This window comes from Oncorhynchus gorbuscha, unplaced genomic scaffold, assembly GCF_021184085.1.
Source record: "Oncorhynchus gorbuscha isolate QuinsamMale2020 ecotype Even-year unplaced genomic scaffold, OgorEven_v1.0 Un_scaffold_1664, whole genome shotgun sequence".
Classification (NCBI taxonomy): Eukaryota; Metazoa; Chordata; class Actinopteri; order Salmoniformes; family Salmonidae; genus Oncorhynchus; species Oncorhynchus gorbuscha.
In genome coordinates this window covers 1-55,000 of record NW_025746380.1, presented here as the reverse complement: position 1 = coordinate 55,000, position 55,000 = coordinate 1, and the positions used below count along the sequence as shown (strand labels likewise).

Genomic DNA, 55,000 nt, shown 5'->3' with positions numbered 1-55,000 from the left:
TGTGCCTTGGCCAAGCAATATGTTGAATAATTTGCTACTGTGGTTTTGCAAGTCGTTTCTCTAGTGTTTTATTAAACCCCGGGCCAACGGGTGCACTCGTCCGTCTCATACATTCCTACCTTCGGTGCTGCAACCTGCAGCTTGGCCCAGAGCTCTGAGGGCACTCTGATCTGGAGGGCTGCGGCTGGCGGTGAGCGAGAGAGGAATGCATATCGTTCATGATTGGATTGGACATGCCAGACCACGGAAAGAGAGAGCCCAATATTCCATGTAACAACATCTTGAGAAAGGGAAAAGGTAATAGCCAAAAGCCTCAGTGCCACCCTGAAGCTGGACAGAGGCAGGGAGGACAGGAGACTTCTGCCAGGCGTTGAGAAGACTGCTTTACACTTGACTGTATGGACTGATCTATATGGTTTGACATATGTTGATGTAGAAAGTCCCAGGACCACAGTGAATGTGGGTTGGCTGGCGCTGGTGCAGCACAGAGAGAATGCTGCTTTTGCAGTAACATAACACGTCCCCTGTTTCAGAGTCAGGATTGAAGAGGAAGCCACTTGGCCACACACACACACACACACACACACACACACACACACACACACACACACACACACACACACACACACACACACACACACACACACACACACACACACACACACACACACACACACACACACACACACACACACACACACACACACACACACACACACACACACACACACACACACACACACGCACACACACACACACACACACACACACACACACACAGAGCCCAGACCAGAGTCCACTGACTAAGCCACACTGCTGACTTCCATAAGGTCAGTCACCCTCCCTTCCCCCACTCAGGATATGACTGCTGTGTGCCAACTACCTGTCTAGCTGTCACCAGTGGAACTCTATGGCTGCCACACAGGGCTCATTGACAAGAGGAAGGAAACTCCAGCACATTGGCAGTCTTTTTATGCTCCCCAATGCTCCGTGTTAGTAACATATTACAGGGCTACTCATGAATGGGTGAATGGGTTCAGAATTTGTTGCGGTAATAATTGTAATAATTTCATAAACTCTTTAGACTCACGTGTCAGCGAAAATGTGGATTTACCCTGTAGTCTAAGCATTCTGTTTGACCTATACTGTTCCTGTACCAAAACTACAGTTTTCTTGATGAAGACATCAGTGCATGCGATGAATAAACACTGTAATACCACATGTAAAGACCCCCCCACCCCTCACTTCCTCTTCCTCATCCACCTAGTTTCTCTAGAACGACATGTAAAGACCCCCCCCACCCCTCACTTCCTCTTCCTCATCCACCTAGTTTCTCTAGAACGACATGTAAAGACCCCCCACCCCTCACTTCCTCTTCCTCATCCACCTAGTTTCTCTAGAACGACATGTAAAGACCCCCCACCCCACCCCTCACTTCCTCTTCCTCATCCACCTAGTTTCTCTAGAACGACATGTAAAGACCCCCCACCCCTCACTTCCTCTTCCTCATCCACCTAGTTTCTCTAGAATGACGTGTAAAGACCCCCCCCACCCCACCCCTCACTTCCTCTTCCTCATCCACCTAGTTTCTCTAGACCGACGTGTAAAGACCCCCCACGAACCCCTCACTTCCTCTTTCTCATCCACCTAGTTTCTCTAGACCGACAGGTTCCCTCCCACAATGGAACCCAAGTCCCAGCTGTCCCAGTCTGGGTTGTTCTGAGACTACCATCTAACCATCTCCCCAGTCAGTCACCTTGGCTGTCACACGGCTGTCCTTCACCCTGCCTGTCCTATAATACCACCATCCTGTCCATGTCACAGACAGGACAAGGAACCGGCGCCTGAAGCAGCCAGGGGTCCAGCTGTGAAAATGGGTTATAGAGAACAATGGAGGCACAACAGCTTTTCCATTATGGGAATGAATCTAATCGCACCGCACCGCCGGAGAGGAATATGTTAATGAGGCTTGTACAGTCAATTATCTTAATTGCTCCATTTATAGAGAACCTGACGAATGTTTCAGATGCAGGCGCTTGGAATTTAAGGGATGAGTTAAATCAATCCCCATAATTATAATTGTTGATAGATTCGCTAACGAGCGAAGGGGCGGGCGGCTGCGATGGGCGGACGGAGGGGTAACTGCAGATCAGTGGTGGAGAAGTGATGAGGTCGTCGGGGATGTCGAGGTACGGATGAAGAAGGTTCAGGTACGGACATATCAGATAGAAACGGGCAGACACTCCACATTGGGAGGGAAAGGAGTTTGTTCACTGCATTCAGTGATGATAATATGTCATGTGACAAAACAAGGTGATTGCTTGCTATGTGTGTGCTTTCTACAGCCTAGTATTCACGTGGCTACATGGTCTGGTTCATCGTCAGCTCAGCTCCTCCTGTCAACTGACTTGCCGCTAACCATAAAAGCTACATTGTATATTGTTCCATGTGTCTGGGCCTCCTACACTATCTACTACCCTCACTCCTATGACGATTCCTCCACGGCCGTTGTCGCGCCAGAGGAATCGCCTCGATAAATCACAGTAGCAGGTGATGGATTATTCTCACCTGCTGTGCGATGGGACGGTCTGGTGCACTGTCACCGTGTGAGCATCGAAGCCCAATCTACAGCGACACCCGTGTCCCCTGATGTGGAAAAGCCTCATTGCTGGGCTCTCCATGCATGAGGGAGCCTTCAGCCAAGCCCCCGGCAGGGAGGCTGTGTCCCCTGCACCCACAAACACATCTGCCCCAACCAAGTGCACCGTGAACCACTCCCAGAGACAACTCTCTTCTCTCCTATCTCCATGTGGTCTCCTGGGCTCCACCAATCCACAGTCAACACGTTTGGGGAAGAGGCGAGGGGAGAGAGAGCCAGCCAGCGAAGGGGAGTTAAGAAAGGTAAGTAGATCGGTAGGTAGGGACGGTAGGTAAGTAGGTAGGGACGGTAGGTAAGTAGGTAGGGACGGTAGGTAAGTAGGGACGATAGGGACGGTAAGTAGGTAGGGACGGTCGGTAAGTAGGGACGGTCGGTAAGTAGGGACGGTAGGTAAGTAGGGACGGTAGGTAAGTAGGTAGGGACAGTCGGGGAACAGAACCCCCCTCCTTCTCTTGCTACTGCGGCTCTGTTTCAATTGTAAATTGCTGGAGAGTGACTAACATGCAGCCCCATGGAGAAGGTCAAGGACTGGCAGCCATTAAACTCACTTGTCTGAGATATCGAGTGCTCTGCTTTTTGACCGTGTAGTGTTTGATGAGCCGCACTACAATATAATCACTTGCTCTCGGCACCAGTGGGGCTCGGCGGATGGGGCCCAGAACATTAGAGGTGTTATAAAACTCCAGATTTAAAAAAGCCTGTCAAAGAGAGATGGATAGGGCTCCATTAGAGAGGGAGAGGGGGAGAGTGTGAGAATGAAAGGGAGTGATGGAGAGGATGAGAGAAAGGCAGACAGGGAGATTGAAATCTAATTTTAGGCTTGCTGTCACATAAAAGCACTCTGTGCATTGGCAATTTAGCCTCCTATGGATCCGAGCAGAATTGACTCAGACTGAAATTATGTGAAGTTAAAAAAAGTTTGTATTATGGTTGCTTGGTAGTAGAATGGCTGATTGTTTAGTTAAAATCCATACGAGGAGGCTGGTGGAAGGAGCTAAAGTAGGACGGGCTCATTGTAATGGCTGTATGGAAGAAATGGAACGGTATCAGACATATCAAACATATGGAAACCACGTTTGACTCCGTTCCATGTGTTCCATTCCAGCCATTTAAAAGCAGCCCATCCTCCTATAGCTCCGCCCACAAAATCCACAGACTGCACTTGTACAGTACACATGCTGTTAGGGCTTGGTGTCATGTACAAACTATGGATCTTCTCTGGGAAATGTTGAATGTCTTCCAAACCTATGACATCATTGACATTGCCTTGGATTTATTGATACTGTGGTGAAATAGTGTTGAGGTTGCGTGACCTGATAGTGAACATAACACTTTACAGTCAGGCATCAATCATATAGTTTATGTTTGTGTCCTTTAGCCATGGGTCGGAAGACACTTGGTCTCAATGACCCTTGAACTCAACAGCGTTTCCGTATCACTCAGCACGGTTCGTTCGGCTCCTAGTCAGTCCAGCCAATAATCACATTACCTTTCAGCTGAACAGAAGACATTTCTATAAATAAGCAATCAGCACGGGAGAGAGAATTTAATTCGCTGCTTCATAATTAACCTTGGGGGGTAAACTCATTTAAGTCTATTAAATCATTAAATGAGCTCAGGTAAAACCCAACTTGATTATGCTCAGAGAGAAAAAAGATCTGTTCCGAGTCTGCAAGGGGTGATGGAAATACACCGTCATTTATGGGAGCTGAAGCAGGTCTCTATTTGAGCTGCTAAATTGGGATGTGCACATCAATGCAATTAAACTTGTCTGAGGAATACTGACTTTCTGCTTGATTTCACAATGTTAATTAGCCTGTCGGGATTTTTTGAAATAAATTATTGCTCTGCTTTATCTGCGCTTTGGGTGAGCAACTCGTAGTCCTTCTATCTCTGGCGACGGGGTGGGATGGACTCGCAAAATCATTCCAAGTAAGAGTCTGGCTAATGAGTTCCACAGAGCAGCATTCCACAGAGCACATAATATCTTGCCGTTTAAAATGCAAATTGCTGCATGTTTATACACATTGAAATTCTAACTTGCACGAGCCACCATATTGTTCCTCAACCTATGCTCGGTTGCATAAAATCATTTTGAATAGTCTCACTTTGTCTAGTGTTAAGGGGTGAGAAAACAGGTTCATAACCTTTTGTTGTGTCTATCAAGGATGATGTTATGACTGATTCTTTATGGTGTATGTAGGTTTGCCAACCATCGCAGTTCGGCCTGTAGTATCCCGAAATCACCCTTTAAACTGAGATGTTATTTGAATGAAATTACAGTGCCTTGCGAAAGTATTCTGCTCCCTTGAACTTTGCGACCTTTTGCCACATTTCAGGCTTCAAACATAAAGATATAAAACTGTATTTTTTTTGTGAAGAATCAACAACAAGTGGGACACAATCATGAAGTGGAACGACATTTATTGGATATTTCAAACTTTTTTAACAAAAAAATCTCTATCAGTTTATCTATCAGTTTTGCACATCGAGCGACTGAAATTTTTTCCCATTCCTCCTTGCAAAACAGCCCAAGCTCCGTGAGGTTGGATGGAGAGCATTTGTGAACAGCAGTTTTCAGTTCTTTCCACAGATTCTCGATTGGATTCAGGTCTGGACTTTGACTTGGCCATTCTAACACCTGGATATGTTTATTTTTGAACCATTCCATTGTAGATTTTGCTTTATGTTTTGGATCATTGTCTTGTTGGAAGACAAATCTCCGTCCCAGTCTCAGGTCTTTTGCAGACTCCATCAGGTTTTCTTCCAGAATGGTCCTGTATTTGGCTCCATCCATCTTCCCATCAATTTGAACCATCTTCCCTGTCCCTGCAGAAGAAAAGCAGGCCCAAACCATGATGCTGCCACCACCATGTTTGACAGTGGGGATGGTGTGTTCAGGGTGATGAGCTGTGTTGCTTTTACGCCAAACACAACGTTTTGCATTGTTGCCAAAAAGTTCAATTTTGGTTTCATCTGACCAGAGCACCTTCTTAAACGACACTTTTTATGGATATCTTTAAGAAATGGCTTTCTTCTTGCCTCTCTTCCATAAAGGCCAGATTTGTGCAATATACGACTGATTGTTGTCCTATGGACAGAGTCTCTCACCTCAGCTGTAGATCTCTGCAGTTCATCCAGAGTGATCATGGGCCTCTTGGCTGCAACTCTGATCTGTCTTCTCCTTCTATGAGCTGAAAGTTTAGAGGGACGGCCAGGTCTTGGTAGATTTGCAGTGGTCTGATACTCCTTCCATTTCAATATTATCGCTTGCACAGTGCTCCTTGGGATGTTTAAAGCTTGGGAAATCTTTTTGTGTCCAAATCCGGCTTTAAACTTATTCACAACAGTATCTCGGACCTGCCTGGTGTGTTCGTTGTTCTTCATGATGCTCTCTGCGCTTTTAACGGACCTCTGAGACTATCACAGTGCAGGTGCATTTATACGGAGACTTGATTACACACAGGTGGATTGTATTTATCATCATTAGTCATTTAGGTGAACATTGGATCATTCAGAGATCCTCACTGAACTTCTGGAGAGAGTTTGCTGCACTGAAAGTAAAGGGGCTGAATAATTTTGCACGCCCAATTTTTCAGTTTTTGATTTGTTAAAAAAGTTTGAAATATCCAATAAATGTCGTTCCACTTCATGATTTGATTGTGTCCCACTTGTTGTTGATTCTTCACAAAAAAATACAGTTTTATATCTTTATGTTTGAAGCCTGAAATGTGGCAAAAGGTCGCAAAGTTCAAGGGGGCCGAATACTTTCGCAAGGCACTGTAAATACTGAAACACTATCAAGGTCATTTTTATTCTTCAGAAAGCATGTTTAAAATGTTCATCTAGTTAATCGTTTTCCCATGGCGAACAACTCCAACAATACTGTAGCTCTCAGTATCTCCTGCAGGGGGAGTGCTGTATGTGAAGGAGTACCATGTCCAGAGGTCTATTGGCATTGACAATATTCAGAAATACTGAGTTCTCTCCAATCCGGTGGACCTCTGGTCACCCATCCCACCGTGTATGATGTCACAGACTCTGAATAACACAGGGGATAGGGGTGGGGAAAAGCAGCCGTGCCTCCTTTAAGGGTAGCCGAGGTCACAGCAGTTCACTCAACGACGCTCTGAAAAACACAGGGGACAGGGGTGGGGAAAAGCAGCCGTGCCTCCTTTAAGAGTAGCCGAGGTCACAGCAGTTCACCTGCCGAAGCTGTGACCTTTGGAGCAGCCACAAGCAGCCGGTGATCATCTATCAGCATCTAGACTTTCCCCTGCTCGGTCAAACGTATGTGAGAGAGCAGTCGCTGACATTAAAACTCAATTAGCGGGGCCACTTTCTAAATAATACATTAGCAAAGTGCATTAGCCACAGCGCCTGGTGCCCAGAGAACAGCTCTTGCACTACATCTCAATATGTCAGGGCTGTGACCGCCTCGGAGCTAATGTGTCGGAACAGAAAGACATTGAAATGCAGATGAGCTTTGGCAATTAGACCATTGTCATTCACGGAGGGGATGTCTCCCCGTCAAGCGCAATACTCGGCTAGTGTGGTGATGAGCTGCCTCTCTCTGTGCCCTCTCTCACCTCTCACACTCTTATTCCTCCATGCGTATTAATGCGATGAGAAAACAGGAGCGTGACAGCAAATATGAATCCAACAATCTGCTGCCTCTACTGTCCTGTTTAGAGGGTTGATTCTGTGTGTGTGTGTAACAGTATAACTTTAGTCCGTCCCATACCCGGGCTCGAACCAGGGACTCTCTGCACACATCAACAACAGTCACTCACGAAGCATCGTTACCCATCGCTCCACAAAAGCCGCGGCCCTTGCAGAGCAAGGGGAACCACTACTTCAAGGTCTCAGAGCAAGTGACATCACCGATTGAAATGCTATTAGCGTGCACCACCGCTAACTAGCTAGCCATTTCACCTCCGTTACATGTGCGCCCTCTGCACCTCTGTCTGTCCTCTGTGTTGGAAGTCTGTTACCTCAAAGGAAGGCCCATTGTGACAACAAACAAGCTCATTAGCCATTTTCCACAAGCATGAATCAGAACCCCTTCAGCTCTAGCCATAATCATTCCATTACCCTATGTAGAGTAGACTACACACTACCGGCTTGGTTACAATGCCAAACGGAGCCTGCTCTGGAATGGTGTTGGCCCCTGTGTGGCACGGAGCCTAAGGTATCCATATCCACCATAGAACTCTACAGTGAACAATGCCACTCTACCCCACTATACCGCCGAGTGGGTTAACACGGTCTGTCACAGCACAAACATTGTAAATACTGTAACTAGATTACAGTAGAGGCCTCAGCCTGATCCTCACAAAGACTAGCTCTGTGTGCACACAGTGAGGAAACGTTGTTAATCTGGGCTTTTGTTTTTCGCCAGCGGTCCCCTTGTCATCGCAGCGCCGTGCCGAGCACGAGCGCTCCGCTGGGCCCGTGAAACGCCTCATTGTAATGGGGCAGGTTGCCTGGCTCGCCGCCTGCCTCCCCCATATTAGTGAGTAAACAGCGCAGGAAAGATGGGAGTCATTGTCCTAGTAGTTATCATGGCAGAGTCGCTCCTAATGGCTTCATGGTCCCCGGGTATGACAAAAGGCACCCAGGCGAAAAGCGCAGGGCGATCATGAGCTATAAAAGATAAATACATTTGCAAGCGATTGTCGTTAAGCCGGTTCCTCGTCAACACCAGCGGGGCTGTTTTCTGAAAAGCGCCCGTCCCTGCCAAGAACAATGAATGCTCTGAGTTTTGGTTCCACAGAAAATATTGGAAGGCATTGTGGAGGGATAACAGTTACAGCCAAAGTGGGTTGGATGTTTTCCTCGTGTTCCTGGCAAGCGCCCGGACTATCTGCAGCTGTCAGTGGTGTGGTTTTGCTAGGCCTCGTGAATCCCGCTTCTCATTTTTTAACTGGCCGTGGTGTCGTTGTGTTGACAGAGTACTGGGATTGATCTCAGCCCACAACAGGCTCATTAGGAGCCAGGCATGGTCCTCTAAAGTCTTAAAGCCCAGTCTCCCTCTTCTCCTCTAGTCTGGCTGTAACTAACCTTAAAGCCCAGTCTCCCTCTTCTCCTCTGGCTGTAACTTTGCAATGCAACAGGCTGTTTAAACCTCTCATATACCACAATAATAACTACTCCAGGGTATTATGGATGGATGAATATCCACTATGGATGGATGAATATCCACTATGGATGGATGAATATCCACTATGGATGGATGAATATCCACTATGGAACAATGCCACTCTACCCCACTATACCGCCGAGTGGGTTAGCACGGTCTGTCACAGCACAAACATTGTAAATACTTCAGTAGAGGCCTCAGATGGATGAATATCCACTATGGATACAGATACATCTTCAATGGTGTATCTCCTACCATTATCACTACATATATCACCCATACCCACTACTATTCCTACCACTACTGCTGCAGCCAATTCTGGAGCAAAACTACAACTGTCACTACCACAACAACGACTACTACAGCTGGTACTGCTGACTGTCACTACCACAACAATGACTACTACAGCTGGTACTGCTGATTGTCACTACCACAATGACTACTACAGCTGGTACTGCTGACTGTCACTACCACAACAATGACTACTACAGCTGGTACTGCTGACTGTCACTACCACAACAACGACTACTACAGCTGGTACTGCTGACTGTCACTACCACAACAATGACTACTACAGCTGGTACTGCTGACTGTCACTACCACAACAATGACTACTACAGCTGGTACTGCTGACTGTCACTACCACAATGACTACTACAGCTGGTACTGCTGACTGTCACTACCACAACAACGACTACTACAGCTGGTACTTCTGACTGTCACTACCACAACAATGACTACTACAGCTGGTACTGCTGACTGTCACTACCACAATGACTACTACAGCTGGTACTGCTGACTGTCACTACCACAACAATGACTACTACAGCTGGTACTGCTGACTGTCACTACCACAATGACTACTACAGCTGGTACTGCTGACTGTCACTACCACAACAACGACTACTACAGCTGGTACTGCTGATTGTCACTACCACAACAACGACTACTACAGCTGGTACTGTTGACTGTCACTACCACAATGACTACTACAGCTGGTACTGCTGACTGTCACTACCACAACAACGACTACTACAGCTGGTACTGCTGACTGTCACTACCACAACAATGACTACTACAGCTGGTACTGCTGACTGTCACTACCACAACAACGACTACTACAGCTGGTACTGTTGACTGTCACTACCACAACAATGACTACTACAGCTGGTACTGCTGACTGTCACTACCACAACAACGACTACTACAGCTGGTACTGCTGACTGTCACTACCACAACAATGACTACTACAGCTGGTACTGCTGACTGTCACTACCACAATGACTACTACAGCTGGTACTGCTGACTGTCACTATCACAACAACGACTACTACAGCTGGTACTGCTGACTGTCACTACCACAACAATGACTACTACAGCTGGTACTGCTGACTGTCACTATCACAACAATGACTACTACAGCTGGTACTGCTGACTGTCACTATCACAATGACTACTACAGCTGGTACTGCTGACTGTCACTACCACAACAATGACTACTACAGCTGGTACTGCTGACTGTCACTACCACAACAATGACTACTACAGCTGGTACTGCTGACTGTCACTACCACAACAACGACTACTACAGCTGGTACTGCTGATTGTCACTACCACAACAATGACTACTACAGCTGGTACTGCTGACTGTCACTACCACAACAATGACTACTACAGCTGGTACTGCTGACTGTCACTACCACAACAACGACTACTACAGCTGGTACTGCTGACTGTCACTACCACAACAATGACTACTACAGCTGGTACTGCTGACTGTCACTACCACAACAACGACTACTACAGCTGGTACTGTTGACTGTCACTACCACAACAATGACTACTACAGCTGGTACTGCTGACTGTCACTACCACAACAACGACTACTACAGCTGGTACTGCTGACTGTCACTACCACAACAATGACTACTACAGCTGGTACTGCTGACTGTCACTACCACAATGACTACTACAGCTGGTACTGCTGACTGTCACTATCACAACAACGACTACTACAGCTGGTACTGCTGACTGTCACTACCACAACAATGACTACTACAGCTGGTACTGCTGACTGTCACTATCACAACAATGACTACTACAGCTGGTACTGCTGACTGTCACTATCACAATGACTACTACAGCTGGTACTGCTGACTGTCACTACCACAACAATGACTACTACAGCTGGTACTGCTGACTGTCACTACCACAACAATGACTACTACAGCTGGTACTGCTGACTGTCACTATCACAATGACTACTACAGCTGGTACTGCTGACTGTCACTACCACAACAATGACTACTACAGCTGGTACTGCTGACTGTCACTACCACAACAACAACTACTACAGCTGGTACTGCTGATTGTCACTACCACAACAATGACTACTACAGCTGGTACTGCTGACTGTCACTACCACAACAATGACTACTACAGCTGGTACTGCTGACTGTCACTACCACAACAACAACTACTACAGCTGGTACTGTTGACTGTCACTGCCAAAAGTTCTGCATGATTCTTCCCACAATTTCCAGTCACACAACAACAGTCACAGTAAAAGCAGTGATTTCAATGCAAAGAAAGGATGGGAAACCCTCCCACCCTCCCACCCAGGGGATTCTGTCATTTTAAAATGGGATTGAGAGGCCCGGGCCAAAGTAGCACTCTAGAACCGAGCTGCAGTTAAGAAACTCAACAAGCTTACAGCGTTGCACTGGTCCTTTTTGATGTCCAGAAAAACACTTAATGCGATTCCAAAGCCCTGGGCGCTTTGAAGCCCCCTCTAGCTTCCTCCATTCTAATTGGTCCGACAGGGGGAGAATCTGGTTAGCCTAGCCAAGCCACTGAAGCCTAGCCTAGCCAAGCCACTGAAGCCTAGCCTAGCCAAGCCACTGAAGCCTAGCCTAGCCTAGCCACTGAAGCCTAGCTTAGCCAAGCCACTGAAGCCTAGCCTAGCCAAGCCACTGAAGCCTAGCCTAGCCAAGCCACTGAAGCCTAGCCTAGCCAAGCCACTGAAGCCTAGCCTAGCCTAGCCACTGAAGCCTAGCTTAGCCAAGCCACTGAAGCCTAGCCCAGCCAAGCCACTGAAGTCTAGCCAAGCCTCTGAAGCCTAGCCTAGCCTAGCCACTGAAGTCTAGCCTAGCCACTGAAGCCTAGCCTAGCCAAACCACTGAAGCCTAGCCTAATCACTGAAGCCTAGCCTAGCCAAGCCACTGAAGCCTAGCCTAGCCTAGCCACTGAAGCCAAGCCAAGCCAAGCCAAGCCACTGAAGCCTAGCCAAGCCACTGAAGCCTAGCCTAGCCAAGCCACTGAAGCCTAGACTAGCCAAGCCACTGAAGTCTAGCCAAGCCTCTGAAGCCTAGCCTAGCCTAGCCACTGAAGTCTAGCCTAGCCACTGAAGCCTAGCCTAGCCAAGCCACTGAAGCCTTACTTAGCCAACTAAGCCACATTGACCTTCTCTACAGGTTTAACCATTTTCATATCCGCTCCTCTTTAGCTTAGCTTAGATGGCTAATATGACACAAACCAAATGTCCCGCCTCTGACAAGGTGTGAAGCTAGCCTTGCCACACTGACCCTTACAGCCGTTTTCTTATCTGCCTCTGTAGCGTAACCTAGTTTAGCTGGCTTATATAACAAAAACAGAAAATGAAGCCTACTATACAATAAAGTCTTCCAGGGCTCACCTCATGCTCCTTTGATGTGAATGCTTGACCATTCAAATTCTCCTCATTAGAAAATGCCAGAGTACCAACGTCTCTTTAATCTTGGAATAAGTAATCTATTTATCTCTTCAAAAAGGGAAAATCATCACAGTTGGCAATAAAAGCCTCACTGATATGCATTGGTTCATAGGCAGACTGCTTTATGGTTGATTTACAGCTTCATTGGGCTTGAGAGAGAGGGCGGGAATCAAAGAAAGAGAGAGCTAGAGGGAGTTAGGGAGGAAAGTGGAGTGAGAACTGCTAGATAATCCTACATTAAGAGAAAGAAACACAAATTTATCTAAGCAAGCTTTGGCCCCACATATTCTTGACAGTGGAAGTGAGAATGTCAATGCTGTTTGGTTGCTCTGTTTTGCTGTTGTCAACAGTGCCTTGGGTTTTATGGCTGACTGAGTCAGGGATTCTGAGAAGGAGGATATGGGGGCGAGGGCATGGCATTGATTACCTTATTTAATTGATTAACTATCTAGTTCTCATTTGTCTGTAGGAGGTATGAAGAAAGTGGCTTTGTTCTGCAGTAATTTAGATGTAATAGTTAACCGTTCTATAAGATAAAACATTGTAGCTTATTAAGAAGGTTCACACACACACACACACACACACACACACACACACACACACACACACACACACACACACACACACACACACACACACACACACACACACACACACACACACACACACACACACACACACACACACACACACACACACACACACACACACACACACACACACGTTTGTTAGTGTTATCACAGCAGTCGTCTGATACTTCTCTGATCTGGGATTTCATGTACTGTGGTTATTATGTCGTCTGAATATTGGTCAACGACGTCTCTGTTAAATCCCTCCATGCCCCCCCCCCTATCTGTCTCTTACTAGAGGCCTCAGCTCATCCTCTCAGCATGAGGTGGAATCTTAAGTCAGTGGCCAAGGTCTTAACACTCGCACTGCCAACAGGACCGGGCCTGGGGACAACCACGCTTACATTACTGATATCCATCTTTAACTGGCTTCTGGGGAACTACCACTCTGAGAAGCACTCTGCGTCTCGTCACCTATAAGCTGTTCATAACATTACTGAATGAGTAGGGTGGGTGTGTGGGTGGGTGTGTGTCCTTGCTTGAGGAATGTATGTGTCGATCCATATGTTGCTGTTTACTCATCTGAGCTGTGCAAATAAATTGGTCAAGCTATACAATCTGCAATCCTCCATCCATGTCACAGTTCCATAGCCAACGCTCCTATCCATGTTGTGCTCATTTTACTGAATATGCCAATGGGTTGTAATATTGATTACACTATGAAGTTCCTTGCCAATTGTCATATAGTGTATTTTTTTAAGCATCTCTTTTTCCTTCCCTGGGAGGTTGAGTTGTCAAGGCCTGTATTCTAAACGTTGTTGTTATTATCGGAGCCAGGTCACATGATGTGTTCTCCGTGAGGTGGATATCTAATATAAAATACCTTCCCAGTCATTGCTTCTTCTCACAAATCACTTCACACAGCTCCCTATGCATGTCATCTATTCCATTCTGGGCCCATTTTCAACCAGAACCAACGGACAATGTCAGGTCCCCAGCTGTTATCACATGAGGTTATTAAGAGCTGATCTGTGTTCAGATTGAGAAGGTAAGAGTGACTAGAGGAGCGGGCCTGAGACATAATTGACACTGCAAGCAGGAATTAGAGAGAGAAAGAGAGATCACAGTGTTACTCAGAGGCTATCATATGACTAGTGCTTTTCAAAAGACTGTGTGATTGGTTTCCTTCAAGCAACCTTACACTTCTGTTATGACGACAACGGCATTATCACCACTTCTGCCAAAGTGGGTTCCTCTCCTTGTTCGGGCGGTGTTCGGCGGTCGATGTCGCCGGTCTTCTAGCCATCATCCATCTATTTTTCATGTTCCATTTGTTTTGTCTGGTTGTCGCACTCACCTGGTTTCAATTCCCTAATTACATGTTGTATATGTTTGTTTCCCCCATGTCCTTGTCGGGAATTGTTTATTGTAAGTGCTTGTGCTTTATGTGACTGGTGCCATACTGGTTTTTGTGCCCATGTGTTTTGTTATTTTTGTATACCGGTAGTTATGTACATTAAACGTCTACAGCTATTTACCAAGTTCTGCTCTCCTGCGTTTGACTTCATGCCACCAGTTACACCAGTTCCTTGACAGCCATTACATGTCACTATCTTGTCTTATGTCTTCTTAGCTTTGAATCCTATAACTTCAAACCCAACTGGCATAACTTGTGATTTTTGAGATGCCTATGGAATATGCAGATGTCACGTTGGAAGTCTGGCAGTCGTGTGAGATAAGTGTTGCCGAGAGAGATGAGGGGAAAAACTACAAAGGGGGTAAAGAAGAAGAGAAATGATTAGATACTTGGGTTAGCCAGGTTTCAAATATACTCCCCATGCCATTTCTGTGTTATTTATGCCCCCTAATAACACCATGCTTTGATGTGATACATAAACGTTGTTTGCCAGGCCTGAGGTCTGTCTTTAGGCGTCCAGAAAGCTTGGAGAGCTCTTAGTGCATGGGCCTTTCTTCTCCTCTAATACTGAATCCATTGAGATAGAGAGAGGGCCTTTGTCTCTGAGCTCTGATTATTCTCAAATGAAAGTAGCAACTTACCTCTGTCATGCCAGCTCTCTAAGAGAGTTGAAGCAGAGGAGGTCTTTGTGTGTGTGTGTGTGTGTGTGTGTGTGTGTGTGTGTGTGTGTGTGTGTGTGTGTGTGTGTGTGTGTGTGTGTGTGTGTGAGTGTGAGTGTGAGTGTGTGAGTGTGAGTGTGAGTGTGAGTGTGAGTGTGAGTGTGAGTGTGTGTGTGTGTGTGTGTGTGTGTGTGTGTGTGTGTGTGTGTGTTCATGCCTACGACATTTGCATTTTCGATATCAAAGAAAGGCTCTTTTTGTCTTGGACAACCACATCACAGAATGATTTTAGGAACTCCTATAGGTAGATTCCCTAGGAAGAAGCCTCCAATTTTCTCAGTGTGTGTTCAATATGTAAACAAAGACATTGAGTAAACATTGATATGGTGGGTTCGATTTAATACCAGGCTACGTCTGGTTATTATGCTTTGGGAATATAATGTAGTGTATAATTATAAACATTTGTGATAATGTTCATATTTAAATGTATCATGTTTCATGTTGCTTAAATTGTGTTCTGTAATTATAATATTGTGTTTCTAAAAGATTTCGTTCCTCAAACACACGATCAGTTGTGCTACACCACACTTTGGCAAAATGACAGCATGCCAACATTAGAGTGTGTGTGCAACATATGTGGTATGTGTGTATACACGTGTGTTTATGTTTATGTGTGCATGACATGTAGGGTGGGCAGTCTGACTTTGATCACAAGCCGAGCCAGTTGCCAAGGGAGGTTGTGACACACACACTGGTTCCCCAGCAGGCTACATCCTCGTCTCGACCCACCTCCTGTGCCCCTGTGAATCCCTCTGGAGCCCCCACTAACAACCCCCCCCCACCCCCCACCCCACTGTGTCTCGCCACTCTCAGCCTCAATCGATACCCACATCAAAGGTTATGTGGAGGTAGCTAGTGAGTCAAATTCTTTGAAGCTGTTTGCGCAGAACCCACGTTTGCTAAGCTAACACTGCCGAGGAACCTCCTCCAATCGCCATGTTTGCCAAGCATTACCTCTGTTTGCTGAAACACCTAGTGGATTCTAATAGAGAACAGACTTTGCTCCCTTCCCTTCTGTGCCCTCCTCTTCCTTTTTTCCACACAGCAGTTGAATCCATAAACCAATCAATGCGGCCAATGACTTTCACTGATCTGATAGGCCGAGGCGTGTCCTGCCAAAGCTAATATTTATCTAACACTTTATTGGCTGGGGCTTGTTGGAAACCGTAAGGAGGAAGGTGGAGGCAACGTCGGGGAAAAAAACGATGTGGAAGAGGACAATAATAAAGGCTGCCTGTTGCACGGTGCCAAGTTCAAGAGAATGGGATAATTAAATGGCATAATTGCAGCAGGAGATGTAGGGGAGCGATAGCAAACAATGTCATTATTGTTGCTGGCTGGCGTTTATATGGCTCTGTCATTCACACAGGTCCACTCGGTGGATTTGAATATGGCCCAGGGCCAACGTTTGATGTAGAAGGTCCGTTGATCAGACTTTGTCCCACAGAGATGACATTGGGCCGGGGGACATTTAGCTTCGCTACATCCAAGGCTATGCGATGCGGTGGAGGGGGGGTTTGGGGGTGGTCATGGAGGAAGTGGATGACCATGCAAAATGGACAGGAAGTTCCTACATTTTTTTATGACGTGGCCACTGAAAGGGCATGTGAACACAAATCTAATCCCCAAAAGCACAAACATTCCTACTTCACCGTTTTCGATTACATTTCAAAGAGTCATTCATTCCCTTTCTCTGAATAGAAGCAGGAAAAAGTCTCTGCACACCTCCAGTCAGATGCAAAAGGATTTTAATAGTAGCTGAGCTTTCCATCATTCGACCTTCATCTGAGCAATAACATAAATACGCTGGATATTCACGCAAACGTCAATTACAGGTCGTCTCTTTCCAAGTATCCATGTAGTCAAAACTCAGAGCCACTATGGGAGCAACACGGCACCAGACACTAGGTCCTTTTGTTATTCATATTCAGCCAAGAGTCATATACAAACAACAGGCACATAATCCTGTACTCCCTGTGTCTCGTGTGCAGATGCATAGATTTATGTCAATATTAGTATTTTTTGTAGTTGTGTCTATTATGGATCCCCGTTCTTCCTGGGGTCCAGCTAAATGAAGGCAGTTCTAAACCATTAAAAACACGACATTACATTTCACAACACATTAAGTGTGTGTCCTCAGGCCACTACTCTACTACCACATATCTACAACACAAAATCCATATGTTAGTGTGTGTATAGTGTGTATGCTGTCGTGTGTGTGTGTTTGTGCCTGTACCTGTGTGTGTGTGTCTTCAATATGACAAGGAGGGGTCATGGTGTGTTCCACAGCAGATGTTAGACCCCTAGTCGACCCTGCAATGTTGTCATTAAGGTCCTCTAAACCCTGGGATTTACATTCAGTCTGACCACTCAAGCTGAAACAACAGTCAACATGCTTTACATACTGTAAACCAATCAGGATAAAGAGGGCAAGCACACATGACCAGGAGATGGCAGTACTGCCTATCACAGACGGTTTCTCTCGTAGTGAAAAAATAGGTTCTAATCCCTACCCAGAGCCACCTATCTCTCTCCCTCTCTCACACCCTTTCTCTCTCTGTCTTGTCCTTATCACTGTCTCATTCTCACACACACACACACACACACACACACACACACACACACACACACACACACACACACACACACACACACACACACACACACACACACACACACACACACACACACACACACACACACACACACACACACACACACACACACACACTACTGGGAACAAGCTGTCTTAGTCAGCACTCCCTAGTACCACACCAGGTACTGATAAACCTGTTGGTCCTCTGTGATGACAGACCTACGGACAACAGCCCCCACCTTGTGCCTATCGCTGATCGCAAACACTTATCTGAGCAAACACAAATTCAGGCTAATGTTTTACAGCCACACAGCTATTCCTCTTACAGCAAGGCTTTTCACGATAAAAACCAGGAGTAAACACGATAAAGCCAAAATGGTGATAAGAGAGAGAAAAGTACATTGCTTATTAGCTTTATCGACTTGCTGTGTAATAGGTAGCAATAACATGAAAGGTGGACGTTAGCCACTTTGCTATTGTATACCACTTGAAATGCTAACACAGAGAAACAGGAGACCGCAGTGCCCCAACCTGACACCTGCTCAGTGTGACACAGTGTGAGAGGATGCCATCATCACTTCCTTTAACCCTATAACACACACACAACACCTATACACACACACACACACACACACACACACACACACACACACACACACACACACACACACACACACACACACACACACACACACACACACACACACACACACACACACACACACACACACACACACACACACACACACACCCCTATTGGGTCATAACCTGAGGGGAACTAGCCCTATAGGCCGAGGCTGTGTTATTTCACTGTTGTTGTAATGCTGGTCAAACATCATTTAGAATGGCCAAACTCAATAGTGGCAGTGTTAGGCTGCAGTGTCAATATTAGCATAGCACACAGAGTGGGGAGGGGGGGGTTGCTATGTGTGTAGCCGTGTGCTAAGTGTACTCTGTCAACTCTGGCCACACAGAGTGGGGGGTGGGGGGGGGGGGAGCAGTAACAACAATAAAGTTGGTGGAAAGAAAAAAAGAACAAAGGAGGAGGAATTCAGTCTCGCTGCGGCTTCAGGCGCTTCCTTGTTTGACAAAGAAATACATTCCTCTCTTCATTACCAGCCCTTTTTATGTTGTGCAGCAAATTCTTACCATTATCTCTCTGTTATGTCTACACTGGCTGACTTGTTGAGGCAAACTGAGCCAGCTGTGGAGGATTTTGTCCCTACGAATGCCAGCTAATATTTTTCTTCTATGTTGTTATGGTAGACATAAACCTGGTTCAGAGCCCAAAGAATTATAGATTCATGTAATGGCAAAGTGCAAATATCATTCTGACTGTGGCAAAGTTTGACCTGTTCTGCTGAACAATTATTCCTGGAAATTGTCTAACCAAGGTTGTGTCTCCAATAGCACCCTATTCCCTAAACAGTGCACTACCCTATGTGGCTCTGGCTAAAAGTAGTGCTATATTCAAATATGATGCAATTCGGCCCAAGTGTATTTGACCCCTGACGTTTGTTGTTCTGACCACGTATAACCTCACGGCATGAATGTGGACTGTTCTCCACTGAGCTTCCATGCATCTGTCGAGGTTTTGTGGAAAGGTTCAGTGACCATGAAGTGGACGGCCAAGTCAAGGACACCCTTTGTCAATACAGATAGCCCAGATCAATGATTACTGGCTATGCCACCACAAAAGGGGAAGTGCCTCTGTTTACATGTCTTTGTGGGGAGAAGTTGGGTTAGTGGAAAGAGTCAAATAACAGCTATTCAAACAAACAAAGGCGTTGGTTGTTTGGTTGGTTGTTTGGTTGGTTGTTTGGTTGGTTGGTTGGTTGGTTGGTTGGTTGGTTGGTTGGTTGGTTGGTTGGTTGGTTGGTTGGTTGTTTGGTTGGTTGGTTGGTTGTTTGGTTGGTTGGTTGGTTGTTTGGTTGGTTGGTTGGTTGTTTGGTTGTTTGGTTGTTTGGTTGTTTGGTTGGTTGTTTGTTTGGTTGTTTGGTTGTTTGGTTGTTTGGTTGGTTGGTTGGTTGGTTGTTTGGTTGGTTGGTTGGTTGGTTGGTTGTTTGGTTGTTTGTTTGGTTGGTTGTTTGGTTGGTTGTTTGGTTGGTTGTTTGGTTGGTTGTTTGGTTGTTTGGTTGGTTGTTTGGTTGGTTGTTTGGTTGGTTGTTTGGTTGGTTGTTTGGTTGGTTGTTTGGTTGGTTGGTTGGTTGTTTGGTTGGTTGTTTGGTTGTTTGGTTGTTTGGTTGGTTGTTTGGTTGGTTGTTTGGTTGGTTGTTTGGTTGGTTGTTTGGTTGGTTGTTTGGTTGTTTGGTTGTTTGGTTGGTTGGTTGTTTGGTTGGTTGTTTGGTTGGTTGGTTGTTTGGTTGGTTGTTTGGTTGTTTGGTTGGTTGTTTGGTTGGTTGTTTGGTTGGTTGTTTGGTTGTTTGGTTGTTTGGTTGGTTGTTTGGTTGTTTGGTTGGTTGTTTGGTTGGTTGTTTGGTTGTTTGGTTGGTTGTTTGGTTGGTTGTTTGGTTGGTTGTTTGGTTGTTTGGTTGGTTGTTGTTTGGTTGGTTGTTTGGTTGGTTGTTTGGTTGGTTGTTTGGTTTTGGTTGGTTGTTTGGTTGTTTGGTTGGTTGGTTGTTTGTTGTTTGGTTGTTTGGTTGGTTGGTTGGTTGTTTGGTTGGTTGGTTGTTTGGTTGTTTGGTTGGTTGGTTGGTTGGTTGGTTGGTTGTTTGGTTGGTTGTTTGGTTGTTTGGTTGGTTGGTTGGTTGGTTGGTTGGTTGTTTTTGGTTGTTTGGTTGGTTGGTTGGTTGGTTGGTTGTTTGGTTGTTTGGTTGTTTGGTTGGTTGGTTGGTTGTTTGGTTGGTTGGTTGGTTGTTTGTTGGTTGGTTGGTTGTTTGGTTGTTTGTTTGGTTGGTTGTTTGTTTGGTTGTTTGGTTGTTTGGTTGGTTGGTTGTTTGGTTGGTTGGTTGGTTGGTTGTTTGGTTGTCATTTCCATGTAAAAGGACCCATGATGGGAGCATGTCAAATTGGGTGTCAAATGAAAGCAAAGAGCATTTTTATGATTATTATTTAGGCATATACAGGGAGCTCCGGAGGTATTGGGACAGTGACACATGTTTTGTTGTTTTGGCTCTGTACTCCACCACTATGTAAGTTAGCAGTGACTGTACGGCTAACTTCCAGTCACGCCAAACACTGTAGACAGAATAACAACACTGGCTGCATTGGTTTCAGCTGTTTTCTAGTGACATTCCATCCATAACAATGAGCTAATGAGGCACGTTATCGCCTGGCATAGAAAATGTGTTCTCTAGTCAGGACACTGCGGTTCAGAGGAGCTCGCCAACAACACAGCAAAACACAATCACTTCTAACTGAAGCTGGAACGACTGCAAACTAACTGAACTTTGTTTCCTTTGACCTTTTTTCAATCGACATTTGAATATTGAAACAATGTTGCAAATCTCCGCTGTTGAAAACAAAATATACGTGAGATAATGTCTAGATGCTTTTTATAGTGGTGATCAAGTTTTTAACTTCCCTGCCTGGGCAGATGAGACAGTGGATTGCGCAGATGAGACAGTGGATTGGGCAGATGAGACAGTGGATTGGGCAGATGAGACAGTGGATTGGGCAGATGAGACAGTGGATTGCGCAGATGAGACAGTGGATTGGGCAGATGAGACAGTGGATTGGGCAGATGAGACAGTGGATTGGGCAGATGAGACAGTGGATTGGGCAGATGAGACAGTGGATTGGGCAGATGAGACAGTGGATTGGGCAGATGAGACAGTGGATTGGGCAGATGAGACAGTGGATTGGGCAGATGAGACAGTGGATTGGGCAGATGAGACAGTGGATTGGGCAGATGAGACAGTGGATTGGGCAGATGAGACAGTGGATTGTCCAGTCAGATGGAACAGAGTAAATAGGCATTTTAACGTCATAGATTTAGCCGGTGGTAGTTACTGGAATAGACACCGGCTGGAATGCACATTCAGGATTAGACCCACCCATTGTCTAATCAACTGTACTGAACCCTATTCTAATGTACTGAACTCTACTGTGTTGTGTTGTACTGTACTGTAGTGTCCGGTTCTGTACTATACTGTACTGTTCTGTAGTGTCCGGTTCTGTACTCTAATGTACTGTACTGAGCTCTACTGTTCTGTTCTGTGCTGTAGTCTTCTTTACTCTACTGTACTCTGCTCTACTGTACTGAACTCTATTCTAATGTACTGAACTCTACTTTGTTGTACTGTACTGTTCTGTACTCTGCTGTTCTGTATTCTACTCTACTGTTCTGTACTGTAGTGTCCGGTTCTGTACTCTAATGTACTGTACTCTACTGTGCTCTACTGTACTCTACTCTACTGTATTCTAGTGTACTCTGCTCTACTGTACTCTACTGTACTCTGCTCTACTGTACTCTACTGAGCTCTACTGTTCTGTAGTGTTCTGTACTCTACTGTACTCTGCTCTTACTGTTCTGTAGTGTTCTGTACTCTACTGTACTCTGCTCTACTGTACTCTACTGTACTCTACTGTGCTCTACTGTACTCTACTCTACTGTATTCTAGTGTACTCTGCTCCACTGTACTCTACTGTACTCCGCTCTACTGTACTCTACTGAGCTCTAATGTTCTGTAGTGTTCTGTACTCTACTGTACTCTGCTCTACTGTACTCTACTGTACTCTACTGTGCTCTACTGTACTCTACTCTACTGTATTCTAGTGTACTCTGCTCCACTGTACTCTACTGTACTCCGCTCTACTGTACTCTACTGAGCTCTAATGTTCTGTAGTGTTCCGTACTCTACTGTACTCTGCTCTACTGTACTCTACTGTACTCTACTGTGCTCTACTGTACTCTACTCTACTGTATTCTAGTGTACTCTACTCTACTGTATTCTAGTGTACTCTGCTCTACTGTACTCTATTGTACTCTGCTCTACTGTACTCTACTGAGCTCTACTGTTCTGTAGTGTTCTGTACTCTACTGTACTCTGCTCTACTGTACTCTACTGTACTCTACTGTGCTCTACTGTACTCTACTCTACTGTATTCTAGTGTAATCCTCTCTACTGTACTCTACTGTACTCGACTGTACTCTGCTCTACTGTTCTGTAGTGTTCTGTACTCTACTGTACTCTGCTCTACTGTACTCTACTGTGCTCTACTGTACTGTACTCTACTGTACTCTACTGTACTCTACTGTGCTCTACTGTACTCTACTCTACTGTATTCTAGTGTAATCTGCTCTACTGTACTCTACTTTACTCGACTGTACTCTGCTCTACTGTTCTGTAGTGTTCTGTACTCTACTGTACTCTGCTCTACTGTACTCTACTGTGCTCTACTGTACTGTACTCTACTGTACTCTACTGTACTCTGCTCTACTGTACTCTACTTGAGCTTTTCTGTACTGTACTCTGCTCTACTGTACTCTACTCTACTGTACTCTACTGTACTCTACTGAGCTGTTCTGTACTGTACTTTGATGTCCAAGCTTGTGAAACAGACTTCTATGATTGGTTCAGATTTGGTCTGATCCGACCAACCAAATGTAGTCTTGTTTGGGGGCAGAGCTCATTAAAATAATAGATTATGTGTAGAAAAATACCCCCAAATTGTTTGCATAATTCTACCTTTGTGTACCGATTCAGGATACATCACCATGAAGAACATGATATTCATAACTCTGCTTTTCTGTCTAGTACAGATCAGAGACCCCAACATGAATTTCCCTTAATGCAGTTCTGTTACCGGGTGTAAATCCACTTCACTTCCTGTAGTTCAATAACCAAAAGAGATTTGTGTCCCTGTGTCATGTCATAGCTGACACTCCATTCTTTCTGCAGACATCGTTGAACATTCATTCTGAGCAGATATTTATTAAGATAGTTTTTGAACTTTGCATCTGCAGTTCTTCCAGTAAATGTGTTTTTGTAAAAAAAAATGTCAGTGTAAATTATTAAATGTAGTCCTTGTGCATAGAGTTGTATGGTTTGTTACAATTTGAAATCAATGGGTTTTGTTTGGCCTACATTTTAAGTGAAAGATTTGAGTCTCAATGCAATTCTGTAAAGTGTACAAATGGGCAGAAGTCAAGTGAGCAGCTGGGAAAATGTTTATGGAGACTTTTACCTCACCAGTGGGGAGGAAAGACAAGCAAACACTTAACTGTTCCAGTGACACCCCTCTGTCTCACTGTTTGTTCTGGGCCGGGTCAGAGAGAGACAATGGAACTGATAGGCTAGACAAGCAAACAAACTGATGCATCAGGGGACCTGTTGTTTTTAGGGTTCCAAGCCTAAGAAATGTGAGGAATCCCTTTTGTTATTATAAACTCCCCTACCTACTGCTGTATATTCTAATGGCAATAAACTCCCCTTCCTACTGCTGTATATTCTAATGGCTATCAACTCCCCTTCCTAATGATGTATATTCTAATGGCTACAACTCCCCTTCCTACTGCTGTATATTCTAATGGCTATAAACTTCCTACTGCTGTATATTCTAATGGATATAAACTCCCCTTCCTACTGCTGTTTATTCTAATGGTTATAAACTCCCTACTGCTGTATATTCTAATGGTTATAAACTCCCCTTCCTACTGCTGTATATTCTAATGGCTATACACCTCTAATGCTGTATTTTCTAATGGCTATAAACCCCCCTTCCTACTGCTGTATATTCTAATGGCTATGAACTCCCTAATGCTGTATATTGTAATGGCTATCAACTCCCCTTCCTACTGCTGTATATTCTAATGGTTATAAACTCCCCTTCCTACTGCTGTATATTCTAATGGCTATCAACTCCCCTTCCTACTGCTGTATATTCTAATGGCTATAAACTCCCTACTGCTGTATATTCTAATGGATATAAACTCCCCTTCCTACTGCTGTATATTCTAATGGCTATACACCTCTAATGCTGTATATTCTAATGGCTATAAACCCCCCTTCCTACTGCTGTATATTCTAATGGCTATGAACTCCCTAATGCTGTATATTGTAATGGCTATCAACTCCCCTACCTACTGCTGTATATTCTAATGGCTATAAACTTCATACTGCTGTATATTCTAGTGGATATAAACTCCCCTTCCTACTGCTGTTTATTCTAATGGCTATGAACTCCCTAATGCTGTATATTCTAATGGTTATAAACTCCCCTTCCTACTGCTGTATATTCTAATGGCTATCAACTCCCCTTCCTACTGCTGTATATTCTAATGGCTATAAACTCCCTACTGCTGTATATTCTAATGGATATAAACTCCCCTTCCTACTGCTGTTTATTCTAATGGCTATAAACTCCCCTTCCTACTGCTGTATATTCTAATGGCTATAAACTTCCCTTCCTACTGCTGTATATTCTAATGGCTATGAACTCCCCTTCCTACTGCTGTATATTCTAATGGCTATCAACTCCCCTTCCTACTGCTGTATATTCTAATGGCTATAAACTTCCTACTGCTGTATATTCTAATGGATATAAACTCCCCTTCCTACTGCTGTATATTCTAATGGCTATAAACTCCCTACTGCTGTATATTCTAATGGATATGAACTCCCCTTCCTACTGCTGTATGCTCAGTTGGTAGAGCATGGCGCTTGTAACGCCAGGGTAGTGGGTTCGATCCCCGGGACCACCCATACGTAGAATGTATGCACACATGACTGTAAGTCGCTTTGGATAAAAGCGTCTGCTAAATGGCATATATTATATTATTATTATTATTATTCTAATGGCTATCAACTCCCCTTCCTACTGCTGTATATTCTAATGGCTATAAACTTCCTACTGCTGTATATTCTAATGGATATAAACTCCCCTTCCTACTGCTGTTTATTCTAATGGCTATGAACTCCCTAATGCTGTATATTCTAATGGCTATCAACTCCCCTACCTACTGCTGTATATTCTAATGGCTATAAACTTCCTACTGCTGTATATTCTAATGGATATAAACTCCCCTTCCTACTGCTGTTTATTCTAATGGCTATGAACTCCCTAATGCTGTATATTCTAATGGTTATAAACTCCCCTTCCTACTGCTGTATATTCTAATGGCTATCAACTCCCCTTCCTACTGCTGTATATTCTAATGGCTATAAACTTCCTACTGCTGTTTATTCTAATGGATATAAACTCCCCTTCCTACTGCTGTATATTCTAATGGCTATAAACTCCCCTTCCTACTGCTGTATATTCTAATGGCTATGAACTCCCCTTCCTACTGCTGTATATTCTAATGGCTATCAACTCCCCTTCCTACTGCTGTATATTCTAATGGCTATAAACTTCCTACTGCTGTATATTCTAATGGATATAAACTCCCCTTCCTACTGCTGTTTATTCTAATGGCTATAAACTCCCTACTGCTGTATATTCTAATGGCTATCAACTCCCCTTCCTACTGCTGTATATTCTAATGGCTATAAACTTCCTACTGCTGTATATTCTAATGGTTATAAACTCCCTACTGCTGTATATTCTGATGGCTATAAACTCCCTACTGCTGTATATTCTAATGGTTATAAACTCCCCTTCCTACTGCTGTATATTCTAATGGTTATAAACTCCCCTTCCTACTGCTGTATATTCTAATGGCTATAAACTCCCTAATGCTGTATATTCTAATGGCTATCAACTCCCCTTCCTACTGCTGTATATTCTAATGGCTATAAACTCCCCTTCCTACTGCTGTATATTCTAATGGCTATGAACTCCCCTTCCTACTGCTGTATATTCTAATGGCTATCAACTCCCCTTCCTACTGCTGTATATTCTAACGGCTATAAACTTCCTACTGCTGTATATTCTAATGGATATAAACTCCCCTTCCTACTGCTGTTTATTCTAATGGCTATAAACTCCCTACTGCTGTATATTATAATGGTTATAAACTCCCCTTCCTACTGCTGTATATTCTAATGGCTATACACTCCCTAATGCTGTATATTCTAATGGCTATCAACTCCCCGTCCTATTGCTGTATATTCTATTGGCTATAAACTTCCTACTGCTGTATATTCTAATGGATATAAACTCCCCTTCCTACTGCTGTTTATTCTAATGGCTATAAACTCCCTACTGCTGTATATTCTAATGGCTATAAACTCCCCTTCCTACTGCTGTATATTCTAATGGCTATCAACTCCCCTTCCTACTGCTGTATATTCTAATGGCTATAAACTCCCTACTGCTGTATATTCTAATGGATATAAACTCCCCTTCCTACTGCTGTTTATTCCAATGGCTATAAACTCCCCTTCCTACTGCTGTATATTCTAATGGCTATAAACTCCCCTTCCTACTGCTGTATATTCTAATGGCTATGAACTCCCCTTCCTACTGCTGTATATTCTAATGGCTATCAACTCCCCTTCCTACTGCTGTATATTCTAATGGCTATACACCTCTAATGCTGTATATTCTAATGGCTATAAACCCCCCTTCCTACTGCTGTATATTCTAATGGCTATGAAATCCCTAATGCTGTATATTCTAATGGCTATCAACTCCCCTACCTACTGCTGTATATTCTAATGGCTATAAACTTCCTACTGCTGTATATTCTAATGGATATAAACTCCCCTTCCTACTGCTGTTTATTCTAATGGCTATAAACTTCCTACTGCTGTATATTCTAATGGATATAAACTCCCCTTCCTACTGCTGTATATTCTAATGGCTATAAACTTCCTACTGCTGTATATTCTAATGGATATAAACTCCCCTTCCTACTGCTGTATATTCTAATGGCTATAAACTCCCTACTGCTGTATATTCTAATGGATATAAACTCCCCTTCCTACTGCTGTTTATTCTAATGGCTATAAACTCCCCTTCCTACTGCTGTATATTCTAATGGCTATAAACTCCTTCCTACTGCTGTATATTCTAATGGCTATGAACTCCCCTTCCTACTGCTGTATATTCTAATGGCTATCAACTCCCCTTCCTACTGCTGTATATTCTAATGGCTATAAACTTCCTACTGCTGTATATTGTAATGGATATAAACTCCCCTTCCTACTGCTGTTTATTCTAATGGCTATAAACTCCCTACTGCTGTATATTCTAATGGCTATCAACTCCCCTTCCTACTGCTGTATATTCTAATGGCTATAAACTTCCTACTGCTGTATATTCTAATGGTTATAAACTCCCTACTGCTGTATATTCTAATGGCTATAAACTCCCTACTGCTGTATATTCTAATGGTTATAAACTCCCCTTCCTACTGCTGTATATTCTAATGGTTATAAACTCCCTACTGCTGTATATTCTAATGGCTATAAACTCCCTACTGCTGTATATTCTAATGGTTATAAACTCCCCTTCCTACTGCTGTATATTCTAATGGCTTTGAACTCCCCTTCCTACTGCTGTATATTCTAATGGTTATAAACTCCCTACTGCTGTATATTCTAATGGCTATACACTCCCTACTGCTGTATATTCTAATGGTTATAAACTCCCTACTGCTGTATATTCTAATGGCTATAAACTCCCCTTCCTACTGCTGTATATTCTAATGGTTATAAACTCCCTACTGCTGTATATTCTAATGGCTATACACTCCCTACTGCTGTATATTCTAATGGTTATAAACTCCCTACTGCTGTATATTCTAATGGCTATAAACTCCCTACTGCTGTATATTCTAATGGATATAAACTCCCCTTCCTACTGCTGTTTATTCTAATGGCTATAAACTCCCTTCCTACTGCTGTATATTCTAATGGCTATAAACTCCCTTCCTACTGCTGTATATTCTAATGGCTATGAACTCCCCTTCCTACTGCTGTATATTCTAATGGCTATCAACTCCCCTTCCTACTGCTGTATATTCTAATGGCTATAAACTTCCTACTGCTGTATATTGTAATGGATATAAACTCCCCTTCCTACTGCTGTTTATTCTAATGGCTATAAACTCCCTACTGCTGTATATTCTAATGGCTATCAACTCCCCTTCCTACTGCTGTATATTCTAATGGCTATAAACTTCCTACTGCTGTATATTCTAATGGTTATAAACTCCCTACTGCTGTATATTCTAATGGCTATAAACTCCCTACTGCTGTATATTCTAATGGTTATAAACTCCCTTCCTACTGCTGTATATTCTAATGGTTATAAACTCCCTACTGCTGTATATTCTAATGGCTATAAACTCCCTACTGCTGTATATTCTAATGGTTATAAACTCCCCTTCCTACTGCTGTATATTCTAATGGCTATGAACTCCCCTTCCTACTGCTGTATATTCTAATGGTTATAAACTCCCTACTGCTGTATATTCTAATGGCTATACACTCCCTACTGCTGTATATTCTAATGGTTATAAACTCCCTACTGCTGTATATTCTAATGGCTATAAACTCCCCTTCCTACTGCTGTATATTCTAATGGTTATAAACTCCCTACTGCTGTATATTCTAATGGCTATACACTCCCTACTGCTGTATATTCTAATGGCTATAAACCCCTTCCTACTGCTGTATATTCTAATGGCTATGAACTCCTTCCTACTGCTGTATATTCTAATGGTTATAAACTCCCTACTGCTGTATATTCTAATGGCTATACACTCCCTACTGCTGTATATTCTAATGGTTATAAACTCCCTACTGCTGTATATTCTAATGGCTATAAACTCCCTACTGCTGTATATTCTAATGGTTATAAACTCCCCTTCCTACTGCTGTATATTCTAATGGCTATAAACTCCCTAATGCTGTATATTCTAATGGCTATAAACTCCCTAATGCTGTATATTCTAATGGCTATCAACTCCCCTTCCTACTGCTGTATATTCTAATGGCTATAAACTCCCCTTCCTACTGCTGTATATTCTAATGGCTATCAACTCCCCTTCCTACTGCTGTATATTCTAATGGCTATAAACTTCCTACTGCTGTATATTCTAATGGATATAAACTCCCCTTCCTACTGCTGTTTATTCTAATGGCTATAAACTCCCTACTGCTGTATATTCTAATGGTTATAAACTCCCCTTCCTACTGCTGTATATTCTAATGGCTATAAACTCCCTACTGCTGTATATTCTAATGGCTATAAACTCCTATAAACTGCTGTATATTCTAATGGATATAAACTCCCCTTCCTACTGCTGTATATTCTAATGGCTATAAACTCCTTCCTACTGCTGTATATTCTAATGGCTATAAACTCCCTACCTACTGCTGTATATTCTAATGGCTATCAACTCCCCTACCTACTGCTGTATATTCTAATGGCTATAAACTCCCCTTCCTACTGCTGTATATTCTAATGGCTATCAACTCCCCTTCCTACTGCTGTATATTCTAATGGCTATCAATTCCCCTTCCTACTGCTGTATATTCTAATGGCTATATATATATAGGTAAAGGTAAAGCTGCTCTATTTTGCTTCCTGGGGAACATTTTACTGGGGCCAGGTTTTTTTTCAACGACATATGCAAACAGAGACTTTATTCCTAGAATAGAAAGCAAAGTTTCTGAACTTATCTAAAAATGTGGACGCACACTTTTCATATTAAGAGATACATATTTACAGAACTGATGAAGTGTATTTAGTGAAGTCTCAAAACATAGTAGGTGAAAGATTTGTGATAAAGAAGACACCAGGCAGGGATGTTGCTATTCTTCTTAAAAGGCTATCAGTTTCATTTCCTGAAACACAGTCACATGATAAAGAGGTGTGGTTGAGTTTTTCTATAGTCTGTGGACACTTCCTCAAGCAAGTTGGTGCCGATATCACGATGACAAAATGTAAGTAACTTTAACTATTGTTTACATTTCTAACGCTAACTTAATATCATACTTTTCACATCTTAGACTATCAAAGTTTCCATTAGACATCAGAGTTTCAATTCCTGAAACACAATCACCTGACCAGCAGATGTGGTTGGGTTTATTATCACAATGACCAAATAGAAGGAACATTTAACTATCATTTACATTGCTAATGCTTAATAGGATATCATTTGTCCCTGTCTTGTTAGATTATCCTACCATCTATCACTTCATTGGATTGTGAACATTGCTGAGTTGTAATATTGGGGTCACTTAGAAATGTCCTTGTTTTTTAAATAAAAGCAATTTTGTTGTCCATTACATCAAATTTGTTATATACAGAAATACAGTGTAGATATTGTTAATGTTGTAAATGATTATAGTAGCTGGAAACGGCAGATTTTTTATGGAATATCTACATTGGCATACAGTGGACCATTATCAGCAACTATCACTCCTGTGTTCCAATGGCACGTTGTGTTAGCTAATCCAAGTTTATCATTTTAAAAGGCTAATAGATCATTAGAAAACCCTTTTGTAATATGTTATCACAGCTTAAAACTGTGTTGATTAAAGAAAAAAAAAACTGTCCTTCTTTAGACTAGTTGGAGCATCAGCATTTGTGGGTTCGACAAAATGGCCAGAAACAACGTCAACAGTGAAGATGCGACTCCGGGTTGCTGGTCTTCTAGATAGAGTTGCAAAAAAAAGCCACATCTCAGACTGGCCAATAAAAAGATTAAGGTGTGCAAAAGAACACTGGACAGGGGAGCTCTGCCTAGAAGGCCATTATCCCGGAGTCGACTCTTCACTGTTCACTTTGAGACTTGTGTTTTGCGGGGTACTATTTAATAAAGCTGCCAGTTGAGGACTTGTGAGGCCTCTGTACGCCTATGTAGATATTCCATTCAAAGTCTGCCGTTTCCAGCTACAATAGTCATTTACAACATTAACAATGTCTACACTGTATTTTTGATCAATTTGATGTTATTTTAATGGACAAAAAATGTCCATAAGTGACCCCAAGCGTTTGAACGGTAGTGTGGGGCAAAAAAGTATTTAGTCAGCCACCAATTGTGCAAGATCTCCCACTTAAAAATATGAGAGAGGCCTATAATTTTCATCATAGGTACACTTCAACTATGACAGACAAAATGGGTGCCATTAATACAGGTAACGAGTGGAGGACAGAGGAGCCTCTTAAAGAAGAAGTTACAGGTCTGTGAGAGCCGGAAATCTTGCTTGTTTGTAGGTGACCAAATACTTATTTTCCACCATAATTTGCAAATAAATTCATAAAAAATCCTACAATGTGATTTTCTGGATTTTTTTTTCTCATTTTGTCTGTCATAGTTGAAGTGTACCTATGATGAAAATTACAGGCCTCTCTCATCTTTTTTAAGTGGGAGATCTTGCACAAACTCCTCCAGTACATGTGTGCCATGCTTGTAGCATCATACCCAAGAAGAATCAAGGTTGTAATCGCTGCCAACGGTGCTACAACAAAGGACTGAGTAAAGGGTCTGAATACTTATGGAAATGTGATATTTCAATTTTTTCCATTTTTTATCAATTTGCAAAAATGTCTAAACTGTTTTTACTTTGTCATTGTGGGGTATTGTGTGCAGATTGATGGGGAAAAAAACATTTCATTAATTTTAGAACAAGGCTGTAACGTAACAAAATGTGGACAAAGTCGAGGCATCTGAATACTTCCGAATGCGCTGTACATTATTTTAATAGCAGAACACTGTAAAGTCCTTTATTCCTCTGAAGAGTATGAATTAGGCTGTTTGAGATGATTTGAATCCTAAGAAACCTGCATACACATCGTTTGAAGTACAACATACCAACATTTCTACTGTAGTAGGTCAAAGCAGTATTCTGGAAAACCTTGGACGAGCATGGGTGAGGTAGGCATGGTGATGCCCATGTGAATTTCTTTTATTTTTTGACTTCGGACCAATGCCTACTTCTCACTTAAAACATGTTTTTTTGTTTTTAATTTCAATGGTTTATTCACTGGAAGGTGATTATACAAAATTATATAACATTTCCACATGCAAAAGGTGTCTTTCAAAAATGTAATTTGCGTTTCAAATTGTGTTAATTTATTGTCCAGGGCATGGTATCCCAAAAGCATCTTGCTAAGTTCATCGCTAGAACCTTCGTAGTCTCATCGTAAAATCTCAGACCTGTTTCCCAACACTTGTTATTTAGCGACTTTCTCAAACCTCTAGTAGAACAGCTAACTGGGTCGTTAGATGCTTTTTTTTGCCCTTCAGCATCACTTTATAAGCAGAAGTTCTCCACCAAACATAGAATCAAGACGTTTATCTGTCTCTACGGCTGACAATAACTTCAGAACAAAGTTGACTACAGTACAACGTTACCAATGTCTTTGCAATTGTTATGAACAAGAATAGGGTTAAGCAAGGCTTATATGACTGTACCTGACTTAACATTTTAACAGAGGTAATAATAGAGATGTCATCCCACAGATCTACTGTACCTGTAGAAGCAGAGGTTTGAAGAATGAATATCGTCCCAGGTCAAATCCAGTTCCAATTACAATTACCAATGGTGTCTGTGGTTCCAAGGAAAACGGATCCAATTATAAAATGCATTATTGACAGAAAGTTGGAGAAACTAAAGAAATTGATCAGGGGTGGCAAGGACTTGAATGGACTGTACCCTTGTGCTGAGTGGAAGGATGATGTTACCCCTTTAATTGCTGCTGTTGCATTTACAAATGACAATATTTGTACATTTCTTCTGAAAGAAGGTGCTGACCCCAACATCCAATCAACAAATGGTTGGGTTCCTTTGCATTATGCCTCAATGTCAAAAGCTCCTGTCAGTTTAGTGAGTAGACTCATCGCAGCAAAAGCAGATCCAGAAGGGGCACCAATCCAGATGTTAACTCCACTTCAATTGGCGGCTAACAATGACAGAGAAGACATTGTGAAAGAGTTGATGATGTCTGGAGCATTTGCTGAAAGAAATCTCAAAGCATATCCCGCTACTGACCAAAAGATAGCAAGCATGATTCAGAAATTCTCTTCAGAGAGTGAGAATTTTGTCAAATTGAAGATTTTTTATGATTTTTTTGTGCAATAGAACTCAAATCAGTGGAGGATCTTTTCAATGAATATGGCAAACACATGCTGGTGGTGAACCCTGTGAATCATCTCACACTATATGACATGTCTTTTAACGCCATTGGACAAAATATGGATCAGTATCGTCAAGCATCCATAAAGTGGCTGAGAGAATCTCAGAAAATTGATCTCTACATTGAGGAGGCAACCAATCGCTTGCCTAAAATTCCCAAACATTTACAAGATATGGTAGTGAATTGCTTGACAGCTGTTTTTAACATTATGAAAGAAATATCTCTTGGACTGTCACTGGTAGTAATACCCACTCTTCTGAAATACCTCACACATGAATCCAAAAGTACCCCTCAAGGACTAAATCGCAACATTTCAGTTGTCAAACTACTGTATGTGATTACTCATAAAGCTCAAAATCACAAACATGGCTGGACCCTCCCTTTTGTTGAGGAGTTATGCAAGAGGATCATCTCATTCACTGATCAAGCATATCTCGCCAATCCTCAGACCTCCAGCTTAGGTGTCTTTACATTTGGTTTGCTTGCAGATCTGTACACCTTCGATTGTGTACCTGCGATTATCACATCACGAGGGATAACCTCTGTGCCGGAGAAAATACTTGTTACTGCTGAAATGGAGATGGATGAAGACCTGAAAGAAAAGCTAAGGAAATTAGATATGTTCCTACGAAGTCCAGTCCCACCAACGGATACAACTGAACAATTGCAGGGAGTGAATCTGTCAAAGAAGAAGAAGAAGAAGAAGAAGAAAAAAAAGAAGAAGATAATTCAGGAAGAGTTGTCGGTAGAGAAAAGTACACCTGACATGACTGAGAAGCCAGATCTTGATGCTTCATCAATTCCAGTTGAAGAATCTGGTGTACATGGGGAAAATTCCAGTGTTAAACCATTTCCCTCCACCACCGACGAATTGAAACCCCGGAAATGGCACAAAGTTAGTGAGCGGTGGAGGCCTCAGTTGGAGGAACTCAGCAACATAGATGTAGGCAAGGTTTACAGATTGGGAAATCTCAATCTTGTCGTCCATCCGGATTTCCAAATAGCCAAAGGAAGTGATGGAACTGAAGTCTTTCTGGGCTTGAAGGATGATGGTACTGAGGTAGCCGTGAAGAGAATGCTCAAGTCAAACTATCAAGATCTGAAGAGAGAAGAGGGTTTTTTAAGACTACCTCAGCTGGATAGTCCCTGCATTGTGAGATATGTGGACTTTGCAGAGGACGAGCACTTCGGTTACCTTGTTCTTCAGCTCTGTGAATACACCCTTGATGAATACATCAAAGACCACCTACCAGAGGACAAAACCCCTGTCCTGAAGAAAATAGTGCACGAGGTGCTCTGCAGTCTAAGCGTTCTGCATAGTCTAAACACAAAAATTCTGCACCGGGATATAAAACCCCAGAATGTTTTAATAGGTAAGACCAGACCATGTAGTAATTCAACAAAAATGTGGGCTAAAGAAATATTATTTTGATGTTTTATTTATTAACCTACATTTCAATGCTACATGTATATGATCTTCTCTTCAGATGTTACAGGCAGAGCGAGATTAGCCGATTTCGGTATAAGTCGACAATTGAACATGGGACAAACAACTCTACATACAATCAGTGCAGGAACAAAATGTTGGAAGGCCAGAGAAACTTTAGATGAAGACAGTGGGATCGGATATAAGAGGAGCACCGATATTCAGGTTAGTTTACTATACTATACTTTGAATACCAGACCTATTTGTCAAATTGATAGAATACATACTAAACTATGTTTACATTTACATTTACATTTAAGTCATTTAGCAGACGCTCTTATCCAGAGCGACTTACAAATTGGTGCATTCACCTTATGACATCCAGTGGAACAGCCACTTTACAATAGTGCATCTAAATCTTTTAAGGGGGGTGAGAAGGATTACTTTATCCTATCCTAGGTATTCCTTAAAGAGGTGGGGTTTCAGGTGTCTCCGGAAGGTGGTGATTGACTCCGCTGTCCTGGCGTCGTGAGGGAGTTTGTTCCACCATTGGGGGCCAGAGCAGCGAACAGTTTTGACTGGGCTGAGCGGGAACTGTACTTCCTCAGTGGTAGGGAGGCGAGCAGGCCAGAGGTGGATGAACACAGTGCCCTTGTTTAGGTGTAGGGCCTGATCAGAGCCTGGAGGTACTGAGGTGCCGTTCCCCTCACAGCTCCATAGGCAAGCACCATGGTCTTGTAGCGGATGCGAGCTTCAACTGGAAGCCAGTGGAGAGAGCGGAGGAGCGGGGTGACGTGAGAGAGCTTGGGAAGGTTGAACACCAGACGGGCTGCGGCGTTCTGGATGAGTTGTAGGGGTTTAATGGCACAGGCAGGGAGCCCAGCCAACAGCGAGTTGCAGTAATCCAGACGGGAGATGACAAGTGCCTGGATTAGGACCTGCGCCGCTTCCTGTGTGAGGCAGGGTCGTACTCTGCGGATGTTGTAGAGCATGAACCTACAGGAACGGGCCACCGCCTTGATGTTAGTTGAGAACGACAGGGTGTTGTCCAGGATCACGCCAAGGTCCTTAGCGCTCTGGGAGGAGGACACAATGGAGTTGTCAACCGTGATGGCGAGATCATGGAACGGGCAGTCCTTCCCGGGAGGAAGAGCAGCTCCGTCTTGCCGAGGTTCAGCTTGAGGTGGTGATCCGTCATCCACACTGATATGTCTGCCAGACATGCAGAGATGCGATTCGCCACCTGGTCATCAGAAGGGGGAAAGGAGAAGATTAATTGTGTGTCGTCTGCATAGCAATGATAGGAGAGACCATGTGAGGTTATGACAGAGCCAAGTGACTTGGTGTATAGCGAGAATAGGAGAGGGCCTAGAACAGAGCCCTGGGGACACCAGTGGTGAGAGCGCGTGGTGAGGAGAAGTTGTTGTGAAGGAGAAGTCCAGTTCCCAGAGTAGCCCTCTACAAGATCGACAGACACTTCATAATATCTGCCATTTACCAGACCTTTTGATCAAGCCATGACAGTCATGTGTGCATACATTTGGAGGATGGGTGGTCCAAAGAATCGAACCCACTACCCTGGCGTTGACCTAGCTCTACCAACTGAGCTACAGAAGGACCATCAACCATCTCCCTGACCACCACCTTCTGATCAAGCCATGAACGGTCTAGCTATCTTTGGAGGATGCATGATCAAAGACTGGCCTCTATTGGTTGACCTAGCTGACTATAGCTAGACTACTCTTGATGGTGTATTGGTTGACCTAGCTAACTATAGCTAGGCTACTCATGATGATGTATTGGTTGACCTAGCTAACTAACTATAGCTAGGCTACTCATGATGATGTATTGGTTGACCTAGCTAACTACAGTTAGGCTACTCATGATGATGTATTGGTTGTTTGTTTTTTGCTATTGAAGCATTTTGCTATTGTTATGAAAAGCGCTATAGAAATGTAATACATTATAAATGATTATTATATACTTTTCAGGTGGCCGGGATGTTAATGTATTACATCATCTCTGGTGGACATCATCCATTTGGCAAAGGCATCCATTGTGAAGTTAACATTTTTCAAGGGAAGTACACACTGGAACATGTTGAGGATGAAGTGGCCAAGGACCTCATTGAGTGGATGATCAATGAAGACCCAGAGAAGAGACCTACAGTGGAGGACACACTGGCCCACCCATACTTCTGGCCAGAGGAGAGGTGAGAAGCAGTGCTAATACTTGTCAATCAGAAGGTTAGTTAAGATCAGTGATTTACTTATAGCCATCACTATTTCCACTGGGCATTTACCTTTTTCAATGGGTTCAGATTCTAACGACGATTTATCTCAATGCAAATGTGATCACCGTTTGACACTGACCCAGTTGAATGCATTTAAAGGTACACTGTTGTTTTTCAGGAGAGTGGAGTACTTACGAAAAATTGGTAACGAGAAGGAAGCAGAGAACTGTCGCAAAGCAGACCCAGGACTCCTTCATGCTTTGGACCAGTGTGCTGAGGCGAGGTCGTTTACAAAGTGGAAGTCCAAGGTGAACAAGACGCCATTTTATACATTTTATTTACATGTACATTCGTCCTAGTGTAGTGTCTCGTCTAGTAGTAGTCACACTTACTGTTATTTATTTGTGTACACAGATACCGCCTGAGTTGATGAACAAGTTGGATGGTAAAAAGAAGGCCTACCCAGACAACACATTGGGTTTGTTGCGCTTCATACGCAACCTTCATGAGCACTAGTAAGACATATTAATAGTTTTGTCTAAAAACATGTACATGAACTTTATTTACTCTCTTACCATTGAAGGTGGTTGAATATTTTTCTCTCTCTCTCTCTCTGAAGCATTGAGGATGCGGATTCTGTTGACATATTGACAATGTTCCCTGATCTCTTTGGATGCGTCTACAAGTTTGCGAAGAAAAAGGAGTGGAATTCAAGAAGTAGTCTGAAGAAATGGTTTCACAGAGAAGATGTAAGATAATGATTCTGACATTTGGAAGATTAAACACTGACTAACTTCTGAAATGTTGTCTTGACTTTTCTGTTGACATTAAATGACTCACTAGTGTAAAAGTGTTAGATGAATGTTCTTTAGAGGAAATCAAGAGGCTATGCAGCCCTCTGCCTCCATTTACCTACTTGGTGTTTTGACCATTTTCTTACATCATTATAACAGTACTTATCTCATAAGCTAACATGAAATATATACAATAGTTTTTATTAGAATGTGAAATGTAACGATACTTCGTAATGTTATTCAATTTGCCTCAGTTTATTCATGGTTTGTTTACTGTATGTATAATAGCAATGACACATACTGTACATACATACAACTTCTCTGTTGAAAAGTATTGAAACGAGATGAATCTATTAATAAAGTGTAAAATCTGAATAGTATAGCCTACAGTGCATGCCTCTTTCTTCACTCTACAACAACCGGCTTAGTTCATGGAAACCCCAAAACATCAAAGATATAGAACATATACTGTTGAAGTCGGAAGTTTACATACACCTCAAATACATTTAAAATCCGTTTTTCTTTTTTTTTTCTTAAAAAAACAAAACAATTCCTGACATTGAATCCTAGTAAAAATCCTGTGTCTTCGGTCAGTTACGATCACCACTTTATTTTAAGAATGTGAAATGTCAGAATAATAGTAGAGAGAATTATTTATTTCAGCTTTAATTTCTTTCATCACATTCCCAGTGTGTCAGAAGTTTACATACACTCAATTAGTATTTGGTAGCATTGCCTTTAAATTGATTAACTTGGGTCAAACGTTTCGGGTAGCCTTCCACAAGCTTCCCACAGTAAGTTGGGTGAATTTTGGCCCATTCCTCCTGACAGAGCTGGTGTAACTAAGTCAGGTTTGTAGGCCTTATTGCCAGCACATGCTTTTTCAGTTCTGCCCACAAATTTTCTATAAGATTGAGGGCTTTGTGATGGCCACTCCAATACCTTGACTTTGTTGTCCTTAAGCAATTTTGCCACAACTTTAGAAGTATGCTTGGGGTCATTGTCCATTTGAAAGACCCATTTGCAACCAAGCTTTAACTTCCTGACTGATTTCTTGAGATGTTGCTTCAATATATCCACATCATTTTCCCTCTTCATGATGCCATCTATTTTGTGAAGTGCACCAGTCCCTCCTGCAGCAACGCACCCCCACAACATGATGCTGCCACCCCGTGCTTCATGGTTGGGATAGTGTTCTTTGGCCCCTTTTTCCTCCAAACATAACGATGGTCATTATGGCCAAACCATTCTATTTTTGTTTCATCAGACCAGAGGATATTTCTCCAAAAAGTACGATCTTTGTCCACATGTGCAGTTGCAAACCATAGTCTGGCTTTTTTTTATAGCGGTTTTGGAGCAGTGGCCTTTCAGGTTATGTTGACATAGGACTCGTTTTACTGGATATAGATACTTTTGTACCCATTTCCTCCAGCATCTTCACAAGGTCCTTTGCTGTTGTTCTGGGATTGATTTGCACTATTCGCATCCAAAGTACGTTCACCTCTAGGAGACAGAACGCGTCTCCAACCTGAGTAGTATGACGGCTGCGTTTATGGTGTTTATACTTGCGTACTATTGTTTGTATAGACAAACGTGGTGCATTCAAGCATTTGGAAATTGCTCCCAAGGATGAACCAGACTTGTGGAGGTCTACAATTATTTTTCTGAGGTCTTGGTTGATTTCTTTTGATTTTCCCATGATGTCAAGAAAAGAGGCACTGAGTTTGAAGATAGGCCTCAAACACATTCACAGGACATAGAATTGACTCAAATTATGTCAATTAGCCTATCAGAGGCTTCTAAAGCCATGACATAATTTTCAGGAATTTTTCATGCTGTGTATGTCAACTTCTGACCCACTGGAATTGTGATACAGTGAATTATAGGTGAAATAATCTGTCTGTAAACAATTGTTGGAAAAATGACTTGTTATGCACAAAGTAGATGTCTTAACTGACTTGCCAAAACTATAGTTTGTTAACAAGAAATTTGTGGAGTGGTTGAAAAACAAGTTTTAATGACTCCAACCTAAGCTTATGTAAACTTCCGACTTCAACTGTACATCAACAGGTCCATGTTTGTCTTCGTCTAAAATGTTGTCATCAATTCACAGCAACGCGCTGATTCTAACACAGCACAGTGACAACCAACTCCCGTGGTAAGCAGCCCTGCCATCCCATACACAAAGCTATAGGACGTTTCTCAGATTCAGATCCACTAGCAACTAAGCTACTAAACAGTAACTATTTGAAAAGAATATCCAATCATTATTCTTAATGAGTGCTATTTACATACTTTCCTCTTTGTTAATTGCCTTTTCTAATGGTCTTTATTAGGCCTGTGTTCCCTTAGACTGAGTACTCATGCTACTCAAGTAAATAAAATGTAAAAAAAAGCCAGCTGGTTTGCCACAAGCTAATAGCTAACCACTGCTAATAGCAATGCAACAAACATTCCATGTCGATGGACTAAACTGTGCTTCCAGCAGTACATTATGAGCACTGAGCTGATCTAACGCTCACCCAAGTCAATTTACATTCGCATTACCCTCCTGTACCCGGTGCTGCCGTTAGCCTCGGGGCCTCACCTGTCACACTGTCTCCAGACAGCGTCAAGAAGCCCGAGCAGCTGCAACTCTAGCCCCAGGCTGCTCCCCGGCCTGTGCTGACAAGCTGCTTTCTCACCTCTCTGATGGCACATCAAGTAAGTCGTGTGGAAGGAATTGCATTATTATATTTGTGTGATTCCTGCTCACACCTTTTCCTGTGTGTTTGTGCGTGTGTGTGTGTGTGTGTTTGCACACTTGCATGTTTGTAATGTGTACAGAATGTACATATGTGTGTATATGTATAGGCTATGTGTGGTTGTGTGTGTATGCGTTGTGTGTCAGTGTGCCTGTGTGTATGCGGTAATACGTTTGTGTGTGTGTGTGTGTGTGTGTGTGTGTGTGTGTGTGTGTGTGTGTGTGTGTGTGTGTGTGTGTGTGTGTGTGTGTGTGTGTGTGTGTGTGTGTGTGTGTGTGTGTGTGTGTGTGTGTGTGTGTGTGTGTGTGTGTGTGTGTGTGTGTGTCTGAATTTCAGAGGGAGTGTGCCAGATAAAGCTGATGCTGAGACTGGGAGCTGAGACTGGAAGGTGAGCCACAGTGCAGAGCTGAGACTGGGAGGTGAGACTGGGAGGTGAGACTGGAAGGTGAGACTGGGAGGTGAGACTGGGAGCTGAGACTGGAAGGTGAGCCACAGTGCAGAGCTGAGACTGGGAGGTGAGACTGGGAGGTGAGACTGGAAGGTGAGCCACAGTGCAGAGCTGAGACTGGGAGGTGAGACTGGAAGGTGAGACTGGGAGGTGAGACTGGGAGGTGAGACTGGGAGGTGAGACTGGGAGGTGAGACTGGGAGGTGAGACTGGGAGGTGAGCCACAGTGCAGAGCTGAGACTGGGAGGTGAGACTGGGAGGTGAGACTGGGAGGTGAGACTGGGAGGTGAGACTGGAAGGTGAGACTGGAAGGTGAGCCACAGTGCAGAGCTGTCACTGGGAGAAATGTACTGTTGCCAGGATCCAGAGACCTGTCTGCCTGCCTGCCTGCCTGCTTGCTTGCCTGCTTACTAAGACCAACAACTGGGTCTGACTGAATGCAGTCATCCTCTCTCTCATGGCTAATTACAGTGATACATCCTATTAGCTCTGTGGACACACAAACCCCTAGAAATAGCATTTGACCTTGAGGGCACTAACGAAATGTTCCCAGTTGGTCAATGTTTTGTTTGTTTACTATTGTTGTGGGGACTTCTGGTCCCCACATGTATAGTTAAACAAACAAAAAACACACACACACACACACACACACACACACACACACACACACACACACACACACACACACACACACACACACACACACACACACACACACACACACACACACACACACACACACACACACACACACACACACACACACACACACACACACACACACACACACACACACACAGACAGACACAGACAGACACAGACAGAGAGGAACCTTTATGGGGTGTGGGGAGGAAAGAGGACGTCAGTGTGTGGCATGAGAAGAAGCATCTACTATGTTACACTTTACCATAAATGATGTGGTTCATTACTCCACCCTCTGGATCATGGAGGATAGACACAGTGAATAAGTTAATACTTAATCACTACTATCAAGGATATGGAGGTGATGCTATTCCATAGTAATAACAAAGATATGTATTTAATATGCAGGTTATAATGAGTTATAATTCCACAGTAACAATCAGGTTAAGTTAGTAATAGGATCCATTTTGTGTGTGTGTGTGTGTGTGTGTGTGTGTGTGTGTGTGTGTGTGTGTGTGTGTGTGTGTGTGTGTGTGTGTGTGTGTGTGTGTGTGTGTGTGTGTGTGTGTGTGTGTGTGTGTGTGTGTGTGTGTTGTGTCTGCTGCATTGCTCCCAGTAGGTTACAACCTGTTCTAGTCACTGGGCTGTATTTCAGGGCTCGGACTGGTGCTTCCACAGGGTGTGGATCCCTGATGAAGGGGAAATTTGTGCTTGGTAAGCATGGCAGGATTTACGACCCTGGTCTGAAGTGACAAGGGATATAAATAAGCACTCTGGAGGGACCGTTTCACATGGGGAATTATGGCCCTCCCAACATGACGGTTTGTGTGTGTGAGAGAAAAGTTTGTGTGTTTACCTTTCTATGTGCTACCATCCATGGACACCACAATGTTGTCTGACTCAGCCATTCTCCATTTGAGCAAACAGATATCCTTATTACAAGTTGGCCAGGTCTTCATTGGCTCCTGTCGACTCCTTAGCAATTACACTTACATTACTCTTTCATAATTATTTGTTTAACCAGGCAAGTCAGTTAAGAACAAATTCTTATTTACAATTGGGCCAATTGTGTGCACACTCCATTCCATCCATTCCACTCCATTCCATCCCTTACACTCCGTTCCATCCCTTACACTCCGTTCCATCCATTCCACTCCGTTCCATCCATTCCACTCCGTTCCATCCCTTACACTCCGTTCCATCCCTTATACTCCGTTCCATCCCTTGCACTCCATTCCATCCCTTACACTCCGTTCCATCCCTTACACTCCGTTCCATCCATTCCACTCCGTTCCATCCCTTACTCTCCGTTCCATCCCTTACACTCCGTTCCATCCCTTACACTCCGTTCCATCCATTCCACTCCGTTCCATCCCTTACACTCCGTTCCATCCCTTACACTCCGTTCCATCCCTTACACTCCGTTCCATCCATTCCACTCCGTTCCATCCATTACACTCCGTTCCATCCCTTACACTCCATTCCATCCCTTTCCACACTCCGTTCCATCCCTTACACTCCGTTCCATCCCTTACACTCCGTTCCATCCCTTACACTCCGTTCCATCCCTTACACTCCATTCCATCCCTTACACTCCATTCCATCCCTTATACTCCGTTCCATCCCTTAGACTCCATTCCATCCCTTACACTGCGTGTAATGGCCAGAAACAAAGCACTTTCTTCTGAAACACCTCAGCCTATTCTTGTTCTGAGAAATGAAGGCGTGAGAAATGTGAGAAATTGAGAAATTGTCAAGAAAATTAAGATCTAGTACAACGCTGTGTACTACTCCCTTCACAGAACAGTGCAAAAAAATTGTGGGAGGCCCCGGGGCACAACTGAGCAAGAGGACATCTGTTTGTCCCACTAAGATGCTCCTCTGTCCTCCACTCGTTACCTGTATTAATGGCACCTGTTTGAACTTGTTATCAGTATAAAAGACACCTGTCCACAACCTCAAACAGTCACACTCCAAACTCCACTATGGCCAAGACCAAAGAGCTGTCAAAGGACACCAGAAACAAAATTGTAGACCTGCACCAGGTTGGGAAGACTGAATCTGCACTAGGTAAGCAGCTTGGTTTGAAGAAATAAACTGGGAGCACCACCCTCTAGAGAGCCCTGTGGTTGTGGGTAGTGCAGTTGCCATACCAGGCGGTGATACAGCCGGGCAGAATGCTCTCGATAGTGCATCTATAGGAGTTTGTGAGGGTCTTAGGTGGCAAGCCAATTTTCTTTAGCCTGCAGAGGATGAAGAGGCGCTGTTGTGCCTTCTACACCATGCTGTTGGTTGTGAAGCGACCATTTCAGGCTGTCAGTGATGTGCACACCGAAGAATATCAAGTTTTGACCCTTTCCACTGCGGCCCTGTCGATGTGATGGGGGTGTGCTCTCTCTGCTGTCTCCAGTAGTCCACGATCATCTCCTTCATTTTGTTGACGTTGAGGGAGAGGTTATTTTCCTGACACCACTCCGCCAGGGCTCTCACCTCTTACCCTGTAGTCTCGTCGTTGTTGGTAATCATGCCTAGCACTGTCGTGTTGTCAGCATACTTTATAATTGAGTTGGAGACGTGCTTGGCCATACAGCCATGGGTGAACAGGGAGTACAGGAAGGGACTGAGCATGCACCCCTGTGGGGCCCTCGTGTTGATGATCAGAGGATCAGCGTCTTGATCTTATTGGAGGTTAAAACAGGAAGAGTTATTGCATGTTTTTATTCCTGTGTTCCTTCTGTAATCAGCCACCTCGTTCTGTATGAACTCATTCTCCCCGTCACACTGAAACGTTTCCTCCATGGTGTTACTCTCACACTTACCCTGCTGTTAACTCTGGACCTGTAGTCCGGGGTGTAACAACAGCACTCCATATTTCCTCCAGCTGTGAAGAGGGAAGTCATGAACATGTCAGTGGTTCCACTTAATTAACCGTGTAGTGTTTTAGTTTGCTACGCCACATGACGTAGAGTGCCTTCAGAAGGTATTCATACCATTTGATTTATTACACATTTTCTTGTTCCAGCCTGAACTCAAAATGGATTGAATTGTTTTTCCCCCTCACCCATCTACACACAATACCACATAGTGACAAAGTGAAAACGTTGTTGTTTTCCCCCCTCACCCATCTACACACAATACCACATAGTGACAAAGTGAAAACGTTGTTGTTTTTCCCCCTCACCCATCTACACACAATACCACATAGTGACAAAGTGAAAACGTTGTTGTTTTTCCCCCTCACCCATCTACACACAATACCACATAGTGACAAAGTGAAAACGTTGTTGTTTTTCCCCCTCACCCATCTACACACAATACCACATAGTGACAAAGTGAAAACGTTGTTGTTTTTCCCCCTCACCCATCTACACACAATACCACATAGTGACAAAGTGAAAACGTTGTTGTTTTTCCCCCTCACCCATCTACACACAATACCACATAGTGACAAAGTGAAAACGTTGTTGTTTTTCCCCCTCACCCATCTACACACAATACCACATAGTGACAAAGTGAAAACGTTGTTGTTTTTCCCCCTCACCCATCTACACACACACCACATAGTGACAAAGTGAAAACGTTGTTGTTTTTCCCCCTCACCCATCTACACACAATACCACATAGTGACAAAGTGAAAACGTTGTTGTTTTTCCCCCTCACCCATCTACACACAATACCACATAGTGACAAAGTGAAAACGTTGTTGTTTTTCCCCCTCACCCATCTACACACAATACCACATAGTGACAAAGTGAAAACGTTGTTGTTTTTCCCCCTCACCCATCTACACACAATACCACATAGTGACAAAGTGAAAACGTTGTTGTTTTTCCCCCTCACCCATCTACACACAATACCACATAGTGACAAAGTGAAAACGTTGTTGTTTTTCCCCCTCACCCATCTACACACAAAACGTACCACATAGTGACAAAGTGAAAACGTTTTTGTTGTTCCCCCTCACCCATCTACACACAATACCACATAGTGACAAAGTGAAAACGTTGTTGTTTTTCCCCCTCACCCATCTACACACAATACCACATAGTGACAAAGTGAAAACGTTGTTGTTTTTCCCCCTCACCCATCTACACACAATACCACATAGTGACAAAGTGAAAACGTTGTTGTTTTTCCCCTCACCCATCTACACACAATACCACATAGTGACAAAGTGAAAACGTTGTTGTTTTTCCCCCTCACCCATCTACACACAATACCACATAGTGACAAAGTGAAAACGTTGTTGTTTTTCCCCCACCCATCTACACACAATACCACATAGTGACAAAGTGAAAACGTTGTTGTTTTTCCCCCTCACCCATCTACACACAATACCACATAGTGACAAAGTGAAAACGTTGTTGTTTTTCCCCCTCACCCATCTACACACAATACCACATAGTGACAAAGTGAAAACGTTGTTGTTTTCCCCCTCACCCATCTACACACAATACCACATAGTGACAAAGTGAAAACGTTGTTGTTTTTCCCCTCACCCATCTACACACAATACCACATAGTGACAAAGTGAAAACGTTGTTGTTTTTCCCCCTCACCCATCTACACACAATACCACATAGTGACAAAGTGAAAACGTTGTTGTTTTTCCCCCTCACCCATCTACACACAATACCACATAGTGACAAAGTGAAAACGTTGTTGTTTTTCCCCCTCACCCATCTACACACAATACCACATAGTGACAAAGTGAAAACGTTGTTGTTTTTCCCCCTCACCCATCTACACACAATACCACATAGTGACAAAGTGAAAACGTTGTTGTTTTTCCCCCTCACCCATCTACACACAATACCACATAGTGACAAAGTGAAAACGTTGTTGTTTTTCCCCCTCACCCATCTACACACAATACCACATAGTGACAAAGTGAAAACGTTGTTGTTTTTCCCCCTCACCCATCTACACACAATACCACATAGTGACAAAGTGACAAAACGTTGTTGTTTTTCCCCCTCACCCATCTACACACAATACCACATAGTGACAAAGTGAAAACGTTGTTGTTTTTCCCCCTCACCCATCTACACACAATACCACATAGTGACAAAGTGAAAACGTTGTTGTTTTTCCCCCTCACCCATCTACACACAATACCACATAGTGACAAAGTGAAAACGTTGTTGTTTTTCCCCCTCACCCATCTACACAAATACCACATAGTGACAAAGTGAAAACGTTGTACATGTTAGAATCACCATTGGCAGTGATTACAACTGTGAGAATTTCTGGGTAAGTCTCTAAGAGCTTTCCTCACCAGATTTGTACAATATTTGCTCATTATTCCTATCAAAATACTTCAAGCTCTGTCAAATTGGTTGTTGATCATTGCTAGACAACCATCTTCAGGTCTTGCCATATGTTTACAAGCAGATCTAAGTCAAAACTGTAACTTGCCCACTCAGGAACATTCACTGTCTTATTGGTAAGCAAGTCCAGTGTAGATTTGGCCTTGTGTTTTAGGTTATTGTCCTGCTGAAAGGTGAATTCATCTACCAATTTCTGGTGGAAAGCAGACTGAACCAGGTTTTCCTCCAGGATTTTGCTTGTGCTTAGCTCCGTTTATTTTTATCCTCAAAATGAATTATTTTTATTTTTATTTTTTATCCCCAGAATGAACAATTACAAGCATACCCATAACATGATGCAGCCACCACTATGCTTGAAAATATGGAGAGTTGTAAGGGGTGTGTAACTGGTGGAAGGGAAGTCAGACGCAGGAGAGCAGAACTGGGTAATAACAGGAGCAGTTTAATTATATAAACCAACGGCATCCAGAATAGCAAAATCTGGGTAGAAACCCATCGCACACCAGTCACAATGTGCACAAGAACGTACAACAAACAATATCACACACAGATATAGGGGTAAAAACAAGTAATGATGGAAATGTGAACCAGGTGTGTGGGAAAACAAGACAAAACAAATGGAAAATGAAAGGTGGATTGGCGATGGCTAAAAGACCGGCGAGTCGACCGCCGAACGAACAAGGAGAGGAACCGACTTCGGCGGAAGTCGTGACAACAGTGGTGCTCAATAGTGTGTTGCAGTGGATTGTCCCCATACATAACACCTTGTATTCAGGAAAAAAAGGGAATTGCTTTGCCACATTTTTTGCAGTATTACTTTAGTGCCTTGTTGCAAACAGGGTGCAAATTTTGGAAAATGTTTATTCTGTATAAGCTTCCTTCTTTTCACTCTGTCAATTAGGCTAGTATTGTGGAGTAACTACAATGTTGTTGATCCAACAAGTTTTCTCCCATAACAGCCATTAAGCTCTAACTGTTTTAAAGTCACCGTTGGCTTCATGGTGAAATCCCTGAGCAGTAACCAAGTTAGGAAGGAGGCCTGTATCTTTGTAGTGACTGGGTGCATTGATACACCTTCCGAAGTGAATGCTCAAAGGGATATTCAATGTCTACCAATCAGTGCCAATCAGTGAGGTATTGGAAAACCTCCCTGGTCTTTGTGGTTGAATCTGTGTTTGAAATTCACTGCTCAACTGAGGGACCTGACAGATAATTGTATGTGTGGCACACAGAGATGAGGTAGTCATTCATAAATCATGTTAAACACACTAGTATTGCACGGAGAGTGAGACCATGCAACTTATTATGTGACTTGTTCCGCACATTTTGCTCCTGAACATATTTCGGCATGCCATAACAAAGGGGTTCAATACTTATTGACTCAAGACATTTCAGCTTTGGATTCTTTATTATTTAGTACAAATTTCAAAAAACAAAATTCCACTTTGACGTTATCGGGCATTGTGTTAAAGCAAAAGACAAAACAAATCTAAATGTAATCCATTTTAAGTTCATGCTGTAACAGAACACAAGGGGTTGTAACACAAGGGGTTGTAACACAAGGGGTTGTAACACAAGGGGTTGTAACACAAGGGGTTGCAACACAAGATAATTGCGTAATTATCGTATTTCGCCGTCCTAACGTAGTCTTCACTAGCCAGCTAGCTAACGTCCACTGATTAGCTGCACTGGAGAAACTATTACACTCAACTGAACGACTTGATTAGTGTAGTGTTAGCTAGCTACATAGCTGTCTTTGCTGTCTTCGTATCATCGTATCCAAGTTAATTGTGTTGTTTAGGTTTAGAGTGTGTAGTCTTAGAGTGATTATCTTAATTTACCGAGGTTAGCTAGCCAGCTATTTGTCGTCCTTAACGTAGGTGACTCTGCTAGCTAGCCAACGCTAGCCAACGTCTTCTGTATAGAACTCAACAACCCGGTCGCATTCACAGGTAGTATCACATTTTCACTTCATTTCATTACAGTACAACGGTTTGACTTGTTTGATCGTAGCTAGCTACATAGCCGTCTTTGTATCAAAGATAATTGTGTAGTCTAGAGCGATTTTCTAGGTTCGCTAGCCAGCTATTGTCGTTCTTTTAACGCAACGTAACGTAAACAACACTGCTAGCTAGCCAGCTAGCCCCCGAATAGCAACACTGCAGAAACTATTACACTCAACGGAACGACTTGATTAGTGTAGTGTCAACAACGCACCCACTGCCAGCTGGCCTACTTCAGCAGTACTGTATCATTTTAATCATTTTAGTCAATAAGATTCTTGCTACGTAGCTTAACTTTCTGAACATTCGAGACGTGTAGTCCACTTGTCATTCCAATCTCCTTTGCATTAGCATAGCCTCTTCTGTAGCCTGTCAACTATGTGTCTGTTTATCCCTGTTCTCTCCTCTCTGCACAGACCATACAAACGCTCCACACCGCATGGCCGCGGCCACCCTACTCTGGTGGTCCCAGCGCGCACGACCCACGTGGAGTTCCAGGTCTCCGGTAGCCTCTGGAACTGCCAATCTGCGGTCAACAAGGCAGAGTTCATCTCAGCCTATGCCTCCCTCCAGTCCCTCGACTTCTTGGCACTGACGGAAACATGGATCACCACAGACAACACTGCTACTCCTACTGCTCTCTCTTCGTCCGCCCACGTGTTCTCGCACACCCCGAGAGCGTCTGGTCAGCGGGGTGGTGGCACCGGGATCCTCATCTCTCCCAAGTGGTCATTCTCTCTTTCTCCCCTTACCCATCTGTCTATCGCCTCCTTTGAATTCCATGCTGTCACAGTTACTAGCCCTTTCAAGCTTAACATCCTTATAATTTATCGCCCTCCAGGTTCCCTCGGAGAGTTCATCAATGAGCTTGATGCCTTGATAAGCTCCTTTCCTGAGGACGGCTCACCTCTCACAGTTCTGGGCGACTTTAACCTCCCCACGTCTACCTTTGACTCTTTCCTCTCTGCCTCCTTCTTTCCACTCCTCTCCTCTTTTGACCTCACCCTCTCACCTTCCCCCTACTCACAAGGCAGGCAATACGCTCGACCTCATCTTTACTAGATGCTGTTCTTCCACTAACCTCATTGCAACTCCCTCCAAGTCTCCGACCACTGCCTTGTATCCTTTTCCCTCTCGCTCTCATCCAACACCTCCCACACTGCCCCTACTCGGATGGTATCGCGCCGTCCCAACCTTCGCTCTCTCTCCCCCGCTACTCTCTCCTCTTCCATCCTATCATCTCTTCCCTCCGCTCAAACCTTCTCCCACCTATCTCCTGATTCTGCCTCCTCAACCCTCCTCTCCTCCTCTCTGCATCCCTTGACTCTCTATGTCCCCTATCCTCCAGGCCGGCTCGGTCCTCCCCCCGCTCCGTGGCTCGATGACTCATTGCGAGCTCACAGAACAGGGCTCCGGGCAGCCGAGCGGAAATGGAGGAAAACTCGCCTCCCCTGCGGACCTGGCATCCTTTCACTCCCTCCTCTCTACATATTCCTCCTCTGTCTCTGCTGCTAAAGCCACTTTCTACCACGCTAAATTCCAAGCATCTGCCTCTAACCCTAGGAAGCTCTTTGCCACCTTCTCCTCCCTCCTGAATCCTCCTCCCCCTCCCCCCTCCTCCCTCTCTGCAGATGACTTCGTCAACCATTTTGAAAAGAAGGTCGACGACATCCGATCCTCGTTTGCTAAGTCAAACGACACCGCTGGTTCTGCTCACACTGCCCTACCCTGTGCTCTGACCTCTTTCTCCCCTCTCTCTCCAGATGAAATCTTGCGTCTTGTGACGGCCGGCCGCCCAACAACCTGCCCGCTTGACCCTATCCCCTCCTCTCTTCTCCAGACCATTTCCGGAGACCTTCTCCCTTACCTCACCTCGCTCATCAACTCATCCCTGACCGCTGGCTACGTCCCTTCCGTCTTCAAGAGAGCGAGAGTTGCACCCCTTCTGAAAAAACCTACACTCGATCCCTCCGATGTCAACAATTACAGACCAGTATCCCTTCTTTCTTTTCTCTCCAAAACTCTTGAACGTGCCGTCCTTGGCCAGCTCTCCCGCTATCTCTCTCTGAATGACCTTCTTGATCCAAATCAGTCAGGTTTCAAGACTAGTCATTCAACTGAGACTGCTCTCCTCTGTATCACGGAGGCGCTCCGCACTGCTAAAGCTAACTCTCTCTCCTCTGCTCTCATCCTTCTAGATCTATCGGCTGCCTTCGATACTGTGAACCATCAAATCCTCCTCTCCACCCTCTCCCGAGTTGGGCATCTCCGGCGCGGCCCACGCTTGGATTGCGTCCTACCTGACAGGTCGCTCCTACCAGGTGGCGTGGCGAGAATCTGTCTCCTCACCACGCGCTCTCACCACTGGTGTCCCCCAGGGCTCTGTTCTTGGCCCTCTCCTATTCTCGCTATACACCAAGTCACTTGGCTCTGTCATAACCTCACATGGTCTCTCTTATCATTGCTATGCAGACGACACACAATTAATCTTCTCCTTTCCCCCTTCTGATGACCAGGTGGCGAATCGCATCTCTGCATGTCTGGCAGACATATCAGTGTGGATGACGGATCACCACCTCAAGCTGAACCTCGGCAAGACGGAGCTGCTCTTCCTCCCGGGAGGGACTGCCCGTTCCATGATCTCGCCATCACGGTTGACAACTCCATTGTGTCCTCCTCCCAGAGCGCCAAGAACCTTGGCGTGATCCTGGACAACACCCTGTCGTTCTCAACTAACATCAAGGCGGTGGCCCGTTCCTGTAGGTTCATGCTCTACAGCATCCGCAGAGTACGACCCTGCCTCACACAGGAAGCGGCGCAGGTCCTAATCCAGGCACTTGTCATCTCCCGTCTGGATTACTGCAACTCGCTGTTGGCTGGGCTCCCTGCCTGTGCCATTAAACCCCTTCAACTCATCCAGAACGCCGCAGCCCGTCTGGTGTTCAACCTTCCCAAGTTCTCTCACGTCACCCCGCTCCTCTGTTCTCTCCACTGGCTTCCAGTTGAAGCTCGCATCCGCTACAAGACCATGGTGCTTGCCTACGGAGCTGTGAGGGGAACGGCACCTCAGTACCTCCAGGCTCTGATCAGGCCCTACACCCAAACAAGGGCACTGCGTTCATCCACCTCTGGCCTGCTCGCCTCCCTACCACTGAGGAAGTACAGCTCCCGCTCAGCCCAGTCAAAACTGTTCGCTGCCCTGGCCCCCAATGGTGGAACAAACTCCCTCACGACGCCAGGACAGCGGAGTCAATCACCACCTTCCGGAGACACCTGAAACCCCACCTCTTTAAGGAATACCTAGGATAGGATAAGTAATCCCTCTCACCCCCTTACGTTTTAGATGCACTATTGTAAAGTGACTGTTCCACTGGATGTCATAAGGTGAATGCACCAATTTGTAAGTCGCTCTGGATAAGAGCGTCTGCTAAATGACTTAAATGTAAAAATGTAAATGGGTTATAACACAAGGGGTTGTAACACAAGGGGTTATAACACAAGGGGTTGTAACACAAGGGGTTGTAACACAAGGGGTTGTAACACAAGGGGTTGTGACACAAGGGGTTGTGACACACGGGGTTGTAACACAAAGGGTTGTAACACAAGGGGTTATAACACAAGGGGTTGTAACACAAGGGGTTGTAACACAAGGGGTTGGATCACAAGGGGTTGTAACACAAGGGGTTGTAACACAAAGGGTGATAACACAAGGGGTTGTAACACAAGGGGTTGTAACACAAGGGGTTGTAACACAAAGGGTTGTAACACAAGGGGTTTTGAATACTTTCTGAAGGTGCAGGATTTAATATTAAACAGGATACAACCTGATCCAAGAACCTTTTCCCCCCTCTTCCCTCGCCCTCCCACGGGTTGAGAGAGAAAGAGCAAGAGCAATGTGTGGTGGAAAGACATATCATGTATGTTCCCAAAAGTTTCAGAACACTTATATGTTCCACCAGTCTGCTAGCATCGGGGAATAGATCTCATTTTGGGAGGGGAAATTGACGCTCCGACCATGAAATTAACCTCTCATTAATCATGGACTAGATTTGGAAGTTGGCAAATTGATTTTGTTGAGTCCCACACAGACATCGCTGCCTAAACCAACCTCTCGGTAAACGTTTCCGTGTTCCCTTAATTCCATTTGGCCCAGCTTGTGGCTCGGCACACGGCCGTCTCAATTGAGAGCATGGGCATTAGTCTTCCCCCTCCGAGAGTGACTTCATCAGATTGGTTCCCTCATGACATTCTGTTCCCTTGCAGATTCCTTGACAGCCACCTGTTCCACTCAGAATCATTACCAAACCATTAACATCCAAAACAGCTACACAGCTCCATTCAAAGTCCTCAGTATCATTCAGCATTTTCCCTCACATTTCATAAATCCACATTTCAGGGCCAATTCAGACTCATTCATGCATGACCGAATGGGGATTTTTCCACAGGCCAGGGCCAGAAGAAATAGCTGTTAAGAGTGTATTGTCAGGGCCCGAGGTGGATGAAGTTTTCTGCGCTGTCTCTTTCTGACAGGGAAGATTTGTTCTCCTTCAGGGAGAAGGGCTCCAGTCTACCGTTCTATTGTCCCTCAGCTGACAGCCCCCATAACAGCCTGCGTGTATCCAGCCCCAAACCTGAGCCCAAGAGCAGCTGTCAGCAATACAGCTTGGAACTGTCCAAAACAATTATGACTCTACCGAGTAACACATTATAAACCCAATCTATTACAGTACTGTCAATAAAAATACCACATTATAACCCCAATCCACTACAGTACTGTCAATAGAAATACCACATTATAACCCCAATCCACTACAGTACTGTCAATAAAAATAACACATTATAACCCCAATCCATTACAGTACTGTCAATAGAAATACCACATTATAACCCCAATCCATTACAGTACTGTCAATAAAAATACCACATTATAACCCCAATCCACTACAGTACTGTCAATAAAAATACCACATTATAACCCCAATCCATTACAGTACTGTCAATAAAAATACCACATTATAACCCCAATCCACTACAGTACTGTCAATAAAAATACCACATTATAACCCCAATCCATTACAGTACTGTCAATAAAAATACCACATTATAACCCCAATCCACTACAGTACTGTCAATAAAAATACCACATTATAACCCCAATCCATTACAGTACTGTCAATAAAAATACCACATTATAACCCCAATCCACTACAGTACTGTCAATAAAAATACCACATTATAACCCCAATCCATTACAGTACTGTCAATAAAAATACCACATTATAACCCCAATCCACTACAGTACTGTCAATAAAAAATAAATTATAACACAATCCATTACAGTACTGTCAATATTATAACCCCAATCCATTACAGTACTGTCAATAAAAATACCACATTATAACACCAATCCATTACAGTACTGTCAATAAAATACCACATTATAACCCCAATCTATTACAGTACTGTCAATAAAAATACCACATTATAACCCCAATCCATTACAGTACTGTCAATAAAAATAACACATTATAACTGATATGCAGGTGAATG

General features: G+C 43.7%; 1 protein-coding gene across 4 annotated transcripts; it reads left to right on the top strand.

Moving 5' to 3' along the window:
• Positions 1–30,541: 30,541 nt before the first annotated feature.
• Positions 30,542–38,303, top strand: LOC124023644 (serine/threonine-protein kinase/endoribonuclease IRE1a-like). 4 transcript variants are annotated; one of them, XM_046337996.1, is made up of 7 exons: positions 30,542–30,632; positions 33,158–35,204; positions 35,319–35,482; positions 37,249–37,469; positions 37,669–37,798; positions 37,905–38,005; positions 38,110–38,303. In XM_046337996.1, exons 2-7 carry the CDS (start codon positions 33,821–33,823, stop codon positions 38,246–38,248), a joined length of 2,139 nt encoding a protein of 712 aa, XP_046193952.1. In that variant the 5' UTR covers positions 30,542–30,632; positions 33,158–33,820; the 3' UTR covers positions 38,249–38,303. The 4 variants fall into 4 exon arrangements, with proteins under 4 accessions (XP_046193952.1, XP_046193955.1, XP_046193953.1 ...); XM_046337999.1 differs by lacking the exon at positions 33,158–35,204 and having other exon boundaries at positions 30,579–30,632; XM_046337997.1 differs by lacking the exon at positions 30,542–30,632 and having other exon boundaries at positions 32,264–35,204.
• Positions 38,304–55,000: the final 16,697 nt, after the last annotated feature.

Coding starts and splice junctions, on each gene's coding strand:
- LOC124023644 (XM_046337996.1), top strand. CDS start 33,821: ATGCTGGTGGTGAACCCTGTGAATCATCTCACACTATATGACATGTCT. Junction 35,205..35,318: donor ACCCCAGAATGTTTTAATAG/GTAAGACCAGAC, acceptor TCTTCTCTTCAG/ATGTTACAGGCAGAGCGAGA. Junction 38,006..38,109: donor CGCAACCTTCATGAGCACTA/GTAAGACATATT, acceptor CTCTCTCTGAAG/CATTGAGGATGCGGATTCTG.